We start from the raw sequence: 60,948 nt of genomic DNA, 5'->3' as shown, positions 1-60,948 counted from the left end.
CAAACCCGAATGTACAGTAAGTTTGCTCATCTGTACTCAGATGCATACATATACAGTCAGGGCCCTATTTACCACTAGGTCTGGTATGGTGATGTTATCCAGTCACAGTATGGCGGTATTAAATTTGACGCCTGGGGCTATTACCTACCAATCATGGACCGATCTACCAATCATGTGGTGGGAATTCCTTCAGTTAAAAACCATGAAAAACGTGATTCAGATAATGTTACTACATGTAGAGAAATGCATGAGGCCAAAATCACTCCCCCAGATGGGGCGTCTTCAGGTTTAGCGCCTAGGGCAGCAGCAGCTAATAGGACCATAATTTATATATATATATATATATATATATATATATATAGTGGGGAATAGCTCTGGTCGATCCTAGGTAGCAGTGCAGTAAGCAGGGACAGACAGGATAACGTCCAATTTAAGTGTTTTTATTTCACACTTCGCGTCAAGTCAAAACACAAAGCAAACCTTAACAAAGGCTTAAACACAAATAAACCCTGCTCGGCTGAGCACTTACTAGTACATAACCGCTCCCTGACTATACGTGGGACCAGCTATCCAGCCCACGGGTACAAATAACAAAGACTGGTGTGGCCCATGCAATACCTTCAGTATTCCAGCAGACAGTTCTCAAGGTATGGCCACACCTCAGCACTGCAGTGAGCTTCTTTTTAAGGCCCTGATGACCCCCAGCTGTGGGCTATGGAAGCCCAGGACCGAAGCCCGGGTGGAGTGAGCGTCCCACTGCCAACCTCACTCACTCCAGAAAAAGCAGGTCCCAGTACGTATTTTTACAATCTGTCTATGTTAGCTATGGCCAACACAGACACCAGGCTATCAATCCTGCTTTACCTGTGTCTGGGTTAACCCCTTGGTTACCAGAGACACACCCAGGGCTTACCAGACACAGTTTAACCACTTCAGTGGCAGATATCTGTGCTCCCAAACCATATACATACATACATACATACATACATACACACACACACACACACACACACACACACACACACACACACAGAGATGGAGAAAAAAATCACTGAATTCAAGTGTTTCATCCAGCCCCTACCAATGCAGTCTGCCTTTACAAACATTTCCCATAGAACTGGTCATTCTACAGAGCTCAGTGACACCAGTGGTAAGGTAATGGCCAGCACTGCAACAAGCCAGTTCATGAAATTCCTTCCCTTTTAGATCTATATTCCCCATTACCTATATGCAGTATGAGAAGTGGATGCGTTTAGGAACCAGAGACCCCCAAGCCCCCCAGATGCCACTGTGGGTATACTCTAAGCAGAATCAGCCTCCTTCTCCCTCTGGCAGCTTACAGTATAATGCTTCTTTTTTGCTCTATAGGCAAGATGGTTTGTCAATACAAGTGTGATACTCACAGTATGCATCCAGTCTAAGGCTATGTTCACACGTAGGTACAACGAATGTGATTACCACTGAACTTATGTAGTGCACAGGCTGAGGGAATCCCGGCCAAAGTAGCCAGTTTCTGCAGCTGCTATTCAGTGAATAGCAGCCGCAGAAAACCCTGTCTGTGCACACAATGAAGCGAACGGCTCCAGCCACACGCTCCATTGTGTGCAGTCAGGACTTCTGATGCAGGTGCGCACTGATGCGCCCGCATCAGAACTCAGCGGCGCTAAAGATCATCCGGCCGGTACTGCAGTACCGGCCAGGATTATCTTTTCTGAGACCGGCCGTTCCGTGACCCAGACAGATAACGGAACGGCCCGTTTCATACTATGTGTGACCACAGCCTTAGGGTGAGTTCAGATGTACAGGATCCGCAGCAGATATCAATGTAACTAAATAACTGAACACAGCATCATATCTGCTGCGAATCCTGTAAAGCAATGAATACGTAATAACATGAGAGTGAAGACTGACTGGGCATGTGCAGGGCTAGAGACCTGGCTGTGGGGACAGAATGACTGAGCATGTGCGTCCTCCAGCATTCAGCTCAGTAGGTGGATGTACACATTGGTATACACTCTGACCACCAGGTGGCACCATAATAGGTAAATGAGATGGATATAAAGGAAAAGCAATGATCTCCATACCCACAATATCTGAAAACTGTACTTTATTGTAATTTTCATAGATTGACAATTCTAAAACCAGTCTAGTGTTGTATCGCAGTTCCTCCATGATCAATAAACATTCATTGTTATTTTTCATCCAGACAGCCAGGCTTGTGTTCCTTTTTACCTTGAAGGAAGCTGCAGGGTGCATTAGGATGGGGCTCCATAGAGCAGTAAAAAACAGGAGTGCTCTGTAGACAACCTATTGATAGGAACATGTAATGCTTGACGTCTCCTGTGGCGGCGCTGTAGGAAAACCAAACACCTGTTGCCAGCAGCTTTGAGCAATTAGACTTTTGGAAGGGCTACATGAGAGTCTCTGATCACTGGAATCAATTGAGGCATGTGTAAGTATGATACTGTAGTGTAACAAAAACATTTCAAAATGGCAGATAGAACAAAGTCACAAAACCTGCCTGTCACATAACAGTAAAGTATCTATACTGCCTCGGTATTAAGTGCCATACAGTGAGAATAAAGTTATGTTTCATAATATAGGATCTGTCAAGAGTAGCTAGCCTGCTTGTAGATGGGCAATTGAGAAAACTAATCTAAAAAAAAAAAAAAAAAAAAAAAAAAATGCAGAAAATGTGAAATCCAGCAGTTTTGTAAAAAGCCAAGGTTCCTCAGAGGCGGGGCTTAAGAAGGAAGAAGAGAGTTTCACTATCTCTGAAAACCACTCATCAGCCTGCTGCCATTTAACTCACTGCTGCTCCTCCCCAGGTGCCTGGAAAAGCTGGATCCAGTCCTGGTAATCTTCTCCCAGTTTCTCAGGACTGGATCCATCTTTTCCAGGCACCCAGGGAGGAGCAGCACAGGCAGCAAAGAGTTAAATGGCAGTGTATTGCAGAGATATAGGAAGCACTTCACTTCGTCATTACTGTAAATTTGGTCATCTCTAATCTCTATCATTTATTTATAACATTGATGCCTGGTCTGACCAGAAGCCCATTCAAAATTTGAAAAACATGACCCCTCCTAAAAAAAAAAATAATTATTATTATTTTGCTTACTTGGCTTTGTTATAATATTGCCCTTTCTGAATTGCTTTTAAATATTTTTAAAGTGATTCTTCAATGTAAGACACATTAGAAGGTCAGAGATCCTCAATGTCCTGTTGTTCAGAACCGCAGTTTTTGGTGAGCAGTCACATGCCTTTGGTAAGGATTCCCAACACTTTTTATAATCAAAATCCACTTGTTTTTAGCCCCCCCGCCCCTAGAAACAGCGCCACCCAGGACCACTGGCTGTTTGTGGTATTGCAACCTAGCTCCATCCATTATTCATTAAAATGAATAAGACTGCAATACCTGACACAGCTACACACCATGGCCAATACACAAGTTCTTAGTATATTTCTTCTACACTAGACCTATATAAGGTCTATGGGAGAACCATCAAATGCACAGAGTTTCTTCCTATCTATAGGTAAGCGATTATTGAGGTATGCTATGGCAGTCCTGCCATCTCTAGGTGCCGTGAAGGTGATAGAGAGGGTTAATCCACGAGTACATAGCTAGCTATACAGGAGATAAAAGTACATGGTGGGGACAGTTTTGGCCCAACCAACAAAAATAAACCACAGACAACAAATAAAAATATACACTTTAAGGCAAAATTTCAAAAAAATAAAATTTTGTTAACTGGTGTCCTATAGAATAAAATACCCTATTATGTGGGATTAAGAACTAGGATATAAAAAAGTCAAAAGTTAAGTTGGCATCAGATTTGGCTTATTTCAAGAATTCTTTCCCATGTCTACTGCTTGCCGGACGTCTGCCACAGATTCGGGGACTCTCACAGTCATGCCATCCATGAACGGCCGCAGGCAAATTTGGCAGCCCAGTCTTGATCTACGAGGGTTAAAACATGACAAACTGTAAGCGGTACGATTGATGTACAAAAAATATTTTAATTATATATATATATATATATATATATATATATATATATATATATATATATATATATATATATATATATATATATATATATATATATATATTTACATACAAAAACTTTATAAAATGATGTAATAAGCCCAGAAACATTACGTGTCAGTGAGTCCATAGGCGAGATCCAGCATATCCATCTCCTCATCCGTAATCGGCTCCAGCTGCTGAAATATATGATCCTCAAAGATGAGATGACAGGTAGAGCAGGCCAGCGTCCCCTCACACGCTCCTGTATGGAGACATAGACCATGGTATTCAGTTAAGGTTTCTTCTATAAAGTGATTATGATGCCAACTGCAGAGGATTTTTGCTTTATTTAATGCGGCACTATCAGCAGGTTCTGTCCAATGATATGCCCCAGAAGTTCTATACCTTATAGCAGCAGGGCTGTTACAGGGGTTGGCCACTTTGAAGTAAAATTGTTCAGTGTACAGTATTAGTACCTAACAGAGCTAAAATCAGACTACCCTCCTCCAGGCTGGGCTGTCCTGCTCTGTGGTGTTTCTGTCCATGAGATGGCTGACATGGAGGAGCATGTGACCATGCCCCTCCCCCCAGTGTCCACCATAGGCATATACAGACTTAGTGGTGGACACTGGGGGGCGGGGCATGGTCACATGCTCCTCCATGTCAGCCATCTTATGGACAGAAACACCACAGAGCAGGACAGCCCAGCCTGGAGGAGGGGAGTTTGATTTTAGCTCTTTAAGGTACACAGTGAGCTGCTGTCAGTATATACAGTGAGTACACTTACTAATACTATACACCGAATTATTTTACTATAAAGTGGAGGACAACCTCTTTAATGATACTTCTCCACATTCTGTTAGTTGCTAAAGGTCCCTATGCTAATCAGGGGCTTAGGAGCATTTGGGGTGTTGCCCGAAGGCCCGAAGCACTAGCTCGGCCCGCCCAGCCTGCCCCCTCCCATGCATATATGAATATGCATAGTGGGCGGTTTGGAGCAAGCTCCTTGGCCCGCCCCCTCCTGTGCGGCCCACTATCAGCTCGGAAAGGGGCAGGCTGAGTGGGTTGCTCCAGGCTGCCTACTATGCATATTCATATATGCATAGTGAGCGGCATGGGAGGGGGCGGGCTGGGCGATGCCCCAAATGCTTCTAAGCCCCTGATTAGCATAGGGGCAATTAGTAAATATCCTAAGGATGTGGAGAAGAGCAGAATCAAACAACCCTGCTGTTATAAGGTAACGAACTTATGGGGGATATCAGCCACTTCATTGGGCGTAACCTGCTGATAGTGCCTCTTTAAAGGGTGGAATGCACAGAATAAATGAGCATTAAAGGGGTTATCCAGCACTACAAAAACATGGCCACTTTTCCCCCTACTGTTGTCTCCAGTTCAGGTGCGGTTTGCAATTAAGCTCCATTTACTTCAATGGAACTGAGTTTCAAAACCCCACCCAAACTGGAGACAACAGTAGGGGGAAAGTGGCCATGTTTATGTAGCGCTGGATAACCCTTTTAACGAAAATATAAAATATGTGGAGATAGCTATGAAGTCCAAGGTTCACTTAGAACAAACACAGATAAGTGGCTGACAGCCAGGAGTCTATTACTTTCCTCTTCAGTGCTGTGTGAAAGTGATGAAGTAAGTTGATCTAGGACACGTTTCTGGTTCTTTTACCCTTGTTCTTTGCTCCCTTCAGCCACTCCCGATTCTATGACATCTACACTATGCTTATTCTGGCCTGCAGGAGCAGCTGGGAGCGCTGCTGCGGGGAGAGAAGGGGCGGAGCTAATAATAATGCTGCATGTACAAGGAGCAACAAACCTAAACCCTGCAGTCCCTTATATACTGTCCATAGTACAGGGAAGCCATGAGTGGTATATAGACTTATGGCTGCAAATATATCACAGGAGATTATAATAAACCCCTGAACCTCATATCAAAAGTCAGAAGGCCTAGGAGTTCAAAGGACAGGATTTTACAGTCCTCATCTCAGAATATAAAGCTCATGTATGGCATTGTAATACTGGATAAGCTTGTGGGCCTGGATCCCCTTGAAATCCTTTTGTCAGTCTTTTCTGCCTATAAAAGCAATAGACTAAAACAAACAAAATCTCAGCTCAACAGAATGTATTAAACTGGTCAGAAAAACATAGAAAGCGGGTAAAATATCCACAGCAACCAATCACAGCGCTTCTTTTATTTTCCAAGAGCAGAAAGCTGAGCTGTGATTGGTTGCTGGGGGCAGTTTACACCAGAGATTTTACACCCTATGATAAATCTGGTAACATCTGGCCTCCTAGTGACCGCTCAGCCGCATAAATAAATGTTACCAGTAAATATAAGACTTTGGGGTCAGCAGCTGTACATCGCTCTACATCTTACCTCTTACGTAAATTACAAATCTATCACTTTCTGAAGCCAGTTGATTTGAAATAAAAAGTTAAAGCGACTCTGTACCCACAATCTGACCCGCCAAACCACTTGTACCTTCGGATAGCTGCTTTTAATCCAAGATTTGTCCTGGGGTCTGTTCGGCAGGTGATTCAGTTATTGTCATAAAAAACAACTTTAAACTTGCAGCCCTGTGTCAAATTGGCGTGGCCTAGAGTGTGTGTGCGCACATTAGACTTGCACCAGCCCTCCGTCCCTCCTCCCTGCCCTCTTCATCATTAGGAATGCCCCAGGCAGGTATTCTATTAATCACCTGTCTGAATATTGCACATGTGTTGGATTGTTAAAGAGGATGTACCACCAGGTACATACTCTTGTATTTAATCCACCGATAGAACAGGGCTGTCATGGGGAAGCCAGTGCCGCGGTCCGTTTTTCGAACTGCGGCCCGGTTCCTGTGTATGGTGCCGTTCTATCCAGCAGCTCCATTGATTCTAATCCCGGTACCGCTGGATAGAATGGCGCCGTACACGGGAACCGGTTCGAAAACGGACTGCGGCACCTGCTTCCCCTTAAATTCAAGAGGATGTACCTGGTGGTACATCCTCCTTAAGGCACCTGTGCAGTTTTCAGACAAGTGATGAGAAGAAAAAACCTGCCCAGTGGCATACATTGCTAATGGTGAAGAGGGAGGCAAGGAGAGGCGGTGCAAGCCTGGGCGCAGACACTCTAGGCCACGCCAATTTGATACAGGGCTGCATCATCTGCCAAACGGACCACAGGACAGATCTTGGATTAAAAGCAGCTATCCTAAGGTACAAGCGGTCAGGAGGGGGCAGATTGTGGGTACAGAGTCACTTTAACCCCTTTAAAGAGTACCTGTTATAATAACTAACTTGATGTGCCATCAGACATGTGAAAAGTTATTGATCACAGTGGGTATCACTGCTAAGACCCGCTGTGATCAGGAGACATACCCAGGGGAGAGCATGGCAGCAGTGCCAGCCACTACCCGGCTGTATCGTCACATCAGCTAATTCCAAAAATGTAAGACTACAAGGCTACATTAGTAAGTTGATGGCACGATTGCCACGCTCTCTCCTAATCACAGCGGATCTGAGACACTGCGATCAATAACCCATAATGTCAAACATTGCTTTTCCATATTTCAACCTCAAAAAGCTCCCATGTTGTTATTTATACCTCACTGTCTGTGGATATCTCCTTTAATGGTTTATTGTGTTCAAGCATGTGCAGTTCTCTACCGCTAGTCAGTATCCTGGTCCTGCAGAGGGAGATGGTCCATGCAGTCCTCACAGGGTGACCATGTGTGCATCTGACGTCAATGTAGAAGTATCACCCCATCTACTACCAACATACATCCAATATAGCTACAGTAATACACCGTGCAACCCTCCTCCCCTATGTGCACCGCCACTGTTAGATCCCCTGTAGTATGGGAACTGGTCATCCCTCTTCTAACCAGATGGTCCCATATGTAATCACATCCTTACGGACAACACCAAGGGGGGGGGATTTATCAAACATGGTGTAAAGTGAAACTGGTTCAGTTGCCCCTAGCAACCAATCAGATTCCACCTTTCATTCCTCACAGACTCTTTGGAAAATAAAAGGTGGAATCTGATTGGTTGCTAGGGGCAACTGAGCCAGTTCCACTTTACACTATGTTTGATAACCCCCCCCCCCCCCCCCCCAAGAGTATACAGCAGGGGTAGAGAACCTTGGCTCTCCAGGTGAGAGTTGTAGTTTTGCAACAGTCAGAGAGCCGAGGTTCTCTACCCCTGCTGTATACAGAGACCCTATAGAGAACATAAGTGCCTTAAAGAATACCAATGGCGATTAACCCATCTATAACCCTTGTTATATCGCTGACAAATTCTCAAAAGTATATGTCATCCCATTGTGTCCCCTTCTACTCACCAAAACCATCTATGTCTAGATTTTTTTCTACGACAAGATCCAGAAGGGACTCTCCGACCTTCCCCTCCGCTATAATGGCGTCTCCATCCCGGTTTACAAATTTCACTTTAATTTTCTCATCTGAGCTGTAGAAGGAGAGAAAAAAAATTAAAAATAAAAAATCATGAATAGAAGGAATAATTCCACGTCTAGACTAAACGTATATGCCGATCACCTATAGTCAGGGGCTCCTTTTAGTTTGCTAAGGAGTTTATCTGCATATTTGCACAGGCATTATGTGAAGCGGATTACAGTACCAGGCATATGAGGGATATTACAGAGCTCATCTATGCTATGCTTATTCATGTTATAGATGCTAAAGCCCCCGCTGGGCTTATTCTATAGCACGTTTTACCACTTGTGTGCGTAACGTGGGATTTGGCTGCGATATATCAAGTGCACGTGGTTGGCCGCGGCGTGCATGGGTCCTATGACATCATCCATGGACCATCCACCATTCTCACCTCTAGGGGGCACTATGAGACTGGGGTTCTATGACCAGCCAGGAGTTACAATATAAAACCATAGGTCAAATCCTTATTTCATGGACACAAAGTTGCCTGCAACATTATCTTCTATAGTGAAACACTGATGATGCTGTCATCCTGCAACTTTAGCTAGTGGTGCAGATGTGGAACCCCAGCCCTTCTGTAAGAGGTACATAGGGGGAAGGGTACCATATTTAAGCTTCAGGTAGTAGTAGTAGTAAACCCTCTATGGCAGCATTTACCTGTATTGTGTGGATATCGATGTCGGTAAATCTAAAGTTGCCCAACTTGTTGTGTAAGAGACTTCGCTCAGGCTGGGTACAATATGTGCTACATGACACCGGGGATATTCCTCAACCTGTACCAATTTGTTTTGTTAAAGACACAGTACCGAGAAAACTGTATGTGTAGTACTGTGAGGGGGATTTCCTTTTTAGAGTCTCCATAGTGCAAAAATAAAAAATTTCCACCATTTGAGAGATATATGAAAAGTTTTAAATAGTTGAGATCTGACTTGCCCAATCATCAAATAAAGTTGGGAGAAGCACGAGCTGAAGCATTAAGGCAGGCTCTTCTCCTAGCAACCAATGGGGGTTGAATCATCTATACACACACATTGATCACTAGATTTATAATTCACAATCCATTTCAATTGCAGATTTCAGGGGGCTGAATTTTCCCCTGTTTAACAAGTGGGGGAAAAAAATAAATTTTTTCCCCCCTAAATTTTTAATGTCCACCGTATGGATGGACGTGATCTATAAGTCTACAGAGAAATATTAGTTGTGCTACTAAGAAACACAGGAGGGACTCAACTCTTCTGTATTAATACTTATATATAAGCAGGGAAGGGGAACCTGCGGCCCTCCAGTTGTTGGAAAGCTACAATCATCATCTTGCCTGGAAAGCCAAAGCTTTAGCTGTCCAGGTATGATGGAAATTGTAGTTCTGTAACAGCTGGAGAGCCATAGATTCCCCTTCCCTGATACAAAGGAATGACCTGATACACTCTATTCCCAGAATTAAAGGAGAAGTCCAGCAAAAAGTTTAATTAAAGTATTGTATTGCCCCCCAAAAGTTATACAAATCCCCAATATACACTTATTACGGGAAATGCTTATAAAGTGCTTTTTCCCCTGCACTTACTACTGCATCAAGGCTTCACTTCCTGGATAACATGGTGATGTCACTCCCTGGATAACATGGTGATGTCACTCCCTGGATAACATGGTGATGTCACTCCCTGGATAACATGGTGATGTCACTCCCTGGATAACATGGTGATGTCACTCCCTGGATAACATGGTGATGTCACTCCCAGGATAACATGGTGATGTCACGACCCGAATCCCAGAGCTGTGCGGGCTGTGGCTGCTGGAGAGGATGATGGCAGGGGGATGCTCAGTGTCCCTCTGCCATCATCCTCTTCAGCAGCCACAGCCCACACAGCTCTGGGATTCGGGTCGTGACATCACCATGTTATCCAGGAAGTGACATCACCATTTTATCCAGGAAGTGAAGCCTTGATCCAGTAGTAAGTGCAGGGAAAAAAAGCACTTTATGGGTGCGTTCACACGTACAGGATCTGCAGCAGATTTGATGGACCAGAATTACTTTGCATTGAATCTGCACCATCAAATCTGCTGCAGATCCTGTGTGAACGCACCCTATAAGTATTTCCCGTAATAAGTGTATATTGGTGATTTGTATAACGTTTGGGAGGCAATACAATGCTTTAATAAAAATTTTTGCCGGACTTCACCTTTAAGGTGAAGTTGGTTATACTTCTCACAGCTGAGGGACTGTTACAACTGTATGTAGTTCAGACAATTCTTTCATAGCTGTCAGGACTGGACTGACAAACCTTGTCAGTCCAATCCTCATCCCAATGCCTGGTAATAATGCATATCCCACCTGTGTAATGTCCCCCTAGGCCCCATATACAGGGGGATCACTGATGCATCTATATTCAGGTCAAAGTCTCGGCATAATATGAAACGGAGCATTAGGGTAGAAGGACACAGCAGCTTCATTCATTTTAAGCGTATGCTCACAGGCACATAACCCATGGAGTCCACAGAGGAGAATTTGCTGGGAACCCATTGAAGTCGATAGGAGGCTAAATCTGCTGCATCTTCTGCTGCCTACCTGACCACAGTACTGTTCATGGTTAATGGAAACCCATTTAAAGGGGTACTCCCAACTTACAGCTGTACGGCACATCCACAGGATAACAGGTGCATGTCATAAGCGGCATCCCCATCATTCCCATAGATGTCATGAGACATCAGGGTGGGAGGGCAGTCATTGATTCTGATGGGAGGATGTGTGGGACCCCCATTCTTCTAGTCCAGGGGTATGGAACCTTGGGAGTTGTAGTTCTGCAACAGCTGGAGACCCATCATGCCTGGACAGCTAAAGCTTTGGCTGTCCAGGCATGATGGGAGTTGTAGTTTTGCAACAGCTGGAGAGCCAAGGTTCCCTACCCCTGTTCTAGTCCATAGCTTTCTGTCAGGTTTGGGGGTGACCCCAGAAGACATGAGCTCCCCCTGGCTGCAGCAGGAAGTACTGACACATGTAATGTAACTATCTCCTGCTAGATATCTGCAGCCAGGAGGGAGCCCACCAGGGGTCTGCAGTGCAATGCCAGGAGTACAGGATGCCCATCTAGATGCCCAGTGGCTGACGTGTGTGTGTATAAAATATATATATATATAACACACTATTATAATAAAATGAAATTAAAGGGACACCACGTGACCCAGCCTGCTGTCCCCGGGCACCGCGATATCAGGAGAAAGTTCTGTAAACACTGGAGACCACAAGGTGACTGCTGCTGGTCCAAAACTACAAATCCCAGCATGCCTTTCCAGCCCGCGCCAGCTGCTCTGCACTGTGAGCCGCTGCGGAGCGCAGTGGGAGTTGTAGTTCTCCCGGAGAGCAGCACAGCTGAGGACAGGGACAGTACGGCGGGGTGATTACCTGAAGAGCCGCGCCGCCCCGGCCCCCGGACATCCTCCTGCCGTCCTCAGCACCGCCGAGATGCCGCTCCTGGACCGGGCCAGCAGGCAGCGAGAGCCGGAGAGCAGTCTGGTTACTGCTGCCATGTCTGCGCGTGTTCCCGGAACCACTAGCTATGTTACACAAGAGGGGCGGGGCTCACTGGCCACGCCCCTCCTCCTCCTCTGTGTTCTGCTGCTGGGCAGCAGGGGGCGCTCTGTACAGTGAAGATACAGGTGATAGATACAGGTACTGTATATACGGTGCATTCATACATGGTATAACTGCTGGTATAAGGCTATGCTGGAGTATATGCCCAATAGAGATTCTCCTCCACCATACTATACAGCTGGCACAATGCAGTCAGGTAACATTCTCCTGGCACCAAGACTCATCCATCACATGGACAAGTGTGATCTATCACCTAGAAACATAGAAGATTGTCTGCAGAAAAAGCCCCCTGGTCCATCTAGTCCGCAATATTAGTATTCCCCTTGTTATTCTTAGGATAGATATATGTATATCCCAGGCAGGTTACATTCTGTTATTGTAGAATTACCTACCACATCTGCTGGACGTTTGTTCCAGGCATTTCACTACTGTTTTAGTACAGTAATATTTTCTCACGTTGCTTCTGATCTTTCCCCCAACTAATCTCTCACTGTGTCCTCTTCTTCTTCAGTTCAGTTTTTTTTTTTAAATATAAAAACACTTCCCTCCTGATCCTTATTTAGTCTTGTAACATATATAAAGGTTTTGATCATGTTCCCCTTTCTCTTCTTTCCTCAACACCAGGGGTAGGGAACCTTGGCTCTCCAGCTGTTGCAAAACTACAACTCCCATTGGCTTTGACTGTCCAGGCATGATGGGGGTTGTAGTTATGCAACAGCTGGAGGGCCAAGGTTTCCTACACCTGCTCCAGACTATACAGATTTAGATCCTTAAAGGGGAAGTCCCATAAAAGTGAAAAAAAAAAACAGACAGGCAGGAGGTGCAGGAAAATAAACTCACTCCTCCTCGTGCCCCGTAGCGCTGCTCCTGGGTCCTGTTCACACACAGCCACCAGTGACCTGCAGCTCTGCAAGCTGCAACGGGATCTGTGTGTGTGTCAGTGGAGTATGCCTGTGTGTCAGTGGAGTGTCTGTGTTAGTGGAGTGTGCGTGTGTGTCAGTGCAGTGTCTGTGTCAGTGGAGTGTCTGTGTTAGTGGAGTGTGTGTTAGTGGAGTGTCTGTGTGTTAGTGGAGTGTCTGTGTCAGTGGAGTGTCTGTGTTAGTGGAGTGTGTGTGTCAGTGGAGTGTCTGTGTGTGTTAGTGGAGTGTGTGTTAGTGGAGTGTCTGTGTTAGTGGAGTGTGTGTTAGTGGAGTGTGTGTGTGTGTCAGTGGAGTGTGTGTGTTATTGGAGTATGTGTGTGTCAGTGGAGTGTGTGTGTTATTGGAGTATGTGTGTGTCAGTGGAGTGTGTGTGTTATTGGAGTATGTGTGTGTCAGTGGAGTGTGTGTGTTATTGGAGTATGTGTGTGTCAGTGGAGTGTCTGTGTTATTGGAGTATGTGTGTGTCAGTGGAGTGTGTGTGTTATTGGAGTGTGTGTGTGGTGACCACTGGGAGTGAGATGTTATCAGTGGTATGATACAGCTCAGCCAGTGATGGTGATTGTTGTGACGCCAGTGCTAGTCCAGCACACAGGTGTGATGGTGATACCTGCTTTGTGTTGTGGCTGACTGTATCCCACAAAATGGTTGGTTACCTGCCAGGCTGTGATGGGTCCCTTGGGCTCTTGTCACGGCAGTCCTGAGTAGCACTTGACCCTTCCGGACTATCGGTACTACCACCCACGGAAAGGGAAAAGTGACCCAAGGAGTGTAGCGTAAGTGTATAGGTGCTGATGCAATTTAAAAGATGACTGAGTCCCAGTGATAAAAATAATATAGCTTTATTGTGCAGACTCTGAATACTACAAAATCCTTTGGCAGCAAAAAGAGAATCTTGATACAGACTTTAGTGCTTAAAGGGAACCTGTCACCCCCCGTGCCGGGGTGACAGGCTCCCGACACCCCGTTAGAGCCCCCTATACTTACCTAATCCCGCGCGCTGAGAGATGAGTCCAACGCTCATAGAGAATGACGGAGCGCTGGACTCTCCTGTCATTCTCTATGGGTGTTGGACTCATCTCTCAGCGCGCGCCGTGCTGCAGCGGCTGAGATCTTCATCACCCGACCACCTCCAGAAGCGGGACCCGGCGGGATTAGGTGAGTATAGGGGGCTCTAACGGGGGGTCGGGAGCCTGTCACCCCGGCACAGGGGGTGACAGGTTCCCTTTAACTGGATCTGTGCTGCGGAGATACTTGTAAGTGCTGACTATAATAGAGGTAGTTGTAGCGGTACTTTTAGCGTTGAAGTTAGAGCGGAGCAGCGTAAAGGAGGAGTTTGTCAAGGGAGTCCCAACCCAAAGTAGTACTGTGCTCTGCCGGAACTTGAGAGAAGAATACTTGAGACTTGACAGTGAGATGTTTACTTGTACCCGTGTTTAGACTATGTCTGACCACCTTCTGCCCTACAGTGTTGAGTTTCCCATCCTAATAGGGTGATACAAGCCCCAGCCGTGGTTACCTGGGTGAAGCTAAGTGTCCGAGGTTTCCCGGATGTCATCTGCACTGCGAGATAGGATACGTAGACCCTCTGGTAGCTTTGTCCTATCCAAGCTAGTTCCTCTGTGTTCCAGGATACTGCCCTGCACTTTGTAGAGTGGTTCTCGGCGTAGGCTGGGTTTATCCCCGACTTGTCCTCCTTGTAGTGTCTAGCACTGCATAGTGGAAATAGTGGATAGACTGGAGAGACTGAGTGCCTCTTGTTGCTTCATACACGTGTGTCTTACTACCTCACCAACACACTGTCTAGACTAGACTGAACACACTATCTAGGCTGAACTGACTTCCTGTCCACACTAGCTACTTCCCCAGGGGCTGTGTGTGTGTGTGTGTGTGTGTGTGTGTGTGGAGAGCAGGGATAGGAAGAAGAAGAGAGAGTTTCTCCTATAGGTCTGCACAGACCATATGGTACAATAACAACAGTAACTCCTTGCTTACTTCAGCTGTGCAACATGTAACAAGGTTCAAAAGTAACACTGACACCTAGTGGTAAAACTATAGAATGCTACCTTCATCACCACAGAACTGAAGAGAGAACTTTAGGATAGGTGCCTTGGGAACTTAACTGTGGGACACCAAATGTGTGTGTCTGTGGGGTGTCTGTGTTAGTGGAGTGTGTGTGTGTCTCAGTGGAGTGTTTGTGTTAGTGGAGTGTGTGTATGTGTGTGTGTCAGTGGAGTGTTTGTGTTAGTGGAGTGTGTGTGTGTGTCTGTCTGTCTGTCAGTGGAGTGTTTGTGTTAGTGGAGTGTGTGTCTGTGTATGCAGCTGCTGCTGTATATGCTGAGCTCTGATTTTAGCTGCAAGTCCCCCTACCACATTACACATGGAAGATGTTCCCCCTATATATTGCCCCATTCTGCAATGCAGTAATCTATATAAGGTGATTGACAGATCTGCTTCCAAAGATGTTCTGCAGCAGCTGCTATTCATGCTGGGTTCTGATTTTAATGCTTGATCATCTACCACATGTGTTCTGTACTGAAGAGTGTTTCCCTCTATCCTGCCCCCTTTTGCTGTCCTGTTGCTGTATAATTCCACATAAGTCCACTCCCAAAGATGTCCTGCAGCAGCAGCTGCTAGTAATGCCAGATTCCTTATTAATCACAAGGGTCCCCAGCATACATTTAACACAGCATACATATTGTCCCCTCATCTTACACTTTAGCTTATTTCAGCAATCATGTGATTGTCAGTATTGCTTCTAAAGATGTTCTGCAGCAGCTGCTCCTGATGCTAGGCTTCAATCTTTAAATAAAGGCAGATTCCAAAACAGGCATCAGGGCAGATTGTACAGATCGTCTCACTACTGAGATCTGATCCCAAGATACAGCGGGAAGGAGGCTGCATCTTTTTCCGGCTGTCAATCAAATCCCACTCATTCACTTCATTAGAGTCTGGACAGAAATGTATCAAGACTGGCGTATACGCCTATTAGCTGGCGTACACCATGAAAAAGGGGCGACTCTATAATCCATGGCGTATGTCTGTTGTAAACATGGCTTTAGGCTTTATGTGCACCTATGGATACAAGATGTATGAATCTGTGTTACATGACCCATAGGCCAACAATAAAATCGTATTATATTCATTATACTGGCCATGAATCCATGAAAAAAATGACATATTACATACTCCATGTGGCATGAAGCATATATGATCTGTAGTTTACTGCAATAAAGTCTTCTAAAAAAAATATATATATATATACATATATATACACACACACACAGTGGTACCTTGATTTAACAGTAACTTGGTTTAAGAGCGTTTTGGTTTAAGAGCATTGCTTTGGTGTAAGAGCTCCCTGTACTGGGTGGGAGGGCGAGTGGAGGAGGGGCATGGTCTGCATAGCGGGGTCTACAGCACTGTACTCTGACCCAGAAAGTGTCCCTCACCTTCCAAATCATAGCAGATCCACTGCAGGCTGGGGCTTGCATCAGGGGACAGGACTGTGGGGGTAATCTCTCCATAGCTGTAACCCCTCTCTCCCCGGACAGAGAGTGCTGCATGTATGTGCCCACATCTGCCCTGCTCATTCCTTCATGCTCCCTGCAGTCTCTGTCAGCCCTTGTGTTTCCCATCCTCTCTATTACTGTACAGTAACTTATAATATCACATATTCTGCTGTTTCTGAATGTTTGTTTCATCTGTTTTACATGTTATTCAGAATAAAAAATCATTATTTTTGGGGTGTGGAACCAATTGACTGCATTTCAGTTATTTCTTATAGGACAATTTGCTTTGGTGTAAGAGTGGATTTGGATTACAAGCGCCGTCCCAGAACGAATTATGCTCGTAATCCAAGGCAGTGTGTATATATATAACAAATTATATTCCAAACATGGATCTGCACTAACAAAGATCAGCCACTAGATGGCAGACCATACCCTGATAACAATACAGTGCTGTTACTTCCCTGGAACTGTAGGAAAAGTAACCTACACATAAAGTAATTTGAAGCTCATTGTAACATATCTAGTAATTTGCTGTAACATGTATAACTGTAATGTTAGTAAAGTAAACAGAAAACAAACCTACAAAGCTGGCTATAGACATTTATTAAAGAAGTAGTCCGCAGGGGGGAAAAAAGTTTTAAACAAACCGGTTATAGAAACTTATACAGATTTGTAATTTACTCCTATTTAAAAATATCCAGCTTTCCAGTACTCATCAGCTGCTGTATGTTTTCCAGGAAGTGGTGTATTCTTTCCAATCTGACAGGGCTCTCTGCTACCACCTCCGTCTATTTCAGGAACTGTCCAGAGCAGGAGAGGTTTTCTATGTGGATTTGCTGCTGCTCTGGACAGTTCCTGACATGAACAGAGGTGGCAGCAGAGAGCGCTGTGTCAGACTGGAAAGAATACACCACTTCCTGGAGGACATACAGCAGCTGACAAGTACTGGAAGGCTCGAGAATTTTAAATAGAACTAAAGATTTTTTCTCTCTAATATGAGGGGACAGGGGTCTGGTAACCCCTTGTCTGATAATTCTTCATACAAACATAGAAGATTTTTGGCAGAAAAGGCCACCTGATCAGGATTCCCTAACAGTAAAAACTATCACGGACGTGTGATGGAGGCCTTATTATCTTAGGATAGATATATGTTTATTCCAGGCAGGTTAACATTGAGTTATTGTAGATTTACCAACCACATGTGCTGGAAGTTTGTTCCAAGCATCTACTACTCTTTTAGTAAAGTATTATTTTTTCATGTTTCTTCTGATCTTTCCCCCAACTAACCTCTCACTGTGTCCTCTTGTTCTTTAATTCTTTTTTTTTTTTTTTATTAAAAACACTTCCCTCCTGAACCTTATTTAGTCCTTTTACATACTTAAAGGTTTCAATCATGTGCCCCCTCCCTTTCCCTCCTTTCCTCCAGACTATACAGATTCAAATCCTTAAAGCGAACATTCCTGATGTTCCTCTTTCCTGATGTTTTATGTCTGACACCCGCCATTATTTTAGTAGCTGTCTTTGGACACGTTCTATTTTATCAGTATCTTTTTGTAGGTGAGGTCTCCAGAACTGTACACAGTATTCAAGATGTGGTCTCACCAGAGCTCTATACAGCGGGATCACAATCTCCTTCTTCCTACTGGTTATACCTCTAGCTATACACCCCAGCATACAATTTGCTTTCCCCACCGCCTGGTTGCATTGGTGACTAATTTTAGGGCTGTCAGAAATCACTGCCCCTAAATCCTTCTCTTCTGAAGTCTTTTCCAACACAGAACTGCTAATATGATACTCAGATAAAGGATCTGTTCTCCCCAATTACAGCCATGTTTTTAATTTATGTAAAACCCAAAACCAGAGTTCCACAAGTTTGCACTATGGGACTTCTTACCCTGAATGAGGAGATATAACTCGTATCTCAATCCATTGCTGAGATATATGCTTTAAAACATTTATTAGAGGATAAAGCCCATGGTCCATTTCTCTAGGCTGCGGAAGCCCACCAATGTTCATATGCCTCTCTTCTAACTAATGCCCCTATTCCTGCATGTAACACCCACTCTGTGAACATTGCTGGGCTTTTGCAGCCCAGAGGACTGGACTGTGGGCTTTCTCTCCTAACCTCTAAAGCTCAGTGCTGATGGGACGGATTGAAATAAAAACTAGATTTGCATTTCCAGGGAAATACATAGTGCTTGAAAAGAGTGACCCTTTAACAGTGACTTCCCTTCAAGAAAAACTTTAACCATTGATACTCTCCCTTTAAGAGAGACGTTGATACTGTCCCTTTAAGAGCGACTATGGTACAGTCCCTTAAGGAGCAACTTTGGTGCCAACCCTTTAAGAGTGACCTATATACTGTCCCTTTAAGACCAGCTTATGTACTGTGCCTTTAATAGCAACTTAGGTACCAACCTTTGAAGAGCAACTTTAGTGCTGTCCCTTTAAGAGTGACTTTGGCACCGACCCTTTAAGAACAATTTTAATACTGTCCCTTTAAAAGTGACTTTAGTACTGTGCTTTTAAAAGCTATTTTACATAACTCGCTCTTAAAAGCACGGTACCAAAGTCACTCTTAAAGGGAAGGTACCAAAGTCGCTCTTAAAAGGGTGGTACCAAAGTTGCTCTTAAAGGGACATTACATAACTCGCTCTTAAAAGCACGGTACCAATGTCCCTTTAAGAGCTACTTTGGTACCTTCCTTTTAAAGCGACTATGGTAGCGCCCCTTTAAAAGTGACTTTTGTACTGCCCCTTTTGGTACCGCCCCTTGGTACCATCACTTTAAGAGCTAATTGGACTCACCTCTGCTACATTACTCACTCACCTCTGCTGTCTCATGTGGGTATCGGCTCTGCTACCACACGGACTCAGCTCTGTTGTGTCACGTGGGTATTGGCTCTGCTACAATGCCAACGTAAACTACACATCTGATCAAAACCAAAAAAAACACACCGGTCACCGCAGAGAGCTCAAATTGCGGTTTGAATGGAGTCTGTGCGCAAATTGGTTCGGGCTGTATTAAAGTGACTTTGGTACCATCACTTTAAGAGCTAATTTGACTCACCTCTGCTACATCATTGACTCACCTCTGCTACATCACTGATGTACCTCTGCTACATCACTGATGTACCTCTGCTACATCATTGACTCACCTCTGCTGTCTCATGTGGGTATCGGCTCTGCTACAACACAGACTCAGGTCTACTGTGTCACGTGAGTATCGGCTCTGCTACAACGCCAACCCATCTCTGCTGTGTCATGCGGGTATCAGCTCTGCTACAATGCCGACTCATCTCTGCTGTGCCACGCGGGTATCGGCTCTGCTACAACGCCAACATAAATTTTTCAAAAATGACACATCTGATCAAAACCAAAAATAGAGAGCACACCTGTCACCGCAGAGAGAGCTCAAAATGTGGTTTGAATGGAGTCTGTGCGCAAAGTGGTTTGGGCTGTATTAATCACAGAAGAATAGCTGAAAGAAGAAGAATACGGATTACAATATAGTGCTTTTTTAAGCACTATAATTATAATTCCTGATTCAGGGTAAGAAGTAGAGATGAGTGAACCGGGTTCGGGTTCGAGTCCATCCGAACCCGATCGTTCGGTATTTGATTAGCTGGGGCTGCTGAACTTGGATAAAGCTCTAAGGTTGTCTGGAAAACATGGATACAGCCAGGGCCGCCATCAGGGCAGTATTGGTGGTACAGCTGTCAGGGGCCCGGGCTAAAACTAGCATCCAGGGGGGCCCGGCAGCCCAGCCTACCTGTGTGTAAGCCTGACAGCTGTGCACAGGGCCTCTTCCTCACTCCCCCGGCCCCTTCCTCTTCCTCACTCCCCCGGGCCCCTCCCCAGCCCCACACAACCTTCTCTGGCAGCTTTCTTCTGTGCTGAGATGTCGGAGGAGAAGGGGGAGGGGCCCGGAGCCGCTGTGTGAGGAGCAGGAGGAAAACAGGAAGCACATGGGTCCTGGAGCTTCCCAGCAAGTAAGTGTAGATGTGTGTGTAATCATGTGTGCTGGGGGGGATGATGTGTGCTGGGGGGGGGATAATGTGTGCTGGGGGGGGGGGGGGGATGATGTGTGCTGGGGGGGGGATGATGTGTGCTGGGGGGGATGATGTGTGCTGGGGGGGGATGATGTGTGCTGGGGGGGGATTATGTGTGCTGGGGGGGGATGATGTGTGCTGGGGGGATGATGTGTGCTGGGGGGGGATGATGTGTGCTGGGGGGGGATGATGTGTGCTGAGGGGGGATGATGTGTGCTGGGGGGGATGATGTGTGCTGGGGGGGATGATGTGTGCTGGGGGGGGATGATGTGTGCTGGGGGGGATGATGTGTGCTGGGGGGATGATGTGTGCTGGGGGAATGATGTGTGCATGTGTGCTGGGGGGATGATGTGTGCATGTGTGCTGGGGGGGATGATGTGTGCTGGGGGGGGATGATGTGTGCTGGGGGGGATGATGTGTGCTGGGGGGATGATGTGTGCTGGGGGAATGATGTGTGCATGTGTGCTGGGGGGGATGATGTGTGCATGTGTGCTGGGGGGGATGATGTGTGCATGTGTGCTGGGGGGGATGATGTGTGCTGGGGGGATGATGTGTGCATGTGTGCTGGGGGGGATTATGTGTGCTGGGGGGGGATGATGTGTGCATGTGTGCTGGGGGGATGATGTGTGCTGGGGTATATTGCACCTTGTCAGCCCCAATATCCCTGATCCCTGCACCCTGTCTGCCCCACATCCCTGATCCCTGCACCCTGTCTGCCCCCTCATCCCTGCACCCTGTCTGCCCCCTCATCCCTGATCCCTGCACCCTGTCTGCTCCCTGATCCCTGCACCCTGTCTGCCCCCTCATCCCTGATCCCTGCACCCTGTCTGCCCCCACATCCCTGATCCCTGCACCCTGTCTGCCCCCACATCCCTGCACCCTGTCTGCCCCCACATCCCTGCACCCTGTCTGCCCCCACATCCCTGATCCCTGCACCCTGTCTGCCCCCACATCCCTGATCCCTGCACCCTGTCTGCCCCCACATCCCTGCACCCTGTCTGCCCCCACATCCCTGATCCCTGCACCCTGTCTGCCCCCACATCCCTGCACCCTGTCTGCCCCCACATCCCTGATCCCTGCACCCTGTCTGCCCCCACATCCCTGATCCCTGCACCCTGTCTGCCCCCACATCCCTGATCCCTGCACCCTGTCTGCCCCCACATCCCTGATCCCTGCACCCTGTCTGCCCCCACATCCCTGCACCCTGTCTGCCCCCACATCCCTGATCCCTGCACCCTGTCTGCCCCCACATCCCTGATCCCTGCCTGCCCCCACATCCCTGATCCCTGCACCCTGTCTGCCCCCACATCCCTGATCCCTGCACCCTGTCTGCCCCCACATCCCTGATCCCTGCACCCTGTCTGCCCCCACATCCCTGCACCCTGTCTGCCCCCACATCCCTGATCCCTGCACCCTGTCTGCCCCACATCCCTGATCCCTGCCTGCCCCCACATCCCTGATCCCTGCACCCTGTCTGCCCCCACATCCCTGATCCCTGCACCCTGTCTGCCCCCACATCCCTGATCCCTGCACCCTGTCTGCCCCCACATCCCTGCACCCTGTCTGCCCCCACATCCCTGATTCCTGCACCCTGTCTGCTCCCTGATCCCTGCACCCTGTCTGCCCCCTCATCCCTGATCCCTGCACCCTGTCTGCTCCCTGATCCCTGCACCCTGTCTGCTCCCTTATCCCTGCACCCTGTCTGCCCCCTCATCCCTGATCCCTGCACCCTGTCTGCCCCCACATCCCTGATCCCTGCACCCTGTCTGCCCCCACATCCCTGCACCCTGTCTGCCCCCACATCCCTGCACCCTGTCTGCCCCCACATCCCTGATCCCTGCACCCTGTCTGCCCCCACATCCCTGATCCCTGCACCTTGTCTGACCCCACATCCCTGATTCCTGAACCCTGTCTGCCCCCACATCCCTGATCCCTGCACCCTGTCTGCCCCCACATCCCTGCACCCTGTCTGCCCCCACATCCCTGATCCCTGCACCCTGTCTGCCCCACATCCCTGATCCCTGCACCCTGTCTGCCCCCACATCCCTGCACCCTGTCTGCCCCCACATCCCTGATCCCTGCACCCTGTCTGCCCCCACATCCCTGATCCCTGCACCCTGTCTGCCCCCACATCCCTGCACCCTGTCTGCCCCCACATCCCTGATTCCTGCACCCTGTCTGCCCCCACATCCCTGATCCCTGCACCCTGTCTGCCCCCACATCCCTGATCCCTGCACCCTGTCTGCCCCCACATCCCTGCACCCTGTCTGCCCCCACATCCCTGATTCCTGCACCCTGTCTGCCCCCACATCCCTGATCCCTGCACCCTGTCTGCCCCCACATCCCTGATTCCTGAACCCTGTCTGCCCCCACATCCCTGATCCCTGCACCCTGTCTGCCCCACATCCCTGATCCCTGCACCCTGTCTGCCCCCACATCCCTGCACCCTGTCTGCCCCCACATCCCTGATCCCTGCACCCTGTCTGCCCCACATCCCTGATCCCTGCACCCTGTCTGCCCCCACATCCCTGATCCCTGCACCCTGTCTGCCCCACATCCCTGATCCCTGCACCCTGTCTGCCCCCACATCCCTGCACCCTGTCTGCCCCCACATCCCTGATCCCTGCACCCTGTCTGCCCCCACATCCCAGCAGTATTATTTGGTACCAATGCGTAGAAATATTTTGTGGCCATGTGTAGGGGGCTTGTGCTCCTGATCTTTTAAGACCCTAGCAACACTCCTCTCAGACCACCTTCTTTATTTAACTATGACTGTGTAGTGGTTTAATGTCTAAGCACTTGGGACCCCACTTTTAAATTGTGCCCAGGGCCACATTTTACCTAAAACGGGCCCTGGCCCTTGGGTTCCATCGTTTTTATTTTAATTAATAGTGCATGGAACTTGGCTGGCGTAGGATGTATCCAAAGCAACCCAGCTTTCCAGAATTATCCCACAGCCCCCAGTTTCTGCAAAGACATCAGTCAAAAATATGTCCCATGTTTTTTTTTGTTAAGGGGGGTGGGGCCCAGACACTTCGGCTGTATGGGGCCCCGAAATTTCTGATGGCGGCCCTGGATACAGCCAATGACTATATCCATGATTTCCACATAGCCTTAGGGCTTTATCCAACTTCAGCAGCCCCTGCTAATCAAATGCCGAAAGTTCGGGTTCGGATGGACTCGAGCATGCTCCAGGTTCGCTCATCTCTAGTAAGAAGCTATTGTACACTGCCTTTACTTTAGTCAGCAAAAAGCTGCTGACAGGTTCACTTTCATTTTGGCTGTACAAATCAGATCAGAACAGACCCCTAATACCAGATGTTGGGAAACAGAATAATTGGTAGGTTGGACTTCGCATATTTTTGGAGGATTCTAGAGGGATAGCTACTGACTGAATTAGCACCCAGCCTACATTCTCCTCTAATATGTATGCGAGGGGTTAGGTCATGTCTGACAGTGGAGAGGAGACACACTGCTGTTTACAGGGCAGACAGCAGAATTTGGAAAGCAGCTATGAATATAAAAGAAGACACAACTGTATAGCAATACTAATAACATACCACACATCTGTCTACCATGGGGCATACCTTCTGAAGCAGCTACGGAACAATGTCACCATTACCAAACAGAATATCAGATGAGTGCGCTTCCTTATGGTTGCTAGGGGCAAAAAAATAAAAAAAATTGTGTCCCACTTTCCTACTGTTCCACTGTCCCCTCTAATGTACTGTACCACTGTCCCCTCCAATGTACTGTACCAATGTCCTCTCTAATGTACTTTACTACTATCCTCTCTAATATACTGTACCACTGTCCCATCTAATGTACTGTACCACTGTCCCCTCTAATGTACTGTACCACTGTCCCCTCTAATGTACTGTACCACTGTCCCCTCTAATGTACTATACCACTGTCCCCTCTAATGTACTGTACCACTGTCCCCTCCAATGTACTGTACCAATGTCCTCTCTAATGTACTTTACTACTATCCTCTCTAATATACTGTACCACTGTCCCATCTAATGTACTGTACCACTGTCCCCTCTAATGTACTGTGCCACTATACTCTCTAATATACTGTACCACTGTCCCCTCTAATGTACTGTACCACTGTGCTCTCTAATGTACTGTACCACTGTCCCCTCTAATGTACTGTGCCACTATACTCTCTAATATACTGTACCACTGTCCGCTCTAATGTACTGTACCACTGTCCCCTCTAATGTACTGTACCACTGTCCCCTCTAATGTACTGTACCACTGTCCCCTTTAATGTACTGTACCACTATACTCTCTAATGTACTGTACCACTGTCCTCTAATATACTGTACTACTATCCTCTGTAATATACTGTACCACTGTCTCATCTAATGTACTGTACCACTGTCCCCTCTAATGTACTGTACCACTATACTCTCTAATATACTGTACCACTGTCCCCTCTAATGTACTGTACCACTGTCCCCTCTAATGTACTATACCACTGTCCTCTCTAATGTACTGTACCACTGTCCTCTCTAATGTACTGTACCACTGTCCTCTCTAATGTACTGTGCCACTATACTCTCTAATGTACTGTACCAATGTCCTCTCTAATGTACTGTACCACTGTTCCATCTAATGTACTGTACCACTGTCCCCTCTAATGTACTGCACCAATGTTCCATCTAATGTACTGTATCACTGTCCCCTCTAATGTACTGTACCAATGTCCTCTCTAATGTACTGTACCACTGTTCCATGTAATGTACTGTACCACTGTCCCCTCTAATGTACTGTACCAATGTCCTCTCTAATGTACTGTACCACTGTTCCATGTAATGTACTGTACCACTGTCCCCTCTAATGTACTGCACCAATGTTCCATCTAATGTACTGTACCACTGTCCTCTCTAATGTACTGTACCACTGTCCTCTCTAATGTACTGTATCACTGTCCTCTCTAATGTACTGTACCACTGTCCCCTCTAATGTACTGTACCACTGTCCCCTCTAATGTACTGTACCACTGTCCCCTCTTATGTACTGTACCACTGTCCCCTCTAATGTACTGTACCACTGTCCCCTCTTATGTACTGTACCACTGTCCCCTCTAATGTACTGTACCACTGTCCCCTCTAATGTACTGTACCACTATGCTCTCTAATGTGCTGTATCAATGCCCTCTCTAATGTACTGTATCACTGTCCTCTCTAATGTACTGTATCACTGTCCTCTCTCATGTACTGTACCACTATACTCTCTAATGAATGAGTCGTCAGAATGCGGTACAAGTTTTCACCCTAAGGGCAACTGAGGTAAATGAAAAAAATTATGTTTGTCTTCATCCTTGTTGGCAGCCCTGAGTGTCCAACATTTACCGTTCACTGCATACAACAATGGGCGATGTGAATGCTCTCTATGCATTCTGTAATGAGCACATAGGGCATATCAGTTCATTTCCATGTTTTGCAAGTAAGCCGATAAATACGATCTATTGTGCCCCTAAATACATTCTATTGTGCCCCTGGCTGGCACGTAATAGGCCCTCAGGATAAAAGGAATCCATGACGGACCAGTATTCATCTGTGTTTTATTTCCTCCAAAACATATGTAAATGATCAGGTCAAGGTGGAGAGCGATAAGAGAATAAATCAGGTTATCTCCTCGTTTGGAGCCCTCTGTGGACTCACAAAGATAAAATTTCAGGGCCCAGATAAGGAGGGCAGACACTTCCCCATAACTGGGGCTATATAACAATAAAACAGGTTAACAATGCAGCCACCAGAAAGAGGCAACCCTAATGCTTCTGCTGATAGAAATAATGACTCTCTCCTTTTATGTGTTTTACTACTTAACTATCCTGTTACGACCTGCTGGATTATGGGTTCATTGTGTCAGTGACATTGTATAATTATGGCGTTCTGACTGCAGGAAATAGCCAGGATGAGGTATACAGTTATACAGAGAATACATTGTCACGGTATGAATATATCTCACAAATGTACCGACACCTTACTCTTGAAGGCTATGGACACCTTAATCTTGAAGGCTATGGACGCCATTCCTTGGAAGGCTATGGACACCTTACCATTGAAGGCTATGGACACCTTTCCCTTAAAGGCTATGGACCCCATTCCTTGGAAGGCTATGAGCACCTTACTCTTGAAGGCTATGGACACCTTACTCTTGAAGGCTATGGACACCTTAATCTTGAAGGCTATGGACACCTTTCCATTGAAGGTTATGGACATCGTACACTTTTCCCTTGAGGGTTATGGACATCATAAACTGTTCTCTTACAGATTATGAACACAATTCCCTTAAAGGTTATGGACACCTTACTCTTGAAGGCTATGGACACCTTTCCCTTGAAGGCTATGGACACCATTCCTTTGAAGGCCATGGGCAGGGGCATAACTAGAACTGGCTGGGCCCCATAGCAAACTTTTGATTGGTTCCCCCCCCCCCGACTGACCACTAAACGGTCAAGTGAAGTCATAACTACATAACTGCTAGCTCTGGTCAGGAGTTCTTGCAGTTAAAGGGACATTTGCAAAACCCAGGAGACCAGCAGGGCCACCCGGTGCTGCAAATGATGACGGCTCAGGGGGCCCAGTGTATTGCAGGAGCAGGCCATGGGGCCCCCTGATGCGGCGGGCCCCATAGCAGCCGCTATGGCTGCTATAGTGGTAGTTACGCCCCTGGCTATGGGCACCTTACTCTTGAAAGCTATGGGCACCTTACTCTCGAAAGCTTTGGGCACCTTACTCTTAAAAGCTATGGACACCTTAATCTTGAAGGCTATGGACACCTTTCCCTTGAAGTGACACCCTTTCCTTGAAGGTTACGGACATTGTACACTTTTCCCTTGAGGGTTATGGACATCATAAACTTTTCTCTTACAGATTATGAACACAATTCCCTTAAAGGTTATGGACACCTTACTCTTGAAGGCTATGGACACCTTTCCCTTGAAGGCTATGGACACCTCACTCTTGAAGGCCAAATAGCAAAGATGGGAAGCAAATAGCAAAGATGGGAAGCAAATAGCAAAGATGGGAAGCAAATAGCAAAGATGGGAAGCAAAGATGTAGACTTGAAGGCTAAACAGTGCTGTTTAACTAGTTTGTTTTCTTACCCTTGAAGGCTATGGAGACCTTTTCCTTGAAGGTTATGGACACCTTACCCTTTAAGGTTATGGGAATATAAGAATGGTGATACCTCATCTGCTTGGTGACCCGTCTTTATGGAATAAACCCTAATTCATTTACATGGTGTTACAGCATGAATGGTAGCATTGTCAGAGGGTTCCCCAAAGTTCCTCTTCATTACAGTGTAGTAAAGGAGTTTTTTTTGAGCCCACCAAATAATATGATTCTGAGGGTCTACTCTTCATTTCATACATCTATGTGCAGGTCCATACAGGACATATCATCAAATAGGGTTTCTAATAGGTCTGCATTGTATCTCCAGATTGTCTTCAATGTCAGCTCCATGTATATTTGTCGCTCTAGTAGACCAGTTCCTCCCTATATCCCTATCACAATTGGGAGGGTTCCCGGGATGATGCAGAAGATGCTAAACACACAAAAAAATCAGAAGTCACATGAGGTCACTGGAGGGAAGTAGAGAAAGCAGGAAGGACCCACAGGGGAGCAAACAGACGAAGCAAGGCAAGGATGAGAAACTGGCAAGATCTGCACAGACTGGGATGATGACAGAAATGGGACCTGAGCCAAGAACACAGATATCTCATGGATGCCAAGGGAGCGGCAGGCCTGGAGAAGAAAGAGATGCTCTGTACCAACACATGTAGTTACTTATAGAGAGGTGTAAGGCATCTTGGTGCCACATTTAAAGGGGCAGGGTGGAGGAAGCTTGAAGGCACAGAAGAATTTAAGAAGAGCCACGAGTATCGATGTTCATAGTGTGTATCAGTCCGGGCATATTGGTGGATATAAGGCTAGGGTTCAGATGCTTGGTTGGAGATTTCATCATATTTAAAGGGGTACTCCGGTGAGGGGGCATTGTTTTCCTGACACTGGGGAGTAGGTGGCTGAGGTAAACAACATCCACTCACCTCCCCAATGCCAGCGGCGGGTCCCGCACTGCGGCACTCCGGTCTCCAGCCGCTTCCTGGTGTCTGGCGCAGGCCCGAGACATGACGTCTCAGGTCCGCTCAGCCAGTCAGTGACTGAGGTGGGATCCGTATCGTCTCGGGCCCGCGTCAGACACCAGGAAGTAGCTGGGGACCGGAGCGCTGCGATGCGGGACCCGCCGCTGGAACCGGGGAGGTGAGTGGATGTTGTTTCCCTCAGCCACCTCCTGCCCGGTGTCAGGAAAAAAATACCCCCCCCCCCCCGCGCGCGCCTGAGTACCTCTTGTACCTCTTTAATAAGAATAAGGCCCTTGGGGTATTTTTTATTTTTTTTACACAAACTCAGTATTTATTATTATAGAACCAAGCAAAAATAAAAGAAATAAATTGTCACAAAAAAAAAGCAAGTTTTACACTCGTTTTGTGGTGTAAGCATTGATAGATTCCCCTGAAATGTTTTAAAAGCACAGCAAAAGTTTTGATCAAAGCTTCACTCCCCCCCCCCTCTTAACTACAGATGATGTGCGCAACATATGATGACATTTCACTAACTAGAGTGATCAAGTTACATGCTGTCCATAAAAGTCTATGGAGAGGGAAGATGAGAAGAGGGGGAGGATTAGGGACTGGCAGGAGAGAGCTGAGGTAAAGAGAGATTGAAAAGCTTATTGTCAGTTTATCCAACTCCAGGATTTCACTCACACTACTCAATACTGCTCTATAATGTCTTCCATGTTGCTTCTGCTTCTGAGGGTGGACTATAGAAGTATATAGGAGGAGAATCTCTTCTGCATGTCTGTGCAGTGTATAGGAGACATTATGGGAGCTAGTCTCCATCTACTAGATTACAGAACGCTGAAAGGTGAGAAAAACTGGAGAAACATGCCACATATGTTATATAATGGCTAGAAATAGTGCTGCTCCTCATGTACACACACATAGCAGCTTATCCTGAAAAGTAACCACCTAGCAGCCCCTCTCCTCTTATGGTTCAGTCAAAGGACATAATCTATAAGCCGCAGACAGTACTGTTGTCTCCTATTACCTATATACCATGATGAAGGAGTTATTGCAGTAATAGCCGCACATTAGGGAATTGTTAATATCTAAGCAGCCATGATTCATGACATGGTGTTTCATCACAATGAGGAATATGCCTTGTACAGTCGTGTATCTTATCTACAGCAGAGAAACCTCAATAGTAACACTGGTAGCTTTCTCCTAGAGGAAGCAAATTCCATCCAAAGTCAGATAGCAGCAACCGGCTTTCTATATAACCAGCAATGTAATCTAAACAAGAAGCGACAGGAAACGCTTAAATGGTTGTGGATTCGTGGAATCGTCTCCAGATGTTAGAAAAGTCATCGCAACGGAGAGCAAGACCCCGAAGCAGAGGAAGTGGAGGCTCAGGAGAATATCTAATGCCAAGCTACTGTGTGATATATACGGCTAATGCACCACCTAGTGTAAAGGATAGGACTAATAGAGGTCACAGTGGCCGTATAGAAGCAGGAGGCTGCAGGCGGCGTGTGCTTATGTAGCTCCAGGCAAGGACGGATATATCATACATGTGACCTGTGCAGGGGATCAGTCGGTATGGCGGGGGGCACTACCCCCTTAAAGGAATATTTCTACTGTCCGTTAGATTGATTTAGTGAATTTGATGGGATATAAAGGAATTTTGCAATGGTGGTGGTGGGACTGTAGAACTACTGCAGAACCTCTTTATAAACCGAAAGAGGAGGATCCCTGTCCATTTATTGATTGATATGATAGTCCCACTACAGGTCTACAGCATCTGCGGTGTGTAATATTGGGTTGCTTTGCAGCAGCTGTAGAATAAATTGCAGCTGCTGAAGAACCTCTTTATCAAGAGAATGCCCAACATATCAGTCAGTGATTGATACAAGACAAGATATTGCCTATAAATGCAGTGTGTGATATGAATGTAATTCTCATCTTTGTACAGTGGTCCCTCAACATACAATATTAAAGGGGTTCTCCAGTGAAAATCTTTTTCTTTCAAATCAACTGGTGTCAGAAAGTTATATAGATTTGTAATTTACTTCTATTAAAAAAATCTCATGTCTTCCCATACTTATCAGCTACTGTATGTCCTGCAGGAAATGTTGTTTTATTTTCAGTCTCAGACAGTGCTCTCTGCTGACATCTCTGGCCGAGACAGGAACTGTCCAGAGCAGGAGAGGATTCATATAAAATTGAGGTGGCAGCACTGAAAGGAGTTATCCAGTGCTACAAAAACATGCCCACTTTCCCCCTACTGTTGTCTCCAGTTTGGGTGAGGTTTTGAAACTCAGTTCCATTGAAGTAAATGGAGCTTAATTACAAACCGCACCTGAACTGGAGACAACAGTAGGAGGTAAAGTGCCCATGTTTTTGTAGCACTGGATAATCCCTTTAATATAAAACAACATTTCCTGCAGGACATACAGAAGCTAATAAGTATGAGAAGACTTGAGATTTTTTAATAGAAATAAATTACAAATCTATATAACTTTCTGGTATCAGTTGATTTGAAAGAAACAGATTTTCGCTGGACAACCCCTTTAATGTTGAGACCATTGTATGTTGAGACCTAAACTGTTCTGTAGAGAGGAGATACTAGACACACACAGCAGTACAAGACATGTAGTATCACACTGGACTGTAGAGAGGAGATACTCAACAGCCAGTCACTGAATCCACTTCAGTAATACTGGGGTTTTACCAGTATAATAGTCACTTTCATTGGTCGAGATGACAGCGTTAGCTTTGGCTGTCCAGGCATGATGGGAGTTGTAGTTTTGCAACAGCTGGAGAGCCAAGGTTCCCTACCCCTGCTGTATAGTCATGAGAGAAACAGACCCTTGCCTGGGTCCTTCCTGGAGGGATGTCTGGCTAGTCCTGTGTTTTGAGACTCTTTGATGAGGCTCCACGGGCTCTTCTTTTGCATATTCATAATTCCCAGGGGGCAATGCACCTAGGACCTCACTGCATTGAGCGCTTTCACTAGCGGCCGGCAGTGTTGTCGTTTGGCTGGTCTCCCTGAGATCAGCGATCTGTTTTTCTTATGGCTCTACTAGGCATTGCTGCCACCTAGCCAGAATCCTGCTCCACACTGATGAGGGGCAACACCCCAAAACAGCTGTATGTGGATGGTTACCTGGCCTTGGTTTATCCCTTGTCATTACATTGACTTATAGGGCCACTTAATATGGTGGTTTCCTTACAGGAGCCGCCCCTTGGCTGGGTCCTTCCCGGAGGGATATCTGGCTAGTCCTGTGTTTTGAGACTCTTTGATGAGGCTCCACAGGCTTTTCTTTTGCATATTCCTGCTATATAGTATGGCTGTGTGCATCATGCTTAATGGAGGAACAATATAAGGCAAAATTCCTTATATTCCAGATAATTTTCTCCATATAGTATATATATATATATGTATTTTATTTTTTTTAGTGACCCCCCAACTATATTCTTAGTTAATTACTAACCACAAGTACATGTGAGAGTGTGACCTTGTCGGGGGGAGACGTCACAGTCCAGCACGAAGGGGGAGGGGGCGCTCTCCTCAGCTTTATGGTTGCAGGCCTCCTCACATCACACATGACAGCTTTTATTTCTGGATTTGCACTTTTTGGAATATTTAATAGGAGATGACAGATCAGATCAGAACTGTTCCCCTGGTCGGGTTTACGTGTACGGCAGAGGTCAGGTGGTGCGGGGTCACACAATGTGCCAGTAAGCAGCACAAGCTTTACGCTTCAGCAAGTTCTTATTATAGATTTGGTATAGTTTTATACTTTTATTATGGGAGCTAAAAGTTCACTAGTGGACTGGGTGCTTGTGTCTGTGATCCCATGCGTTATGTGAAGTGAGATCTGGGAGGGTTTACAGTCTTTAAATTTTAGGGGGAGATTTATTAAACATGGTGTATAGTGACACTGGCTCAGTTGCCCCTAGCAACCAATCAGATTCCACCTTTCATTCCTTACAGACTCTTTGGAAAATAAAAGGTGGAATCTGATTGGTTGCTAGGGGCAACTGAGCCAGTTTCACTTTACACCATGCTTGATAAATCTCCCCCTATATAGTATGTTTGCATTGACTGACATCCTGCTAGGAGCCTGGGATTGATGTATATGTCTGTGATGTATCCCACCGTATAGGGTTCCAATTATATATACATCGCCAATATGGCCCTAGAGACCTGTATACCAGCCCCATGTGCCTTAGAAAGGGTATTTTTGGACAGGTGTCCGAAAGTTATACAGACTTGCAAATTAATTCTGTTCAAAAATCTCAAGTCTTCCAGTACTTATCAACTGCTGTATGTCATGCAGGAAGTGGTGTATTCTTTCCAGTCTGACACAGTGCTCTCTGCTGCCACATGAAAGGAACTGTCCAGAGCAGGAGAGGTTTTCTATGGGGACTGGACAGTTCCTGACATGGACAGAGGTGGCAGCAGAGAGCACTTTTTAGGGTATGTTCACACTGAGTAAAGTAGGCGTAACTCCGCCGCAGAATCCCGCCTGTCTCAGTGTCCCATAGCGTGTCTATGGGAGAGCGCACGCTCCTTAGCAGCCGCCGCTCTCCGCTCAAAGAAGTGACTCCCATTGACATGCTATGGGACACTGAGGTAGGCATAATTACACCTCTTTTACATACCCTAAGGGCTCTATTCCACCGGACGATTATTGTTCGCATAATCGTTTACGATTAACGATCTCAAACGACCGCTATTGCGAAAGACCTGAAAACGTTCACTCATTTCCATGGAACGATAATCGTTACTTATGATCGTATTTGCGATCGTTTTTTCTTCGCTATTGCGTTCGTATCTATTGCGAACGACCAAACAACGTCTTATTCAATGCGAACGATTGGCGAACGTTTTGCAAACGAGCAACGATAAAAATAGGCCCAGGTCTTATAAAGCGATCAACGATTTCTCATTCGGTCGTTAATCGTTTACTGCATTTCAACCGAACGATTATCATTTAGATCCGAACGATTTAACGATAATCTAAACAATAATCGTCCGGTGGAATAGGGCCCTTAGACTGGAAAGAATACACCACTTTCTGCAGGACATACAGCAGCTGATACTATGTATGTACAGATGCTGTATACTGTGCTGTATACTATGCTACACTATGCTGTATACTATACTACACTATGTTGTTTACCATGGGTCTCCAAACTGGGTCCCAAGTTTTTAATTCCATAGTTGTCCCCAGCCACCCACCATGCCAGGGGGAGGGAACCTTCGGCCCTCCAGCTGTTGCAAAACCACAATTTCCATCATGCCTGGACAGCTAAAGCTTTGGAATTGGCTGATGGGATATATAGTATTGCAATATACTAGGCTACACTATGGTGTATACTTTGCTGTATACTATGCTACACTATGCAGTATACTAGGCTACACTATGGTGTATACTATGCTACACTATGCTGTATACTAGGCTACACTATGGTGTATACTATGCTGTATACTATGCTACACTATGCAGTATACTAGGCTACACTATGGTGTATACCAGGGGCGGGCTGGGCCGGGGGGCAGGAGGGCATGTGCCCCCCGGGCCGGTCTTCCCCACCAATGAGTGGGCCGCGACCCGCGGCCGACTCTCTGCATTAGTTGAGACTGAAAGAATAGCGTGGCCGGCCGCCGCGCTATTCCCTCAGTCTCTTCCGGGCCGCCTGATCCCCCCAGGAGCCGCAGACGTGCTGTACGCAGGCACGTCTGCAGGCACCTACATCAGGTCCCCAGCGGTGACGTCACTTCCCTGACGCGCCGCTGAGGACCTGATAGGAAAGGGAGAGGAGAGGAGCCGCCGCGCTGCAGCAGCAGGGAGAAGCTGCTGCACACTGAAGATCCGGCCCGAGGAGAGGTGAGTTGTTTTTCTTTTTTTTTAAACCCATTAACATTTAGCAACACCCGGGGGAGGGGGAGGGGGAGGGGGAGGGGGAGGGGGGGGGCTATTCTATGAGGGGGGGTGCACAGGGGGCTATTCTATGAGGGGGGATGCACAGGGGGCTATTCTATTAGGGGGATGCACAGGGGGGCTATTCTATGAGGGGGGATGCACAGGGGGGCTATTCTATAAAGGAGAATGCACAGGGGGGGTATTCTATGAGGGGGGATGCACAGGGTGGCTATTCTATATGGGAGGATGCGCAGGGGGGCTATTCTATATTGGGGGGATGCACAGGGGGGCTATTCTATATTGGGGGGATGCACAGGGGGGCTATTCTATATTGGGGGGATGCACAGGGGGGCTATTCTATATTGGGGGGGATGCACAGGGGGGCTATTCTATATTGGGGGATGCACAGGGGGGCTATTCTATATTGGGGGGATGCGCAGGGGGGCTATTCTATATTGGGGGGATGCGCAGGGGGGCTATTCTATATGGAAGGATGCGCAGGGGGGCTATTCTATATTGGGGGGGATGCACAGGGGGCTATTCTATATGGGAGGATGCACAGGGGGCTATTCTATATTGGGGGGGATGCACAGGGGGCTATTCTATATTGGGGGGATGCACAGGGGGGCTATTCTATATTGGGGGGGATGCACAGGGGGGCTATTCTATATTGGGGGGATGCACAGGGGGGCTATTCTATATGGGAGGATGCACAGGGGGCTATTCTATATTGGGGGGGATGCACAGGGGGGCTATTCTATAAAGGAGAATGCACAGGGGGGGTATTCTATGAGGGGGGATGCACGGGGGGCTATTCTATAAGGGGGGATGCACAGGGGGGCTATTCTATATGGGAGGATGCGCAGGGGGGCTATTCTATATTGGGGGGATGCACAGGGGGGCTATTCTATATGGGAGGATGCACAGGGGGCTATTCTATATTGGGGGGGATGCACAGGGGGGCTATTCTATAAAGGAGAATGCACAGGGGGGGTATTCTATGAGGGGGGATGCACGGGGGGCTATTCTATATTGGGGGGGATGCACAGGGGGGCTATTCTATGAAGGGGGATGCACAGGGGGCTATTCTATGAGGGGGGGATGCACAGGGGGAGCTATTCTATGAGGGGGATGCACAGGGGGCTATTCTATGAGGGGGTGCACAGGGGGCTATTCTATGAGGGGGTGCACAGGGGGCTATTCTATGAGGGGATGCACAGGGGGGCTATTCTATATTGGGGGGATGCACAGGGGGGCTATTCTATATGGGAGGATGCACAGGGGGCTATTCTATATGGGAGGATGCACAGGGGGCTATTCTATATTGGGGGGATGCACAGGGGCCTATTCTATATTGGGGGATGCACAGGGGGGCTATTCTATATTGGGGGGGATGCACAGGGGGGGTATTCTATGAGGGGGGATGCACAGGGTGGCTATTCTATATGGGAGGATGCGCAGGGGGGCTATTCTATATTGGGGGGATGCACAGGGGGGCTATTCTATATTGGGGGGATGCACAGGGGGGCTATTCTATATTGGGGGGATGCACGGGGGGGCTATTCTATATTGGGGGGGATGCACAGGGGGGCTATTCTATATTGGGGGGATGCACAGGGGGGCTATTCTATATTGGGGGGATGCGCAGGGGGGCTATTCTATATTGGGGGGATGCACAGGGGGGCTATTCTATATGGGAGGATGCGCAGGGGGGCTATTCTATATTGGGGGGGATGCACAGGGGGCTATTCTATATGGGAGGATGCACAGGGGGCTATTCTATATGGGAGGATGCACAGGGGGCTATTCTATATTGGGGGGGATGCACAGGGGGCTATTCTATATTGGGGGGATGCACAGGGGGGCTATTCTATATTGGGGGGGATGCACAGGGGGGCTATTCTATATTGGGGGGATGCACAGGGGGGCTATTCTATATTGGGGGGATGCACAGGGAGGCTATTCTATATGGGAGGATGCACAGGGGGCTATTCTATATTGGGGGGATGCACAGGGGGGCTATTCTATAAAGGAGAATGCACAGGGGGGGTATTCTATGAGGGGGGATGCACGGGGGGCTATTCTATAAGGGGGGATGCACAGGGGGGCTATTCTATATGGGAGGATGCGCAGGGGGGCTATTCTATATTGGGGGGGATGCACAGGGGGGCTATTCTATGAAGGGGGATGCACAGGGGGCTATTCTATGAGGGGGATGCACAGGGGGCTATTCTATGAGGGGATGCACAGGGGGGCTATTCTATATTGGGGGGGATGCACAGGGGGGCTATTCTATGAGGGGGGATGCACAGGGGGAGCTATTCTATAAAGGAGAACGCACAGGGGGCTATTCTATGAAGGGGGATGCACAGGGGGAGCTATTCTATGAGGGGGATGCACAGGGGGCTATTCTATGAGGGGATGCACAGGGGGGCTATTCTATGAGGGGGGATGCACAGGGGGAGCTATTCTATAAAGGAGAACGCACAGGGGGCTATTCTATGAAGGGGGATGCACAGGGGGCTATTCTATAAGGGGGGATGCACAGGGGGCTATTCTACGAGGGGGGTTGCACAAGGGGGCTATTCTATATGGGGGGATGCACAGGGGGGGCTATTCTATATGGGGAGATGCACAGGGGGGGCTATTCTAAATGGGGGGATTCACAGGGGGGGGCTATCCTATATGGGGGATGCACAGGTGGGCTTTTCTTTATGGAGAGATGTGCAGCGGGGGGGGGGGGGCTATTCTATATGGAGAGATGTGCAGCGGGGGGGAGCTATTCTATATGTAGAGATGTGCTGCGGGGGGCTATTCTATATGGAGGGATGTATTGATGAGGATGTTGCTGGAGCAAGAAGCCTAAAATGTCTGTCTGACAGATCCCGTGGAGAGGAGTCATGGCCAGAGAAGCCTTCATGATGGCCGGAGCCGGATGGAGAAGAAAAGGAAAAGTGGACGTCTCTTCATGCAGAGAAGACGCCTACTGTGAGTCACTGAATGTAACTGCACTATAATAACTTATAAGGTCTTATAACTTATCAGGGGTGTCAAACTATGTCCCTCCAGATGTTGCAAAACTACAATTCCCGTCATGGTTTATCTGTCCAGTCATGATGGGATTTGTAGTGTTGTAACAACTGGAGGGACGGAGTTTGACAACTGTGTTCTATTGTCAGTGTTCTTATACCGGAGATAGATAGGAGATAGATAGATAGATAGATAGATAGATAGATAGGAGATAGATAGATAGGAGATAGATAGATAGATAGATAGATAGATAGATAGATAGATAGATAGATAGGAGATAGATAGATAGATAGATAGATAGGAGATAGATAGATAGATAGATAGATAGATAGATAGATAGATAGATAGATAGGAGATATATAGATAGATAGATAGATAGATAGATAGATAGGAGATAGATAGATAGATAGATAGATAGATAGGAGATAGATAGATAGATAGATAGATAGATAATGGATAAATAAATAGATAGATAGATAGATAGATAGATAGGAGATAGATAGATAGATAGATAGGAGATAGATAGATAGATAGATAGATAGATAGATAGATAGGAGATAGATAGATAGATAGATAGGAGATAGGAGATAGATAGATAGATAGATAGATAGATAGATAGATAGATAGATAGATAGATAGGAGATAGATAGATAGATAGATAGATAGATAGGAGATAGATAGATAGATAGGAGATAGATAGATAGATAGATAGATAGATAGGAGATAGATAGATAGATAGATAGATAGATAGATAGATAGATAGATAGATAGGAGATAGATAGGAGATAGATAGATAGATAGATAGATACAGGCCCGGATTGGTAATCTGGCAAAGCGGGCAAATGCCCGCTGGGCTGCCAGTATTACCAATCCGGGGGCCGCCGGTCCTGGCCCCCATGTGCGCCGGCCCCCAGCAGTGGCTGCAAGAATAGCGCAGCCGGCCGCTGCGCTATTCATTCAGCCTGTGCAGAGGGCCGGCGCCCTGGCCCTTTAACTGTGAACGTTCAAGATGAACGCTCACAGCTTGTAGCGGCTGCGCTCTGACTGACAGAGCCAGGGAGCCATTGGCCCCCGGCACTGCCAGTAAGGAGCGGGCTGGGCCGGAGAGCGGGGGGGCTGGTCTTCAGCCCCCTCCGGCATCTGGAAGGTGTCAGGGCCGGCCCGGGGCCGCAGACGTGCCGCGCGCAGGCACGTCTGCAGGCACCTCTGCCAGGTCCCCAGCGGCTGACGTCACTTCCCTGACGCACCGCTGAGGACCTGGGAGCAGAAACAGGAGAGGAGCTGCCTCCGCTCTGCACCGGGGAGAAGAGCTGTGGACTGAACATCCGAGAAGAAGAAGCTGCTGGGGAGCGAGGTGAAAGGTGAGAATGTGTGTTTTTTTTTTTTACCTCTTTCACTAGTGGCCATGGGGGGGGGGGGGGGGGGGGGTATTCTATTCTATATGGGTGGGATGCAAGGAGAAGGGGGTATTCTATATGGGTGGGATGCAGGGGGGGTATTCTATATGGGTGGGATGCAGGGGGGGTATTCTATATGGGTGGGATGCAGGGGGGGTATTCTATATGGGGGGATGCAAGGAGGGGGTATTCTATATGGGGGATGCAAGGAGGGGGTATTCTATATGGGGGATGCAAGGAGGGGGTATTCTATATGGGGGATGCAAGGAGGGGGTATTCTATATGGGGGATGCAAGGAGGGGGTATTCTATAGGGGGGGGGATGCAAGGAGGGGTATTCTATATGGGGGATGCAAGGAGGGGGTATTCTATATGGGGGATGCAAGGAGGGGTATTCTATATGGGGGGATGCAGGGGGGTATTCTATAGGGGGGATGCAAGGAGGGGTATTCTATAGGGGGGGATGCAAGGAGGGGTATTCTATATGGGGGATGCAAGGAGGGGGTATTCTATATGGGGGGATGCAAGGAGGGGGTATTCTATATGGGGGATGCAAGGAGGGGGTATTCTATATGGGGGATGCAAGGAGGGGGTATTCTATATGGGGGATGCAAGGAGGGGGTATTCTATATGGGGGATGCAAGGAGGGGGTATTCTATAGGGGGGGGATGCAAGGAGGGGTATTCTATATGGGGGATGCAAGGAGGGGGTATTCTATAGGGGGGGGATGCAAGGAGGGGTATTCTATAGGGGGGGTGCAAGGAGGGGTATTCTATATGGGGGATGCAAGGAGGGGTATTCTATATGGGGGATGTAAGGAGGGGTATTCTATAGGGGGATGCAAGGAGGGGTATTCTATAGGGGGATGCAAGGAGGGGTATTCTATAGGGGGGGATGCAGGGGGGGTATTCTATATGGGGGATGCAGGGGGGGTATTCTATATGGGGGATGCAGGGGGGGTATTCTATATGGGGGATGCAAGGAGGGGTATTCTATATGGGGGATGCAAGGAGGGGTATTCTATATGGGGGATGCAGGGGGGGTATTTTATATGGGGGATGCAAGGAGGGGTATTCTATATGGGGGGATGCAGGGGGGTATTCTATAGGGGGGATGCAAGGAGGGGGTATTCTATAGGGGGGGGATGCAAGGAGGGGTATTCTATAGGGGGGATGCAAGGAGGGGGTATTCTATAGGGGGGGGATGCAAGGAGGGGTATTCTATAGGGGGGATGCAAGGAGGGGGTATTCTATAGGGGGGGATGCAAGGAGGGGTATTCTATAGGGGGGATGCAAGGAGGGGGTATTCTATAGGGGGGGGGATGCAAGGAGGGGGTATTCTATAGGGGGGATGCAAGGAGGGGGTAATCTATAGGGGAGATGCAGGGGGGGGTATTGTATATGGGGGGATGCACGGGGGGCTATTCTATATGGGGGATGCAAGGAGGGGCTATTCTATATGGGGGGATGTACAGCAGGGGGGCTATTCTATATGGAAGGATGTGCAGTGGAGGGGGGGGGGGCTATTCTATTTGGGGGGGATGTATAGATGAGGATGTTGCTGAAGCAAGAAGCCTAAAATGTCTGTCTGGCAGATCCCGTGGAGAGGAGGAGTCATGGCCCGAGAAGCCTTCATGATGACCGGAGCCAGATGGAGAAGAAAAGGAAAAGTGGACGTCTCTTCATGCAGAGAAGACGCCTACTGTGAGTCACTGAATGTAATTGTAATCATCACTTTTAGGCTGGATTCACACGCTGTAACTGTGCGGCTGTATTTTTTATGCGGCTGTAAATGTGCGGGTGAAACTCCGGCCGTGGGAAAAAATAGACATGCGGCTCAAAACATACGGTCATTTACTTGGAAATCTGGTTCAACTAAAAATATCAAATAAAATGTTAAGAAAGTGATGGAAACACCTCTGGATGCATCTGGGAAAGCAGGGAACACAGTTTACATGAATCGCTATTACCGGGGTTTGCGATCCTCTGCACTAATGCCGATGTCTCTCATGGTTAATATATTGAATTAATAAAACACATTTTCTTTGTAATAAAGTCCCTTTTATTGTTCAATAATTAAATGTAAACGATTCCATCATTTTGCAATTAAATATACTGTTAAAATAAATATATATATAAATAAATGTATATTTATATATATATTTATTTTTTGACAGTATATTTAATTGCACAATGATGGATTCGTTAGAATTAAATTATTGAACAACGAAACTGAATTTATTTAAACGAAAATGTGTTTTCTTAATTAAATATTAATTAGTACAGGAAACTCCATAAGCCGGTAATTCATATGCCGGCAATAGAGCATTCTGTACTAATCATCACTTAACTTTAATGAAAACATCAAATGTTTCTTCTAATTATGTTATGACAATAGCATTATTAGAAGAAACATTTAGAATTATATGTGCGCTCAGCTGATTGGCTGATCGGCTGAGCGCACATATAAAGAGGCGGTCCGCAGTACAGTGACTTCATTGTGCTGCGGACCAGCGAAGAGACAACATCGGGGTGAGTATAGAGCTCTCCCCACCCCCTCCCCAGCACTGCACCCCTCCCAGCAAGGAAGGGGGGTCAGTTAACCCCTTCCTTGCTGGGATGGGTGCAGTCTGACATCAGTCTGGCCCCCCGGGGGTTAAGGGGGATGCAATACATCCTCCCTTAACCCCTTGGGGGTCAGACTGTAAGCAGCGATCTGTAAAGATGCTGCATACTGTAAGGTGCACAACACCGCTCACAATGATGGGTGTTGTGCTCCTGTTTGTGTGTTTTTGTGTGTTTCTCCCTTTTTGTTTTTCAGATATCGGTATCCTGGGGATTACGTCGGATTCCATGGACTACGTCGATGACCAGCGTTTTTTTAATGTTTTTTTTAATAAAATGGTCAATGAGGGGTGTGGGGGTGTTTTTATTTGAATAAAAAAATTTGTAAACTTGTGTCTTGTCTTTATTTCTTTACTTTATAGACTTAGTAGTGGAAGCCGTCTAATAGACGGAATCCATTACTAAGTCGGGGCCTAGTGTTAGCCGGTATAAAATGGCTAACACTAACCCCCTATTATTACCCCAGTACCCAATGCCACCAGGGGTACTGGGAAGAGCCGGGTGCCAGTGGTCCTGGAGCGTCAAAATTGGCGCTCCTGGACCGGGCGGCAGCAGGCTGGTAAGATTTAGGCTGGGGAGGGCCTAAACCAATGGCTCTTCCCACCCTGGTGTTACCAGGCTGCTGTCGTTTGGTTTTTAACCCGGCTGGTTATAAAAATAGGGGGGACCCTATGCGTTTTTTTTTTTTTTAAATAAATAAATAATTAAAAAAAAACGCATAGGGTCCCCCCTATTTTTATAACCAGCCGGGTTAAAAACCAAACGACAGCAGCCTGGTAACACCAGGGTGGGAAGAGCCATTGGTTTAGGCCCTCCCCAGCCTAAATCTTACCAGCCTGCTGCCGCCCGGTCCAGGAGCGCCAATTTTGACGCTCCAGGACCACTGGCACCCGGCTCTTCCCAGTACCCCTGGTGGCATTGGGTACTGGGGTAATAATAGGGGGTTAGTGTTAGCCATTTTATACCGGCTAACACTAGGCCCCGACTTAGTAATGGATTCCGTCTATTAGACGGCTTCCACTACTAAGTCTATAAAGTAAAGAAATAAAGACAAGACACAAGTTTACAAATTTTTTTATTCAAATAAAAACACCCCCACACCCCTCATTGACCATTTTATTAAAAAAAACATTAAAAAAACGCTGGTCATCGACGTAGTCCATGGAATCCGACGTAATCCCCAGGATACCGATATCTGAAAAACAAAAAGGGAGAAACACACAAAAACACACAAACAGGAGCACAACACCCATCATTGTGAGCGGTGTTGTGCTCCTTACAGTATGCAGCATCTTTACAGATCGCTGCTTACAGTCTGACCCCCAAGGGGTTAAGGGAGGATGTATTGCATCCCCCTTAACCCCCGGGGGGCCAGACTGATGTCAGACTGCACCCATCCCAGCAAGGAAGGGGTTAAGTGACCCCCCTTCCTTGCTGGGAGGGGTGCAGTGCTGGGGAGGGGGTGGGGAGAGCTCTATACTCACCCCGATGTGTCCTCTTCGCTGGTCCGCAGCACAATGAAGTCACTGTGCTGCGGACCCGCTAATTATATGTGCGCTCAGCCGATCAGCCAATCAGCTGAGCGCACATATAATTCTAAATGTTTCTTCTAATAATGCTATTGTCATAACATAATTAGAAGAAACATTTGATGTTTTCATTAAAGTAAAGTGATGATTAGTACAGAATGCCCTATTGCCGGGAATATGAATTACCGGCTTATAGAGTTTCCTGTACTAATTAATATTTAATGAATAAAACACATTTTCGTTGAAATAAATACAGTTTCGTTGGTCAATAATTTATTTCTAACGAATCCATCATTGTGCAATTCAATATACTGTCAAAAAATAAATATATAGATAAATATACATTTATTTATATATCTATTTTTTTTAACAGTATATTTAATTGCAAAATGATGGATTCGTTAGAAATAAATTATTGATCAACGAAAGTGTCTTGATTACAAAGAAAATGTGTTTGATTAATTTAATATATTAACTATTAGAGGCATCGGCATTCGGCATCATTGCCGGCTATTTTTGAAGTACTCCGTACGGACCGCCTGTCAATCCACGGCCGCATATTCAGCCGCAAACAATGGTCTTGTTCATTTTTTACGGGTCCGTTTACGATAGGGCCGTAGATTCATACATAGTGTGCACTGTGCAGCCGCATATCCTATACTTCCAAGCATACACACGAACCACCAAAAATACCGCCGCACAATTACAGCCGCAAATACAGCCGCACTCTTACAACGTGTGAATCGAGCCTTAAGGTCTGCAGGACCATTATACAGCTGGGATCTACTTCTGTATCAGGGGTTTCACACTCCGGCCCTCCAGGTGTTACAAAACTACAATTCCCGTCATGCTTTAGCTGACCAGGCATGATGGGATTTCTAGTTCTGTAACAGCTGGAGTGTGACACCTGTGTTCTATGGTCACTGTTCTGGGTGAATATTGGTCTTTATATAGTGGCTGTTATTTGGTGCCAGTATAGTGGTGTTATCCAGTCACTGTATGGTGAGGGTAGTGGGCATGGTGTGATGGTATAGTGGTATTATCCAGTCACCGTATGGTGAGAGTAGTGGGCATGGTGTGATGGTATAGTGGTATTATCCAGTCACCGTATGCTGAGGGTAGTGGGCATGGTGTGATGGTATTACTCGTATTATTGGTAATATTAGTGTTGTATATAGTGGATTGTATTCAGTCACAGTGTAGCGGTATTAGTCATTATGTGGTGATAATGGCCGTGCTCATGGTGTGGTGATATTATTTGTTACTTATATACTGGTAGTATTGGCAATATTGCTGGGTTTGCTTAGTAACAGTATGGCAGTAATGTGTACGGTATGGTGATAATATTTGCTTACTGGTGTTATTAACTATGACAGTATTATCATGCACAGAAAATTCTAGATAGATAGATAGATAGGAGAGAGATAGATAGATAGATAGGAGATAGATAGATAGATAGATAGGAGATAGATAGATAGATAGATAGATAGATAGATAGATAGATAGATAGGAGATAGATAGATAGGAGATAGATAGATAGATAGATAGATAGATAGATAGATAGATAGATAGATAGGAGATAGATAGATAGGAGATAGATAGATAGATAGATAGATAGATAGATAGATAGATAGATAGGAGATAGATAGATAGGAGATAGATAGGAGATAGATAGATAGGAGATAGGAGATAGATAGATAGATAGATAGGAGATAGATAGATAGATAGATAGATAGATAGATAGATAGGAGATAGATAGATAGGAGATAGATAGATAGGAGATAGATAGATAGGAGATAGATAGATAGGAGATAGATAGATAGATAGATAGATAGATAGATAGATAGATAGATAGGAGATAGATAGATAGGAGATAGATAGATAGATAGATAGATAGATAGATAGATAGATAGACAGGAGATAAATAGATAGATAGATAGATAGATAGATAGATAGATAGATAGATAGATAGATATCCAGTAGGAAATATCTATCTAGCAGCTTATTTTTAAGGTTTGATTACACATGAGATCACAACCAGCAGACACATTTTAATAATTAAAACCTTACTGCTTATACCGCCATTATATGGAGTGCAGACATAGTCAGGATAAAAGGGATTTAAAAAATATAGTAACTTTTGTCCAAAAACAGCACCATCCCTGTCTTCAGGTTATGTAAAGGTATTACAACTTCACTCCATTCACTTCAATGGAACTGAGCTGCAATACCTTACACAAACTGAAGAAGAGTGTGGCGCTGTTTCTGGAAGAAAGTGGCTATGTTTTTCTCCTTTAAAGGGAATCTGTGAGGTCCGTACCAGGTCTAGGGCTGTAGATCTCAGCAGACAATAGTGACAGGACCTTTAGTCCAGTGTAAACTTTTATAATTGTCCTTTTCATTACCGACTAAAGTTTCACAACGGCAACCGCAGCAGCAGCACTAACCTATACGTCCATCAGTCAGAGCAGGAAGGGGCGGGGGCAGAGGGTGCTGCTGTGACTCAGCTCCGCCTCTCTGACACTTCAGCTGGTAATTAAAAGAATGATTATAATAGTTTACAATGGACTAAAGGTCCGGTCCCTGACCTGTACGCTGGGATCTACAGCTGTGTACCTGGTATAGACCTCACAGGTTCCCTTTAAGGGAACGTTCATACCTAATCCATTGCGGTTTTGATGCTTCTGATTTAATCAGTTAAAATAAATGCATAAATATGCCACATCAAATCCACAGCAGATTATGTTATAGCATTAATTTTAGGTGCTGGTGGTGGGGTTCACATGTTTAAGGGAGTAGTGGGGGACATGGCTAAATGAAGCAGAATTTGCTACAGCTCGTATTTTACACGGATATCCATGATATGGTATGTGGGCTGCTGGGGTCTGATTGCCAGGGCTGATTTTAAGTCCCAGTCCGGCCCTGGATAGATAGATAGATAGATAGATAGATAGATAGATAGATAGATAGATAGATAGATAGGAGATAGATAGGAGATAGATAGGAGATAGATAGGAGATAGATAGGAGATAGATAGATAGGAGATAGATAGATAGATAGGAGATAGATAGATAGATAGATAGATAGATAGATAGATAGATAGATAGATAGATAGGAGATAGATAGGAGATAGATAGGAGATAGATAGGAGATAGATAGATAGGAGATAGATAGGAGATAGATAGGAGATAGATAGATAGATAGAGGGATAGATAGATAGATAGATAGATAGATAGATAGATATCCAGTAGGAAATAGCTATCTAGCAGTTCATTATGTATCTTTGATTACACATGAGATCACAACCAGCAGACACATTTTAATAATGAGAACCTTCTATGGGGATGATCCTGGTATTTGTACGGTGGATGTTAGTTAGTAATGGCGGTGGTGGTGAAGGGGTTGTGATATTTGTTTCTTTTATACTGGTATTATTGGTCTTGTTATACTGGATCTCAGTTATGGTGTGGTGGTATTAGTTAGTATAGGGTGGTAATGGTTGTGGTCACAGTGACAATATATGTTTCTTATATACTGGTGTATTGGATTTGGTCAGTAACGGTATATTTCTTCTATCCCCTATTAGTTCTGTTCTGGGGTCACATCCACACACTGATCCCCCACAGAACTCTGTATACTGATCTTTCACAAAGCCTCCAGTATACAATACACCAGGAATCCTCCAAGTACAACAGCTGCAAACACTACAACTCCCAGCATTTACTTACAGTCTGCAGCCCTCAGGATATGCTGGGAGTTGTAGTACATCCTCTGATAACAGCTGGTGCTGCAGAGATTCAGGGCTGATGGTTTTAACATGATAAGAGAACCAAAAGGGCATTACAGCACTGATAACAGGGTCACCGGGTACACAGCATGGTACCTTAAGGGTGCATTCACACAGACAGATTTAGCTGACAGATTTTTGAAGCCAAAGCCAGGAATGGAGTTGAAAAGAGGAGAAATCTCAGTTTTTCCTTTATTACCTGTTCTCTGCTTATAGTCTGTTCCTGGCTTTGGCTTCAAACATCGGTCAGATAAATCTCTCTGTTTAAAGGCATCCTAAGGTACTATGCTGTGCACCTGGAGCTAGGTTCCCTTTAATCCAATAGATGTATATCACAAGGGCTTTTCGTGGCTGGGAACACTGGCCACAATACTATAATTCTGTGGCGCATGTGTAATCTTCCTTTCCCGCACTTATTTGGGGAGGGTAATACCAGGTAAGGGCCAGGGTGGTGGATGGGCCGCTAGCCTGCCAGTCAAGGGCCAGTGCCGTGTGCTTGCCCCCCAGGCTAAAATCTGCCAGCCAGCCCCTGGTGTATACTATGCTACACTATGCTGTATACTAGGCTACACTATGGTGTATACTATGCTACACTATGGTGTATACTATGCTACACTATGCTGTATACTAGGCTACACTATGGTGTATACTATGCTACACTATGCTGTATACTAGGCTACACTATGGTGTATACTATGCTACACTATGCTGTATACTAGGCTACACTATGGTGTATACTATGCTGTATACTAGGCTACACTATGGTGTATACTATGCTACACTATGCTGTATACTAGGCTACACTATGGTGTATACTATGCTACACTATGCTGTATACTAGGCTACACTATGGTGTATACTATGCTACACTATGCTGTATACTAGGCTACACTATGGTGTATACTTTGCTGTATACTATGCTACACTATGCAGTATACTAGGCTACACTATGGTGTATACTATGCTACACTATGCTGTATACTAGGCTACACTATGGTGTATACTATGCTGTATACTATGCTACACTATGCAGTATACTAGGCTACACTATGGTGTATACTATGCTACACTATGGTGTATACTATGCTACACTATGCTGTATACTAGGCTACACTATGGTGTATACTATGCTACACTATGCTGTATACTAGGCTACATTATGGTGTATACTATGCTACACTATGCTGTATACTAGGCTACATTATGGTGTATACTATGCTACACTATGCTGTATACTAGGCTACACTATGGTGTATACTATGCTACACTATGCTGTATACTAGGCTACACTATGGTGTATACTATGCTACACTATGCTGTATACTAGGCTACACTATGGTGTATACTATGCTACACTATGCTGTATACTAGGCTACACTATGGTGTATACTAGGCTACACTATGCTACACTATGCAGTATACTAGGCTACACTATGGTGTATACTATGCTACACTATGCAGTATACTAGCCTACACTATGGTGTATACTAGGTTACACTATGGTGTATACTATGCTACACTATGCTGTATACTAGGCTACACTATGGTGTATACTATGCTGTATACTATGCTACACTATGCAGTATACTAGGCTACATTATGGTGTATACTATGCTACACTATGCTGAATACTAGGCTACACTATGGTGTATACTATGCTACACTATGCTGTATACTAGGCTACACTATGGTGTATACTATGCTACACTATGCTGTATACTAGGCTTCACTGCATTGTCTACTGTGCTACACTATGGTGTATACTATGCTACACTATGCAGTATACTAGGCTACACTATGGTGTATACTATGTTGTATACTATGCTACACTATGCTGTATACTAGGCTACACTATGGTGTATACTATGCTGTATACTATGCTACACTATGCAGTATACTAGGCTACATTATAGTGTATACTATGCTACACTATGCTGTATACTAGGCTATACTATGGTGTATACTATGCTACTCTATGCTGTATACTAGGCTACACTATGGTGTATACTAGGCTACACTATGCTGTATACTAGGCTTCACTACATTGTCTACTGTGCTACACTATGGTGTATACTATGCTACACTATGCAGTATACTAGGCTACACTATGGTGTATACTATGCTACACTATGCTGTATACTAGGCTACACTATGGTGTATACTATGCTACACTATGCTGTATACTAGGCTACACTATGGTGTATACTATGCTACACTATGCTGTATACTAGGCTACACTATGGTGTATACTACACTCACCGGCCACTTTATTAGGTACACCTGTCCAACTGCACGTTACCACTTAATTTCTAATCAGCTAATCACATGGCGGCAACTCAGTGCATTTAGGCATGTAGACATGGTCAAGACAATCTCCTGCAGTTCAAACCGAGCATCAGTATGGGGAAGAAAGGTGATTTGAGTGCCTTTGAACGTGGCATGGTTGTTGGTGCCAGAAGGGCTGGTCTGAGTATTTCAGAAACTGCTGATCTACTGGGATTTTCACGCACAACCATCTCTAGGGTTTACAGAGAATGGTCCGAAAAAGAAAAAACATCCAGTGAGCGGCAGTTCTGTGGGCGGAAATGCCTTGTTGATGCCAGAGGTCAGAGGAGAATGGGCAGACTGGTTCGAGCTGATAGAAAGGCAACAGTGACTCAAATAGCCAACCGTTACAACCAAGGTAGGCAGAAGAGCATCTCTGAACGCACAGTACCTCCAACTTTGAGGCAGATGGGCTACAGCAGCAGAAGACCACACCGGGTGCCACTCCTTTCAGCTAAGAACAGGAAACTGAGGCTACAATTTGCACAAGCTCATCGAAATTGGACAGTAGAAGATTGGAAAAACGTTGCCTGGTCTGATGAGTCTCGATTTCTGCTGCGACATTCGGATGGTAGGGTCAGAATTTGGCGTCAACAACATGAAAGCATGGATCCATCCTGCCTTGTATCAACGGTTCAGGCTGGTGGTGGTGGTGTCATGGTGTGGGGAATATTTTCTTGGCACTCTTTGGGCCCCTTGGTACCAATTGAGCATCGTTGCAACGCCACAGCCTACCTGAGTATTGTTGCTGACCATGTCCATCCCTTTATGACCACAATGTACTCAACATCTGATGGCTACTTTCAGCAGGATAATGCGCCATGTCATAAAGCTAGAATCATCTCAGACTGGTTTCTTGAACATGACAATGAGTTCACTGTTCTCCAATGGCCTCCACAGTCACCAGATCTCAATCCAATAGAGCATCTTTGGGATGTGGTGGAATGGGAGATTGGCATCATGGATGTGCAGCCGACAAATCTGCGGCAACTGTGTTATGCCATCATGTCAATATGGACCAAAATCTCTGAGGAAGCTTCCAGCACCTTGTTGTATCTATGCCACGAAGAATTGAGGCAGTTCTGAAGGCAAAAGGGGGTCCAACCCGTTACTAGCATGGTGTACCTAATAAAGTGGCCGGTGAGTATATGCTACACTATGCTGTATACTAGGTTACACTATGGTGTATACTATGCTACACTATGCTGTATACTAGGCTACACTATGGTGTATACTATGCTACACTATGCTGTATACTAGGCTACACTATGGTGTATACTATGCTACACTATGCTGTATACTAGGCTACACTATGGTGTATACTATGCTGTATACTATGCAGTGGCGGTCTTTGGCACCAAGCACCCCAAGCGATCGCTTGGGGCCCCCAACATCCAGGGGGGCCCCCACGCCCTGCTCTTGTGCTCAAGACCGCTGGACAGGGCCGCTGCCCTGCTCGCTGCTGCCATCTGAACTGTAACTATGAGCACTCGTAATGAGCGCTCATAGTTACATGCAGCAGCACTGACAGGGCGGGAGACATTGGCTCCCTTCCTGTCAGTCACTCTTGTGGCCGCAGAAAGGGTTTTCCCTGCGGTCACAAGTGGCAGCTTTGTCCCTGTGGTGCCGGCGCTCCAGTGACATCACTGGAGCATCGGCGCCAAGACAAGGATACTACTGGAGTGCGGCCTCTTGTGATCTCAGGGAAAACCCTTCCTGCGGCCACAAGAGTGAAGAGAAGAGGAGACGCCCGGACCCAGGTGAGTATAAGTGTTTGTTTTATTGTGTTATATACTATATGGGAGGGGGAGCACACAGGGGTCTGTTTAACTGGGGGAGCGCACATCGGGGGTCTATATAAAAGGGGGGAGAACACAGGGGGGCTACAGACTACTGGGGGCAGCACACAGGGGGTCTATATACTACTTGGGGCAGCAGAATGGGGTCTATATACAACTTGGAGAGCACACAGGAGGTCTATATCCAAGTGGGGGAGCACACAGGGGGGCTATATACTACTGGGGGAACATACAGGGGGTCTATATACTACTTGTGAGGCACACAGGTGGTCTATATATAACTGGGGGAGCATACAGGGGTCTGTATACTACTGGGGCAGCACACAATGGGTCTATATAATACTGGTGGGGCACACAGGGGGTCTATATACTACTGGGGGAACCACACAGGGGGTTTATATACTACTGGAGGAGCACACAGGGGTCTATATCCAAGTGGGGAAGCACACAGAAGGTCTATATCCAAGTGGGGGAGCACACAGGGGGGCTAAATACCCCTGAGGGAGCACACAGGGGGCCTATATACTACTGGGGGAGCACACAGGGGTATATACAACTGGGGGCAGCACACAGGGGGTCTATATACAACTGGGGCAGCACACAGGAGGTCTATATACTTCTGGGGGAGCACACGGGGGGGCTATATATAACTGGGGGAACACACAGGGGTCTATATACTACTGGGGGAAGCAAACAAGGGGTATATACTACTGGGGGCAGGACACAAGGGGTATAAACTATTGGGGGCAGCACACAAGGAGAATATATTACTGGCGGTAGCGCACAAGGGGTATATACTACTGGGGGCAACACACAGCGGTCTATTGTTTTGGAATGCGTGTCGAGGAGGGGGCCCCAGACATAACTTTGCTTGGGGCCCCAGAAATGCCAAGACCGCCCCTGATCAGGCCTGTATTTAGAGTTTATGCTGCCCTAGGCACTTTGAATGCCGAGACGCGCCCCCGCCCCCCCCCCGGCGAACTAGTGCCCCCTTCCCCTCGGCACTGGCAGGTTACATGCATGGTGTATACCCTGGCACAGCTGGCAGGCCGGCACTCCAGCACCCAGTACTACTGAGCGGCACCCCCTGACTGTCAGTAGTACTGGGGTGCCCTTTTGCTTGATGCCCGCTCTTCTCATCATCAGACGTGATGGAGGAAAGAAGGAGGGCGGGGACTTAATTTGGGGACAGCTTCTGTCCAGTGTCGGACTGGGGCACCTGGGGCCCACCAATATAGAACCAGTGAAACGCAACATGCTGACCCGCTCCTTTCCTGGATTTATCTGTATCTGTGACAAATCTCAGAACACCCTCCATTTATACAGCTCTCAGGGTATGCTGGGATTTGTAGTCTCTGAGAGGACAACCCTTTAATAAATCACTGTGTGCAGAGTCTCCTGGTGGCTGCAATCTGTGGGTGACAACCATCAGCCCTGAAGGTCCAGCAATACATCTGTCTACAGCTGCAGTTATCATAGGATTGTACTACTTTACTACAACTCTCAGCATATCCTGAGGGCTGCAGACTGTCAGTACATGCTGGGAGTTGTAGTGCATGCAGCTGTTAGGTCCTAGGAGGCTTGGTGGAAGATCAGAATACATAGATCTGTGGGGGCTCAGTGCAGGGAAGTGACCCCAGAACATCACTAATAGGGGATAGAACAAAAACATCTACTCCTATCCCCTATTAGTGATGTTCTGGGGTCACTTCCCTGCACTGAGCCCCCACAGATCTATGTATTCCTATATGTCGTATAATGCACCTAGGACCCAACTAGAACAGCTGCAGGCACTACAACTCCCAGCATATCCCGAGGGCTGCAGACTCAGTACATGCTGGGAGTTGTAGTGCCTGCAGCTGTTGTAGTTGGGTCCTAGGTGCATCATACACTGGATGCTTTGTGGGAGATCAGAATACATAGATCTGTGGGGGCTCAGTGCAGGGAAGTGACCCCAGAACATCACTAATAGGGGATAGGGGGAGATGTTTTTGTTCTACAACTCCCAGCATGTACTGAAAGTCTGCAGCCCTCAGGATATGCTGGGAGTTTTAGTACCTGCAGCTGTTGTAGTTGCATTCTAGTTTAAAAGTTTGTGCTAGTGTACTGTAGTGACCGCAGGGCTGTCAGTACACTACCGCAAACCATACACTGACCCATTTAGACCCCAATGGTACACAGGCTCTGCACACTATAGAAGTAATTACAGTGCAGTTACTAATGACTCACAGGTGACGTCTTCACCGATTGCCGTTGCTCACTTTTTTCTTTCTTCTCCATCTGGTGCAGCCATCATGATGACTTCTCCGACCACAACTCGTCTGCAGGCGGGCAGAGCAGGGTGACTGGGGAAGGGAGGCAGCTGGGGGTAACTGGGGAAAGGAGGCAGCTGGGGATGGCAGGAGGAACAGCTGGGGTGATAGGGGGAGGGGGAGAAGCTGGGGAGTAGCTGGAGTGACAGGGGGAGCAGGAGAAGCTGGGGAACAGGGGGAGCAGCTGGGGCGATGAAGGCAGCTGGGGCAATGGGGAGAAGCTGGGGCAACAGGGGGAGAAGATGGGGTGGCAGATGGGGTGGCAGGGGGAGGGGGATAAGCTGGGGTGACAGGGGGAGAAGCTGGGGCGACAGGGGGAGGGGGAGCAGCTAGGGGTGGCAGGGGGAGAAGATGGGAGGGCAGCTGGGGTGGCAGGGGGAGAAGCTGGGGTGACAGGGGGAGAAGCTGGGGAATGGGGAGAAGCTGGGGAACAGGGGGAGCAGCTGGGGCGACAGGGGGGCAGTCGGGTTAACAGGGAGGTGAGAAGCTGGGGAACAGGGGGAGAAGCTGGGGAATGGGGAGAAGCTGGGGAACAGGGGGAGCAGCTGGGGCGACAGGGGGGCAGTCGGGTTAACAGGGAGGGGAGAAGCTGGGGAACAGGGGGAGAAGCTGGGGCGACAGGGGGAGGGGGAGCAGCTAGGGGTGGCAGGGAAAGGCGGAGACTCAGTACATGCTGGGAGTTGTAGTGCCTGCAGCTGTTGTAGTTGGGTCCTAGGTGCATCATACACTGGATGCTTTGTGGGAGATCAGAATACATAGATCTGTGGGGGCTCAGTGCAGGGAAGTGACCCCAGAACATCACTAATAGGGGATAGGGGGAGATGTTTTTGTTCTATCCCCCATTAGTGATGTTCTGGGGTCACTTCCCTGCACTGAGCCCCCACAAATCTATGTATTCTGATCTCCTACAAAGCACCTAGTGTATAGGACCCAACTACAACAGCTGCAGGCACTACAACTCCCAGCATGTACTGAAAGTCTGCAGCCCTCAGGATATGCTGGGAGTTTTAGTACCTGCAGCTGTTGTAGTTGCATTCTAGTTTAAAAGTTTGTGCTAGTGTACTGTAGTGACCGCAGGGCTGTCAGTACACTACCGCAAACCATACACTGACCCATTTAGACCCCAATGGTACACAGGCTCTGCACACTATAGAAGTAATTACAGTGCAGTTACTAATGACTCACAGGTGACGTCTTCACCGATTGCCGTTGCTCACTTTTTTCTTTCTTCTCCATCTGGTGCAGCCATCATGATGACTTCTCCGACCACAACTCGTCTGCAGGCGGGCAGAGCAGGGTGACTGGGGAAGGGAGGCAGCTGGGGGTAACTGGGGAAAGGAGGCAGCTGGGGATGGCAGGAGGAACAGCTGGGGTGATAGGGGGAGGGGGAGAAGCTGGGGAGTAGCTGGAGTGACAGGGGGAGCAGGAGAAGCTGGGGAACAGGGGGAGCAGCTGGGGCGATGAAGGCAGCTGGGGCAATGGGGAGAAGCTGGGGCAACAGGGGGAGAAGATGGGGTGGCAGATGGGGTGGCAGGGGGAGGGGGATAAGCTGGGGTGACAGGGGGAGCAGCTGGGGCGACAGGGGGAGGGGGAGCAGCTAGGGGTGGCAGGGGGAGAAGATGGGAGGGCAGCTGGGGTGGCAGGGGGAGAAGCTGGGGTGACAGGGGGAGAAGCTGGGGAATGGGGAGAAGCTGGGGAACAGGGGGAGCAGCTGGGGCGACAGGGGGGCAGTCGGGTTAACAGGGAGGTGAGAAGCTGGGGAACAGGGGGAGAAGCTGGGGAATGGGGAGAAGCTGGGGAACAGGGGGAGCAGCTGGGGCGACAGGGGGGCAGTCGGGTTAACAGGGAGGGGAGAAGCTGGGGAACAGGGGGAGAAGCTGGGGCGACAGGGGGAGGGGGAGCAGCTAGGGGTGGCAGGGAAAGGCGGAGAAGCTGGGTAACAGGGGGAGCAGCTGGGGCGACAGGGGGAGGGGGAGCAGGGGGAGAAGATGGGAGGGCAGCTGGGGTGGCAGGGGAGCAGCCGGGGGGGCAGAGGGAACAGCGCAGAGAGACCAGCTGGGGGGGATGCAGAGGGACCAGCGGGGGGGGGATGGCAGAGGGACCAGCGGGGGGGGGGATGGCAGAGGGACCAGCGGGGGGGGGGGATGGCAGAGGGACCAGCGGGGGGGGGGGATGGCAGAGGGACCAGCGGGGGGGGGATGGCAGAGGGACCAGCTGGAGGGGGGCAGAGGGACCAGCGGGGGGGGGGGGGCGGTGGATTAGCCGGCCGGCAGGGACAGAGGCAGGCTGGGAAGGAAGGTCCCCATATGCAGGGCCGGCGTGAGCTTCCGGCACAGACTGTCACACAGGCCGGAAGCTCACATTGCAGCCCCGCGATGCCCGAACTTCCCTGCTCAGCAGCGTGCGTGTGACGTCATCACGCCGCTGCTGAGCAGGGAAGTTCGGGCATCGCGGGGCTGCACTGTGAGCTTCCGGCCTGTGTGACAGTCTGTGCCGGAAGCTCACGCCGGCCCTGCATATGGGGACCTTCCTTCCCAGCCTGCCTCTGTTCCTGCCGCCCGACTGATCCCCCGGCCGACTGATCACAAGACCCACCATGTAGAAAACCTCTCCTGCTCTGGACAGTTCCTGACATGGACAGAGGTGGCAGCAGAGAGCACTGTGTCAGACTGGAAAGAATGCACCACTTCCTACAGGACATACAGCAGCTGATAAGTACTGGAAGACATGATATATTTAGATAGAAGTAAATTACAAATCTGTTGACACCAGTCTATTTGAAAGAAAAAAAAAAGTTTTGCCAGAATATGCCTTTAATGAGAGATGGTGGGCTGAGCAAAAAGAATGAGAGGTTGGGGTTCTCTAGCCACTACATGCTGGAAGTTGTAGTTCTGCGGCAGCTTCAGACCCACAGGATGGAGACCACTACCGTAAACTATTTTGTTGGCTGTCTGGACATGCTGGGAGTTGGCTGAAGAGGCACAGGTTGGCCATCACTGGAATAGTACTGTTCCCCAAGCCGGGGTTCTCTAGGGTGGTACATGCTAGGAGTTGTAGTTTCAGAACAGCTTGAGAAGCCACGTGAACAACAACTTCCAGCATTCCAGGACAGTCAATTGCTGTTGGGGATGCTGAGAGTTGTAGTTTTACTGGAGAAGCCAGGTTGGGACAGCGATGGGGAATCCTTAGCCCGCTATCTGTTGCAAAACTACAATTCCCATCATGCTTGGACAGCCAAAGCCGAAGGCTTTGGCTGTCCAGGCATGATGGGAATTGTAGTTTTGCAACAGCTGGAGGGCCACAGGTTGGGGCAGTGATGGGGAACTGTTGCCCCTCCAGGTGTTGCAAAACTACAATTCCCATCATGCCTGGACAGCCAAAGCCTTTCGGCTTTGGCTGTCCAAGCATGATGGGAATTGTAGTTTTGCAACAGATAGCGGGCTAAGGATTCCCCATCACTGTTGTGACACTACAACTCCCAATATTCCATCCCCAAACACTGGTTGTCAAGGCATGCTGGGAGTTGTAGTTTTATAACAGCAGGAAAGCCACAAGAGATTACTGAGTTTATGGGACTGTTCCCTAACCCACAACTCTCAGCAGCCACCCTGACAAGCTGGGAGTTGTAGTTGGAGTGACCACAGGTGTTTTCCTGCTGACTATAGTAGTATGGCTACTTTTCTTAACTTGCTGTGGTAAAACATTGTATCAAGAAGAGACTTTTCCTAACTAGCAACAAGTGTCATCATGTCGTCCTGTCAGGATGTGAGCACCAATATGTCTGCCAGGCGCAGGGCACTGTCCTCCATCTTTCCCCTCACATACTATAATGTGTCTCCCCTGGCAGTGACCTCCCCTCCCCTCTCCCAGACCCTCCAGGAGCCGCCGCCATATTGTGCAGCCTCCTCCTCTTCTCCCTCCTCCTCCTCCTCTTCTTCCTCCCCAGGGAGACTGCGCGGCCTCAGCCCACACAGCAGTAGCAGCAGCCGCCGCCGCCGCCGCCGCCATCCTCCAGAGCCGCCCGAGTAACGGAGCCCGCAGGAGGGAGGAGGAGGAGGAGGAGGGAGCCCGGGGCCCGCACACAGGTACCCGCAAAAACATGCGACATTTCACAACTACTTTAGCGCCTTTTCTCTCAGGGCGCTATGGAGTGAATAAGTCTGGGGGGATGAGGGTAACTTTACTAGGTGCTGGTTATTGTAATCCTAGAGGAGGAGGGGGGCAGGTTCATGATGGCGGCCGGGGGGTAGTGTCTGTGTGCTGTCAGGTCAGGTATGTGTCACATAGAGGCCTCCATCCTGATGCAGCAGAGCCCAGGGTGTCGCATGCAACATTGCTCATCTGGTGCATCACTTTTTTTTTTTTTGCAGAGTTGTCAAGGATGACATGACCAACTCAGCTCTGCTACATCTTCCCTGTTACTGCTGACAAACTTTACAACTTTCAGATGTCAGTCTGGGTGCAAAGAGTTAACTTTTTTTGTGGGGCGGTGAAGGAGTGTTCGAGGTTCCACATAGGCATCCCATCTTCTGGGGGAAATGTCTCGTGTGAACGTGAATGGCGCACGAGGAGTCGCGTTTACTTTTCTTCTTATTATTATTATTTAAACGTTTGATAGAACAGCAGAGACGAGTCGGACTCAAGAGAGGAGCCGTCAGACTATGATGGTGTATGGGGTTTTGGAGCGAATGATGCTATATACTGGACACTATAGAAGTTGATATGTTATGTACTTGTGGGTAGAAGGGGGTTGAGAATGCTGGGAGTAGTAGTCTGCAGCCCTTTATCTCTGATGGGGATGGTGCGTCCTTGTATTCACGCAATGTGAATGTCTCACAGTCTGAGTGATCACCGCCCAGCGTCTCTCACCTATCGCAGAACTACAACTCCCATCATGCCCTGACAGCTGTAGTTTTGTAACAGCTGGACATCACCGATCTAACCCAATGTCCAGAATAGACAGGGACCTGCACCAATAAGGAGCCACATGACTATACATGCAGGCTCAGTTCAGCAGAGCGTGCATCAGTTGTCAGTGGGTGGAGGTGATATAACCTTGGTGGACCCCTTTTTTTCTCCGGTAATTCAACATACCAGCCCATATTTTCCCCACTATCCTCAGGGGCGTAAAGAGACCCCCACCCTCGTCTGACTTTTTGGTGGCTGTCTATGGGGGCAGATGAGAAACAAGGATCAGTCATATGGGAGTGATCCTTTTGTTCTTGGGGAAATAAGCTGTGTGACGTGACGTACATGTTCTGTGAGCATGCATGTGTATGAGGCTGAGAGGAGATGCTTGTGGGCTGTTATGGTCCCAGCTGTCAGGTCTGGGATATCGGTATATGGCAGGTGTGGTTATTGTGGTTTTGTTATAGTCTTTACCACGTTTTCCTCCATTGCTGCAGTGATAACTTCAGAAGCATCAGTGACCTGAGAAACCCGTCTCTGCTACATAACAGTGATATACAGGTATACAGCGGCGTTATCTTCAGGTATACAGCGACGTGCTCTGTATACACAGCGCTTTATGGCCGTGGAGTGAGGGATGGAGACACTTAAGCAGCTGTTTGCTTTTCATGGATAATGTTTGGATAAAGTATGAGCACGCCGCGCTACACCGCCGGCCGTAATCTATGCAGGTAATGCAGGTATTTACACCATAACCCTGAGCCATCACCTGCCAGCGTACAGCTGGGGCCTTACCTGTATACACCTGGAATTACACTACATGGATGGATGATACAGGGGGGGATACAGCAAACTACTGCCATAGTCTGCAACCTCATAGAGTGCAACTCCCAGCCACAGGTTGCAGACTGTAAAGTATACTAATCGGTTAGGCTCAGGCCCTGTTCACACTAGTGTTTCACCTTATCTAGCTGTATGGTATAAAGGTCTTGTGACCTCCGGCACATATGCATACATAAGAGGTAAATGTGACTGAGCCACAGTGAGAATTGATGTGAAGGGGCAGAAGATTGTTGTAGATGAAGGGGTTATCCAAACTTAGAGAAACATGGCAAGCTTTCTTCCAGGAACAGCATCTCTCCCATCCGCAGTTTTGTTGGGGTTTTGAAGCTCAGTTCCCAGTAGTTTTCCTGTCAGAATGTTGCAGAGTATGATAAAGCCGTATCTATGTAAGTGATCAGGTTGTATTGGGGAAGCAAACTAATAGAGGTGGAGATGAACCATTGTAAGCTGGGACGGTACCGAGATACTAAACATACAGGAGGATACAGCACTGATCAAATACAGGATCGATATCACTACAGGACATACAGGAGGATACAGTACTGATCAAATACAGGATGGATATCACTACAAGACATACAGGAGGATACAGCACTGATTAAATACAAGATGGATATCACTACAGGACATACAGGAGGATACAGCACTGATCAAATACAGAATAAATATCACTACAGGACATACAGGGGGATACAGCACTGATTAAATACAGGATGGATATCACTACAGGACATACAGTGGGATACAGCACTGACCAGATACAGAATAGATATCACTACAGGACATACAGGAGGATACAGCACTGACCAGATACAGGGTGGATATCACTGCAGGACATACAGGAGGATACAGCACTGACCAGATACAGGATGGATATCACTAAAGGACATACAGGACGATATAGCATTGACCAGATACAGGGTGGATATCACTGCAGTACATACAGGAGGATACAGCACTGACCAGATACAGGGTGGATATCACTGCAGGACATACAGGAGGATACAGCACTGACCAGATACAGGATGGATATCACTACAGGACATACAGGAGGATACAGCACTGATCAAATACAGGATGGATATCACTACAAGACATACAGGAGGATACAACACTGATTAAATACAAGATGGGATATCACTATAGGACATACAGGAGGATACAACACTGATTAAATACAAGATGGGATATCACTATAGGACATACAGGAGGATACAGCACTGATCAAATACAGAATAAATATCACTACAGGACATACAGGGGGTTACAGCACTGACCAGATACAGGGTGGATATCACTACAGGACATACAGGAGGATACAGCACTGATTAAATACAGGATGGATATCACTACAGGACATACAGGGGGATACAGCACTGACCAGATACAGAATAGATATCACTACAGGACATACAGGAGGATACAGCACTGACCAGATACAGGGTGGATATCACTGCAGGACATACAGGAGGATACAGCACTGACCAGATACAGGATGGATATCACTGCAGGACATACAGGAGGATACAGCACTGACCAGATACAGGATGGATATCACTACAGGACATACAGGACGATATAGCATTGACCAAATACAGGGTGGATATCACTACAGGACATACAGGAGGAAACAGCACTGACCAGATACAGAATAGATATCACTACAGGACATACAGGAGGATACAGCACTGACCAGATACAGGATGGATATCACTACAGGACATACAGGACGATATAGCACTGATCTGATACAGACCATACAGAATAATATAGAACTGATCAGATACAGGATGGATATCACTACAGGACATACAGGAGGATACAGCACGGATCACATACAGGATG

General features: G+C 47.3%; 2 protein-coding genes across 2 annotated transcripts in view; one reads left to right on the top strand and one right to left on the bottom strand.

The window, feature by feature from the left end:
• Nucleotides 1–2,090: 2,090 nt before the first annotated feature.
• FDX1 (ferredoxin 1) lies at nt 2,091–12,041 on the bottom strand. Its single transcript, XM_069969770.1, has 4 exons — nt 11,872–12,041; nt 8,363–8,487; nt 4,160–4,289; nt 2,091–3,958 (listed from the first exon to the last, which is right to left on the bottom strand). Exons 1-4 carry the CDS (start codon nt 11,994–11,996, stop codon nt 3,844–3,846), a joined length of 495 nt encoding a protein of 164 aa, XP_069825871.1. The 5' UTR covers nt 11,997–12,041; the 3' UTR covers nt 2,091–3,843.
• A 45,302-nt stretch (nt 12,042–57,343) lies between these two features.
• Nucleotides 57,344–60,948, top strand: part of RDX (radixin) — a 64,013-nt gene continuing 60,408 nt past the window's right edge. Inside the window, exon 1 of the mRNA XM_069969769.1 lies at nt 57,344–57,437. The gene's annotated coding sequence lies outside the window, so the exon portion shown is untranslated. The remainder of the gene's footprint in view (nt 57,438–60,948) is intronic.

This window comes from Dendropsophus ebraccatus, chromosome 5, assembly GCF_027789765.1.
Source record: "Dendropsophus ebraccatus isolate aDenEbr1 chromosome 5, aDenEbr1.pat, whole genome shotgun sequence".
Lineage (NCBI taxonomy): Eukaryota > Metazoa > Chordata > Amphibia > Anura > Hylidae > Dendropsophus > Dendropsophus ebraccatus.
The sequence above is the reverse complement of the archived record's forward strand: the minus strand, read 5'-3'. Positions and strand labels throughout refer to the sequence as shown.

Excerpts from the sequence above, each read along its gene's own strand:
- FDX1 (XM_069969770.1), bottom strand. The coding sequence starts at position 11,996 with ATGGCAGCAGTAACCAGACTGCTCTCCGGCTCTCGCTGCCTGCTGGCC. Across the intron at positions 4,290-8,362 it reads TCTAGACATAGATGGTTTTG|GAGCGTGTGAGGGGACGCTG; the intron begins GTGAGTAGAAGG and ends GTCTCCATACAG. Across the intron at positions 3,959-4,159 it reads GCCTATGGACTCACTGACAC|ATCAAGACTGGGCTGCCAAA; the intron begins GTAATGTTTCTG and ends TAACCCTCGTAG.